Here is a 72,089-nt window from a genome sequence, read left to right on the forward strand (position 1 = left end):
CTGCCTTCCCAAAGTGGGGACACTCTAAGGAAAGGAGCTGGGGAACCCCAATACCAGGAGAAGGGGAGATGAGGTGACTTTTCCAAACTCTTCCCGAACAGACGGTGTACCATCCTCTGGATGTCCCATTCATGTTTTAGCTGTAGGAAGGGTCCCTTGCACCTTGAGATATGGGACCCATGGAATGGGGGCCAGGCAGTATTACTCTAAAAGTGCTGCATTTGCTGTCCCATCCTCACCAAGCCTCTCAGACCCATGTGTATAGCGCCTTAGGTCTCATCCAGCTGTGTGTCTAGATGTGGCCAGTACAGGTTGCATAACAGCTCCTGAACAAATTTTGTAAGAATTTCTCTCTCTCTCACAGTTTTTTCTTTTTGTTCCTGTTATTTAATTTTATAATGGGGTATAGCTGATTTTCAATACTGTGTTTCTTGCTGCTCTACATCTATCCGCTTGACTCACTTAAAGAGAGACATCAATAAATTCTTATACAGATTCTTCCCAGTCTTATATATTCTTTTCCTGTGACAACAGTGTGCTGAGTCCAATTCTTTGAGCTATACAGTAGGTCCTGTCGATTACTTATTTTGTTTATGGAACAGTATCTGTGCGAATTTCAAACTCCTGGTTTATGCATCACCCCACCCCACCTTTCTCCTTTAGCAGCTATAAGTGTGTTTTCTAAACGTGTGACTCTGTTCTGTTTTGTAATTCAGTTCATGTGTAGCGATTTTAACATTCCCTCTATAGGTGATACCTTATGATAAGTTTTTGTGTGTGTGACTTTTTCCAATTAGAATCATCATACCTAAATCCACTCATTATGCTGCTGCTGGCCTTATGACATTGATTTCATGGCTGAGTGATATTCCATTGTACATGTGCACCACAACTTCTTTATCCATTTTTCTCTTTCCTGGGATATTTAAGGTGTATCGAAGTCGAGCTTCTTGTAAACAGGGCAGTCCTAAACTTTTGGGTGCCTGTGTCCTGTCGATTTTTAGTGTTCGCAAGATATTCGCCCATGAGTGGAAATGCCGTATGCTCTGTAGCTCTGTTTTCTAGATGTTTTAGGAAACAACATACACTTCTCCAGAGTGGCTGTTGGCAATTTACATCCCGCCCGTCAGCATAACAAGGCTCCCTTTTCTCCATGGCCTGTCCTGCTTTTCTGGTTTTTACACTTTTTTAGGATGGCATTTTTGACCGATGGGAAGTGAGACTTCTTTGTAGTGCGGATTTGCATTGCCCGCTTGTTTGGTTGGCCAAAAAGGGCGTATGCGTTTTTTCCTGAAAGTATTCAGGAAAAAACGCATACGCCCTTTTTGGCCAACTGCATCATTATCGAACTTCTGTCGCTTTCATGTGCTTTAAATGTGAGTCCAATCTACCTTTTGAAAATTGCTCCCTGCAATTCTGCCTTGCTTTCAAATCCTCTGCATGCCTTACCTTAATATATTTTTGGACGATAGTTGTCATTTATAACTCTTCAGGTTTGTGAATTGCGGTGTCCCTGAGCTCCATTTTTCAACTCGCTTTTTTGAAAGCTGGCCGCAAAACCGCAGGATTGCTTCAGGCACTATTCTTGGTGGGGGGGGGGGGCAGCCTGAGCCTTTGGTTAATTCTTCTTTCTGATTGGAAATTAGAGTGACATGTGCCTGTCTGAACACCTAGAGCTGGTCTTTCATTGGTCCCCTGTCTTCCCATTCACCCTCCGGACAAATTGCACACTGTACGAAACAGGAGGTTAAAGGTGCTTATTTTCCAAGTGGGGAGATTGTTAGTAAAGTGGCTGGAATGGCGAACCCGAGCACCAGGACATGAAAAATGAGGTGCATTTTAGAAACCTTTTCCGATCACACGGTGTACCATCCTCTGGGCTTCCCATGCATGTTTTAGATGTAGGAAGATTCCCTTGAACCTGCAGATTTGGGGTCCATGGAATGGGTACCACGCAGCATTACTTTAAAGGGACTGCATTTGCTCACCCAACCTCACCAATCCTCTCAGCCCCAAGAGTGTCCAGCCTTATGTCTCATCCAGCTGTGGGTCTAGATGTGATCAATCCAGGTTACACCACAGCCCCTGAACGAATTTGGTAAGAATTTCACTCTCTTTAACTGTCTTAGTTTTTTGGGGGTTTTTTTGTAGTTTATTTTTATAATGGGGTTTAGCTGATTTTCACTGCAGTGTTTACGCCGTTCTACACACACTTGTTTCCCTTACGGAGACATATCAATAGATAGGTTTTAAGATTCTTACTAGTCACATATATTCCTCTGCAGTGCATAGGGGGTGTTGAGTCCAGTTCACTGAACAAAGTGTAGGTCTTGTCTATTACATATTTGGTTTATGGAATGGTATATGTGCTAACTTCAAACTCTGGTTTTATGCATCACCCCACCTCACCTTTCCCATTAAGCAGGCATAAGTGCTTTTTCTAAATGTGTGACTCTGTTCTGTTTTGTAATTCAGCTCATGTGTAGCCATGTTTACATTCCCTCTATAAGTGATATCTTATGATAAGTTTCTTTTTCTGTGTGACTTCTTTCACTTAGAATCCTCATGCCTAAATCCATTCATTATGCTGCTGCTGGCCTTATGACGTTGATTTCATGGCTGAGTGATATTCCATTGTACATAAGTACCACAACTTCTTTATCCATATTTCTCTTTCCTGGGATATTGAAGGTGTACCGAAGTCGAAGTTCTTGTAAAAAGAGCGGCCCTATACTTTGGGTTTCCTGTGTCCTGTTGATTTTTAGTTTTCCCCAGATATACCCCCTTGAGTCGAAATGCCCTATGCTCTGTAGCTCTGTTTTTTAGATGTTTAGGAAACACCATACACTTCTCCAGAGTGGCTGTTGGCAATTTACATGCCACTCGTCAGCATAACAAGGCTCCCTTTTCTCCATGGCCTATCTTGCATTTCTGGTTTTTACACTTTGTGTGTGGGTGTGTGTGTGTGTGTGTGTGTGTGTGTGTGTGTGTGGTATGGTTTTTACACTTTTTTCGGATGGCCCTTTTGACCGGTGGGAAGAGAGACTTCTTTGTTGTGCGGATTTGCACTGCCCACTTGCTTGGTTGGCCAAAAAGGGTGTATGCGTTTTTTCCTGAATATATTCAGGCCCTTTTTGGCCAACTGAATCATTGTCAAAGTTCTGTCGCTTTTCATGTGCTTTAAAGGCGTTTCCAGTCTCCTTCTTGAAAACTGTTTCCTGCAATTCTGCCTTGCTTTCAAATCCTCTTCGTTGCCTCACCTCAATATATTTTTGGACGATAGTTGTCATTTATAACTCTGCAGGTTTGTGAATTGCAGTGCCCCTGAGCTCCAGTTTTCAACTCGCTTTTTTGTCAGCTGGCCGCAAAACTGCAGGATTGCTTCAGGCCCTAATCTGGTTCCGGGGTGGCAGGCTGAGCCGTTGGTTAATTCTTCTTCCTGATGGGAAATTAGAGTGACATGTGCCTGTCCCAACACCTAGAGCTAGTGTCTCATTGGTTCCCCTTCTTCCCGTTCATCCTCCGGACAAATTGCAGACTGTACGAAACAGGAGGTTAAAGGTGCTGATTCTCCAAGTGGGGCGATTGTTAGTATAGTGGCTGGAATGGCGAACCGGAGCACCAAGCGATGAAAAACGAGGTGCATTTTAGAAACCTTTCCTGATCACACAGTGTTCCATCCTCTGGGTTTCCCATGCATGTTTTAGTGTAAGAAGATTCCCTTGAACCTGGAGATTTGGGACCTATGGAATGGGTACCAGTCAGTATTACTTTAAAGGGTCTGCATTTGCTCACCCAACCTCACCAATCCTCTCAGCCCCAAGAGTGTCCAGCCTTATGTCTCATCCAGCTGTGGGTCTAGATGTGGTCAGTACAGGTTGCACCACAGCCCCTGATGGAATTTCTCTCACTTTCACTGTCTTTGTTTTTTTTGGATTTTTTGTGTAATTTTATATATATATATATATATATATATATATATATAAAATAACTGAATCACTTTGCTGTACACCTGAAACTAACACAACATTGTAAATCAACTAAACTTCAATAAAAAAAGAGAAAAATATTTTTTAAAACTCACTTAAAATACTAATTTCATCTGTACTGACTTTTTTCTACCTGTGCCAATATATATGTGTTTAAATGAATAGAATATATATTTTCAAAAGGTGTTTTAAAAAAAATAAGATATAATACCAACCCCTTGGGAGGAATCTGAGGGAGAAATGGAATTATACTCATAGAAGAGTTAGTACAGTGCCTGCCAATAGATGTCAGTTCCACTCTTCCCTTTCCCATTATAAGGAATGGGATTCTGGTGATAATAATGTAGAACATTTATAGTAATTTAAAAAATTACAAAGCAGTTTCATGTACATTCATAGAATTATCAAGTCTTTGATAGATAACTTTGAAGATAACTTAAAAATCATCTCACTCTTTGTTCCTATTCATGAATAAACTGAAGTCAAGAGAATTTATGTAACATATTCAAGGTCACCCAGTTAGATAATGGCAAAATTATGATGGAAAACATGGGTGATATTTTGTTCCTAAACATATTTTTGGGTATATTTTCTCTTTACTGGATATGTAGAGTAATATCTTATAATAGTAGCGATTGTTTATAATCATTTACCAAATTCTATGATTTTCCCAACACTTTCTCATGTAATTCCTACAACAATATTCCAAGGCGGGTACTATTATTTTCCCATTCAAGGAGTCAGGAGTGGAGGCTCAGAGAGGTTGAGTAACATCTACAGGGTCACTCAGCCAATAAGAGACAGTGTAGGAATGGGTCTGACCAACTTCAAGTGTGTGCTCCTAACCCTGAAAGGCATTGTCCAAATGGGATTATTAAAGGACAGTTTGAGTGGAATTAGTTGCACTGTTCAAAGCATCTGTGTAACTCCCTGTGATTGATATTTATTGCTAGGAAACATGGCAGTGGAAAGTCTACCTGCTTTGGAGTTAGGCAGACTTGGGTTGGAGTTAGAACTCCAGAGAACTCCAGAGAAGGAGGCCTGTTGAGTGGAGTCGTTTAGTAGGGACTTTGGTGTCAGTCTGACCCATGTTCCAGGCCTGGCCCCTGCCACTGACCAATTATGTGACCTTGGGCAAGTTCCTTGTCCTCTCTAACCTCTCTTTCCCATCTGTGAAACAGACATAATCATAGTAGCAACCTCGTTGGGTTGTTGTAAAGAGGAAATGAGAGCAATGATGTTTATAAAGTATATACAGAGCACTTTGCGCCATACTCGTTACCTAGTGGGTTCTTAATGTTAACCCTCATCACTGTTGCCTTCGTTATTGTTTAACCTCTCTGAGTCTTGCTTTCCTTATTGGTAAAATGAGAAAATGATATCTATATTATAGTGTAATCATTAAGGAAATGTATGTAAAGTGCTTGGTACTTAATAAATGGTGACTCACAAGTCCAGGGTGTCCTAGAGGCTTTCATCACTAAGTCTCGGATAACTGCAAATAAATATTAAGCTATTGGAAAAATATAGATAAGTCGTCTCAATGCCTGTAATGTTGCCCAGTGAGGGAAGTTGCTTCCTCATCCCTATTTTCTATTTTGTAAAACCAATGATCAGGGGTAGATGAAGAGCTACAGTTTAGGGAAGATGTGAGCTTTGCCTGGGACTAATTTTTTAAATGGCCGACACACTCTCAACCCCGAGGTTAAAAAGCAAAATCTGTTGGTCTCTTGTCTTTCTCAAAAGTTAACCAAGTTCACTAATTCCTGAGTTCACTGAGACATTACACTTAGCTTATCAGAAAAATGATTTAAACTAATTAAAATAGAAATAGTTCCAGAAGGCTCTTGAGGAGGGAATAAGAGGCGGGGCGTTTCATGGCTTTGCAAAGAGTGCTGAGTGCATGCCTTTCCTCAAACGCACCGCTTGTGCTGCGTGAACCGCGCTCATGTTTACACTCAAGTGGCTGAGTGTCCTCTTCACACTCCTTGGCAGGCAGGGAAACAAGCGGTTGTCTGACGCTAGTGTCACCTTGGGGAGAGTGTGGCGCTGTGAGTGGTATGGCGGGTCCAGGGGAGCAGGCGTCCTGGACCAGAAGTTCCCTTAAGTGCACACAGGTAGCAAAAACCAAACATCCCCGGGATGCTATTGTTGGCGGGTGGGCAGAGAGACGACCCAGGAGAGCCCTGCTGGGAGCCCGTGCCTTCAGCCACAGTGCTCTGAGGTCTCCCTGCCTGGCACAGGCTCCCAAAGAAGGCTTGCAGGGGCGTAGGGGTGGGTTCTGTTATCATGGCGGCCTCTCTTCTTCAGATTCCCTCCCGGAGTACAGGGCGCACAGGGGCGGAGTGGGATGTCGGAAACCACGGGGCAATAGAGAGGGCGGGAGACTTAACCCCAGCTCAGTCTTCTATCAGCTGGGGACCCTGGGTAAGTAGATAACTTAACTACCCTGCCTTTGCTCCCTGACTCCGCCATCTGTAAAATAAGAAGGAGGGCTGTGAAAGTGAACTGCAGAAATGTGTTTGCTGTGATTTATCGTGAGTGCTCCACATATGTCTTCCAATTTTTTTTAAGACCATTAATGTCAAAGGTTGGAGAATTAGAGAATACATCACAAGAAAAACCAAACAAAACAAACAACACCTCCACCCGAGCTTTCCAGACCTCCTGTTCAAAGCATGAAACAACACCCAGGGGATTGTCTTGATAAACACCCAAAGTCTAAATCAGTAGTACAGTTTTAAAAATAACGCTTGATTTAGATTTTCCCGGCTTAAAACTGCCTTGAAAGACTTTTTCATCAAACGGTGACATACTCGTTCTAAATTAATTTGAGAGATTAAGTCCTAAGGACTGTTTGAAGAAACTTGAAAAAAATTCTTCTTGAACACTTGTTATCTCAATAAGTAAATGAATTTCTAACTTTGGTATTTCAAATTAAGTATTTGCTTACTGTCTAGAAAAAAAGTCTTTTTATATTTCTGAAAAGCTCCCTACTGTCATCTTAATTATGACAAAGCATTTAATTTTGTAGGAACACTGCCCTTTCCACAGCTCAAAGGGCAGTTGGCACAAAGATCAATTAATGAATTCTGAATCCCTGATCTGCATACAGATTAAGGCCATAACTATGAAGACTCAGAATCTTCCTTTTTTTTATAAATTAGCTCATTTCTGAAGAGAAGCCAAAACTGGATCCCTTGACTATTCCAACCTTTACTATAGGAAACAAAGATATGAAAAAATATGTCTCCTGAAGTACAACCTGTAGGTTTCCATAGAGAGAGACAAAACCTACACCTCCCCCAAATAACAGTGCCCAAGTGGGGAGAGGAAATAATATTTATCAAGCATCTGCTTTGGAATCTAAAAACATTAGAGGCATGATCTCATTTTACTTTCAGAGACTCCATTTCATTTTAACCCTTACGATAACACTATGACATAGACATCCCTTCCAGTTTTCTGCATCCTGCTTCCCAAACCTGTCTCTCTCTCCATCCATCCTCCCTGCTTCAACTCCAGGTAGACTGGCGCTTCCCAGCACTTTCATATTGTGGCACATGGGGAAAAGTATAATATTTGCATAGCACCTTGAAACAAACAGCAGAGTCTTCTGAAGCACTTAGATAAGGCTTGGTGAGAAAATATATATAAGAAGAAAAATAAAATATATATAGTAGAAGATATTAAATACTGAATTTGTACTACACTTACAAATTAAAAGTTTTGAATTTTTTGAGAAACTTAAGCCTGCTTTTGCAAACACAGCTTCAGTATTTATTGGAAAAGTTTATTTAAGCCTGACTCTCTTGTTGAGGACTAACGCAGCTGGTGACTTTAAACTGAAGCCAATGCTTATTTACCATTCTGAAAATCCTAGGGCCCTTCAGAACTACACTAAATCTACTCTGCCTGTACTCTAGAAATGGAACAACAAAGCCTGGATGATAGCACATCTACTTACAACATAGTGTACTGGATATTTTAAACCCACTATTGAGACCTACTGCTCAGAAAAAAGATTCCTTTCAAAGTACTACCACTCATTGACAATGCACCTGGTCACCCAAGAGCTCAAATGGAGATGTACAAGATTCATGTTGTTTTCATGCCTGCTAACACGACATCCATTCTAGAGCCCATGGATCAAGGAGTAATTTAGACTTTCAAGTCTTATTATTTAAGAAATACATTTTGTAAGGTTATCATTGCCATAGATAGTGACAGATTTGGGCAAAGTAAATTAAAATACTTCTGGAAAGGATTCACAATTCTAGATGCCACTAAGAACATTTGTTATTCATAGGAAGAAGTCAAAATATCAACATTCACAGGCATTTGGAGTAAGTTGACTTCAACCCTCATGGATGACTTGGAGGGGCTCAAGACTTCACTGGAGGAATTAACTGCTGATGTGGTAGAAATAGCGAGAGAACTAAAATTAGAAGTGGAGCCTGAAGATGTGACTGAATTGCTGCAATCTCATGATAATACTTTAATGGATTAGGAGTTGCTTTCTTATGGATGAGCAATGAAAGTGGTTTCTTGAGGTGGAATCTATCAATACTCCTAGTGAAGATATGAAGATGGTTGAAATGACAACAAAGGATTTAGAATATGACATAAACTTAGTTGATAAAGAGCAGCAGGGCCTGAGAGGATCAACTCCAATTTTGAAAGAAGTTCTACTGTGGGTAAAATGCTAACAAACAGCACTGCATGCTGCAGAGAAATTATTAATGACAGGAAGAGTCAGTCTATATGACAAACTTCATGGTTGTCTTATTTTGCCATGGCCACCCCAGCCTTCAGCAACCACTACCCTGGTCAGTTAACAGCTATCAACATTGGGGCAAGACCTACACAAACAAAAATCTCCCTTAAGTCTCAGATGCTGGTCAGCATTATTTTTAGCAATATTTTTTAATTAGAGTATGTGCATTGTTTTATAAAACATGATGCTATTTCACACTTAATAGACTACAGTCTAGTATAAGCATAACTATCATAGGCACTAGGAAGCCAAAAAATTTGTGTGACTTGCTTTACTGCAGTATTGGGATATTCACTTTATTGCAGTGGGGTCTGGAACCAAACCTGCAATATATCCAAGGTATATGTATATGGATATCTATCCAGTTGTACCTCCATCATTTTTTTTAATGATACTTTTCTTTTCTCTATGAATTTCTTAGGTGCCCTTGTTGAAAAATCATTTTACTATATAGGTGTGGGTTACTATCTGAACTCTCTGTTTAATCCCAAGAACCTATTTTCTATCTTTTACCAATATCATACCATTTTGATTAATGTAGCTTAAAAGGGAGGACTGAAGTGAGGTTAAGTCCTCCAAATTTGTTTTTTCTTTTTCAAACTTGCTTTGACTATTCTAATCCTTCGTTTTTTCTCTAAAGTTTTAGAATCAACTTGTCAATTTCTACACACAGTCTGCTGTTATTTTGGCTGGGATAGCACTGACACTAGGGCGTTTGTGTAGAATTCCCATAGTAACACACTGAGTCTTCCAATTCATGAACATGGTATATTTTCCCATTTATGTCTTTAATTTCTCTTAGCAATGATGTTTAGTTTACAGTATAAAAGTATTGTGTATCTTTAAATTTTTTTATTGACATATAATTCATTTATCTTTTGTTAAACTGATCCTTAAGTGTTTTATGTTTTTGGGTGCTATTATAAGATGGTGTCTTCTTTTAAGTTTTCAGTTGTTCATTGCCAGTATATAGAAAAAACATTTGATTTTATATATTGACTTTGTATTCTGTACCTTTGTTAAATTTTACTTATTAGTTCTAGTCTTTGTACATACTTCAGTATATTCTATGTACAAAATTATTCTATCTAGGAAAAAAGACTTCTGCCTTTATAAACTTCATGCTTTTCATTTTTTAGTGGTCTTACTGTGCTGGGTAGGACCTCTAGTAAATCTGTGATAAAAGATAAGTAGTGACAATGAACATTCTTTTCTTGTTCCCAGTCTTAGGAGGAAAGCATTTAAAATTCATTGATATTAGTAATAGGTTATTCATGGATGACTTTTATTAGGTTGGGAAATTTACATTGATTCTGAGTTTAAGATTTTTTTGTGATGTGAAATAGTGCTGAATTTTTTTAAATGACTTTCTGAATTCATTAACAGAAGCATATTATTTTTTTCCCTTTAATCTGTTAATGTGGTTAATTATATTGATTCTTCAAGGCTTAAACAATCTTACACTCCTGGGATAAACTCCACTATGTCAGGATGGATTATTCTCTTTATACATATATATGTATGTTTTATATTATCTCTCTCTCTCTCTCTCTCTCTCTCTCTCTCTCTCTCTCTCTCTCTATGTATATATATATATATATATATATATCTGAATTCAATATACTAATATTTTGTTAAGGCTTTTGCATTTATATTCATAAAGACTGGGGTTTTTGTAGAAAAATTTTAATTGACAAGTTCAATTTCTTTAATGGATCTAGGATTTTCTTTTTTGTTGTGTCAATTATGCTTTTCAAGGAATATGTTTATATCATTTGAGTTATCAAATTACTAGTATGAAGCTGTTCATAATATTCTCTTATTATCATTTAATGTCTGGAGGATCTGTAATTTTGCTGTTTCCTTCATTGTTGATATGTGTGTTTTTTTTTTCATGCTCGATGTTTATCACTTATTGATCTTTTCAAAAACTCTACATTTCTTGATTTCTTTGCTATTGTTTGCTTTATATTTCCTTGATTTTGCTCTAGTTTTTATTTTCTTTTACTTACGTGCTTTGGATTAATCCTCCACCTTTTTTAGCTTCTCAAAGTAGAAGCTTGGGTCATTGATCTTACATCTGTACTCTTTCTTAATATAGACATTTAAAACTATGAAGTTTCCTCTAAGAACTGCTTTATTTGTGTTCCATAAAATTTGAAATTGTGTGTTTCACTATATTTCTGTTCAAAATATTTTCCAGTTTATTTTGCTGATTTTTAAAAATGCATTTGTTATCAGAAATGTGTTGTATAATTTCCAAATATTTGAAAATTTTCTAGATTTGTACTATCCAATACAGTAGCTACTGGTCATATATGGATATTTAAATTTAAATTAATTGAATGAGTTAAGATAAAAAATTCAGTTGCTAAGTCACTCTAGCCAAATTTCAAGGGCTCAATAGTCACACATGGATAGTGACCACCTTATTGGGCAGTACAGATACAGAACATTTTCATCATTGTGGAAAATTCTATTACAATATTTTATTGCTGTTTATTTCTAATTTAACACTATTGCAGCTGGAGACTATACTCTGTATGATTTTGACTTTTGAAATCTACTGAGACATTTTATGGCCAAGAAAATAGTCTATCTTGATGAATTTTTCATGTGCACTCTATTATTAGGTGTAGTGTTCTGTAACTGTTAAATCGAGTTATATCTTCCATGTCTTTCTTAATTTTTTTGTCTAGTTGTCCTGAGAGATGTGTTAAATTCTTCAACAAAAATTGTGGATCCATATATACTATTTTTTAGTTCTGTTGCATTTAAAATTATTATATTCTCTTGACCACCTAACCCTTTTGTCGTTATGAAATGCCTCTCTATCCCAGTAACACTCTTTATATTGAAGTCTACTTTTGTCATAAAATATAGTAATGGTAGATTTTAATTATTAGCATTTGCATGGTATATCCTTTTTCATTTTCCACTCTTTTACTTTCAAATTTTCTGTGTCTTTACATTTAAAGTGTCTTTCTTGTCAACAGCATACACTTTGGTCTTGTTTATTTTTAGCCAGTCTGACGATCTCTGGCTTTTAATTTGGCTCTTTAGTCCATATGCATTTATTGATATATGTGAATTTTAATTTACCATAGTCATCTTTGATTTATATTGTTCCATCTGCTCCTTGTTTTTATTTTGTTCCATTTTTTTAAATTGGAGTATAATTGCTTTACAATGTTGTATTAGTTTCTGCTGTACAACAGAGTGAATCAGCTATATATATATATATATATATATATATATATAGATCCCCTCCCTCTTGAGCCTCCCTCCCACCCCCCATCCCACCGCTCTAGGTCATCACAGAGTACCGAGCTGACTTCCCTGCACTATACAGCATCTTCCCACTATCTCTTTTACACGTGGTAGTGTATATATGTCAATGCTACTCTCTCAATTTGTCCCACCCTCCCCTTCCCCACCATGTTACAAGTCCGTTCTCTACATCTGCATCCCTTTTCCTGCCCTGCAAATAGATTCCTCCTTTTCTGCCCTTTTTTTTTGTGTGTGTGAATTAAGTATTTTTAGGTATTTATTTTAGTTTTATTTTCCATGGTAGTTATTATCATTAGTTATGTCTCTCATTATCATGATTTTAGTGGTTGATCTAGAGGTTACAATATGACCTCTAACTTGTCACATCTACAATGAAAAATTATTCTACCACTTCACAAACAATGTAAGAATCTTAAAATAATATATTTTCATTACGATTCTCTCACTCTTTGTGCTCTTCTTATATATTTTACTTCTAAATATGCCATAACCTCATATTACGATGTTATTATTTTTACTGTAAAAGGTTGTCTTTACATTGTGTATATTTATGTGTGTGTGTGTGTGTGTGTGTGTGTTTTCTATGTCCTTTATATTTGCTGACATGTTTTCTCTTCCTTCACAGAGAACTGGGTCTCTATCTGGTATTATCTTTATTCAGCTAAAATAATTTAGTATTCCTTATAGTAGAGGTTTGTTGGATACAATTTCCTTCATTTTTACCTTTTTGAAAATACCTTTATTTTGCCTTCCTTAATTTTCATGAAATATTTCCACTAGACCTAGAATTCTAGATTGATTTTGTTTCTCTTTTCAGCACCTTAAAGATGTCATCCCACTTTCTTCTGGTCTCCATTGTTTCCAGTGAGAAGCTATAATTTCTATTGTTGTTCCGCTTTGCGTAATGTGTCTTACTTTCTCTGGCAGCTTTTAAGATTTTCTCTTTATGTTTGCTTTCCAGCAGTTTGACTGTGATGTTTCTAAGGATGCTTTTATTAGTATTTCTTTGTATTTATCTTTCTTTGGGTCTGCTGAGCTTATTGAATCATGGGTTGATGTCTCTCATGTATTTAAAAAAATTCTAGGCCGTTCAAATATTTCTCGTGGGACACAAATTACATGTTTACTTGGACATTATATATATCCCAGGTGTGTGTGTGTATATATGTGTGTGTGTATATATGTGTCAGATATCTTGAATGCAGAGGTTGAAAATGAATTGTCTGACTGTTTTCAATTTCACTGATTCCTTTTTCTGCTGTGTCCAGTCTGCTAATAAACTCATTGAAATAAGTCTTTATCTCTGATATATTTTTTGTTTCTAGTATTTCCATTTGGTTATGAAATTGTCCATCTGTTCAAACATGTTGTTCACTTTTTCTATATATTTCTATATTTTTCTACATATATATCTATATATTTTTCATTATATATATTTATTATTATTATTTTTTAAATGCCTGTCTGATAATTCCGACAACAATGCTATTTACTAGGTGTGGTTCTATTTACTGTTTTCTGTTTAAGGAAGATTTACTTTTCCATGTGTCTTGTAACTTGATTTTGATGGAATTCAGACATGATAAATTATCAGTGAATATTAGAGTCTGAAGCAAACAATAATGTTATCTAGAAAATGGTAGACTTTTTTGTCTGGCAGACTGTTAGGGAGAAGGTTTGAGACAATCTAGTCTGTCATTGATCCAGGTCTGAAAGTTTTGCTGCTGGAGTTAGATTTAGTTCACTGTGTGCTTCACATTATTTGACGGGGGAATCAGAACATTTCCTTTAGCAGGACTTGGAATATGAGTGCCTGGGGGGATTTTATCACTTCTTCTTTCCTGCCCTTAACTTTAGCAGCCTTTGTGTGCTTTGTCTTCTGCCTGCCTCCCAACTGCCCATGGCCCCCTGCCTTGTACTCAGTGTTAGGCCTGGGGGGTTCTCTCAATACTGCTGTTCTGCCCTTGGACTCCGGCTGGCCCTATGTACTGATGTTTGGGGTGAGGTGTCTTCCTCAGCTCTCCAGCTCCTCCCTGAGTAAGGAGAAGGACCGAACCTAGTAAGGTAAGATCCTTAAGTGTCTGTGGCAGTTCTTTCAGCTCTCCTTGGACTCCAGCAGGCTCCGCCCACCTGCGCATGGGGACAGAGAGGAGTGCTTTCCTCAGCTCTCCAGCTCCTCCCCCAGGAGTAGACAGCTACTGCCTCAAAATCAGCACCAGGATCTTAGAGCTGGGGGAGTTCCCTAAGTTCTCCTGCTCAGACTCTGCAGTCTCCACACACCTGTGCATTGGGGGTGTCTCAGCAATCTTGCCATACCCCAATCTGTCTGGTGGGCCTTCAGTGAAGACTTGTGGAAGGACTTGGTGGGTAGGGGCAGACCCCTCTGTGCCTGAGCTCCTGAAGATATAAACCCATTTAAAATTGCACTAAATACAATGCACCCCAATAGTCATAGCAACACTGCTTACAATAGCCAAGACACAGAAGCAACCTAAATGTCCAGCAACAGATGAATGGATAAAGAAGATGTGGTACATCTGTATGTCTTCTCTGGAGAAATATCTGTTTGGATCTTCTGCCCATGTTTTGATTGGGTTGTTTGTTTTTTTGATATTGAGCTGCATGAGCAGTTTGTATATTTTGGAGATTAATCCCTTGTCGGTCGCTTCATTTGCAAATATTTTCTTGTGTTCTGTGGGTTGTCTATTCATTTTATTTATGGTTTTCTTTGCTGTGCAAAAGCTTTTAAGTTTAATTAGATCCCATTTGTTTATTTTTGGCCAAAAAGCACATGAAAAGATGCTCAACATCACTAATTATTAGAGAAATGCAAATCAAAACTACAATGAGGTATCACATCACATCAGTCAGAATGGGCATCATCAAAAAAATCTACAAAAACAATAAATGCTGGAGAGGGTATGAAGAAAAGGGAATCCTCCTACACTGTTGGTGGGAATGGAAATCGGTACAGCCACTATGGAGAACAGTATAGAAGTTCCTTGAAAAACTAAAAATAGAGCTACTATATGATCCAGCAATCCCACTCCTAGGCATATACCCTGAGAAAACCATAATTCAGAAAGTTACATGCACCCCAATGTTCATTGCAGCACTATTTACAATAGCCAGGACATGGAAGCAGCCTAAATGTCTATCAACAGATGAATGGATAAAGAAGATGTGATACATATATACAATGAATATTACATATATGCAATGAATATTACTCAGCCATAAAAAAGAATGAAATAATGCCATTTGCAGTGACATGGATGGACCTAGAAATTATCATACTGAGTGAAATTAAGTCAGACAAAAACAAATATATGATATTGCTTATATGTGGAATCTAAAAAATGGTACAAATGAACCTATTTACAAAACAGAAATAGAGTCACAGATGTAGAAAACAAACTTATGGTAACCAAGGGGGAAAGGCATGGGGTGGGGTGGGGTGGATAAGCTGGGAGATTGGGATTGACATATATACACTACTATATATAGAATAGATAACTAGTAAGGACCTACTGTATAGCACAGGGAACTCTACTCAATTCTCTGTAATGACTTATATGGGAAAAGAATCTAAAAAAGAGTGGATATATGTATACGTATAACTGATTCATTTGCTGTAGAGCAGAAACTAACACAATATTGTAAATCAACTATACTCCAATAACAATTAATTTTAAAAAAAAGAAGATGTGGTACATATATACAATGGAATATTGCTCAGCCGCAAAAAGAGAATGAAATAATACCACTTGCAGCAACATGGATGGACCTAGAGATTATCATACTAAGTAAGTCAGATGGAGAAAGACAAATATCTTATGGTGCCACTTATATGTGGAATCTAAAAACATGGTACAAATGAACTTATTTACAAAACAGAAATAGACCCACAGACACAGAAAACAAACTTATGGTTACCAAAGGGGGAAGCGGAGCAGGGAGGGATAAATTTGGAGTTCGGGATTAGCAGATACAAACTGCTGTATAAAATAGATCAACAATAAGGTCCTACTGTATAGCATAGGGAACTATACTCAATATCTTGTAATAGCTTATATGGGAATAAATCTGAAAAATAATATATATGTCTGAATCACTCTGTACACCTGAAACTAACACAACAGTGTAAATCAACTATGCTTCAATTTCAAAAAATGCGCTAAAGATTCAGCTGTTTTTCTTATCAGCTTCCTTTTCCATTCACAGTGCTGCCAAGGATAAAAGCTGCTCTCAAGGAGGATGCTGTTGTTTTTTGGATTTGGGTTCATTAGGTTTCTTTACGACCTGAACACTTGTACAGGCTTTTAAAAAACTACGATTTTGTAGATTATCTGCCTTGTTCTTGTTGTCAGGGTAAGAGTGATGTTCTCTCGCGACTTGCCTCATCCCAAGTGGAAGGGGAAGTCAACATAGCTTTTTCTATCAAGTTTTATGCAGAAATGGTTGCAAGCATATCCGAACTCGCTTTTTAATGTGTTCTCGTCAAATTCACATCATCACCACTGAAAACAGAGTTTCACACAGAAGTGCTAAAATATTTGAAACTATTTTTTATGACCATTCAAACATTTGCAAGAGTTCAAGTTATGTTTAACTGTATGCTAAACATTGTTAAACAGTTACGTTAAAGTTTGAAAGCCTTAATAGTGCTTCCTTTTCTTTTATTGACAAACGGTACGTTAAATTTTATTTTGTAATAATGCAACCAGAGTTCAAATGCAAACTATTTGGGGCATATCAAGTATTTGAAAATAACAGTGAGGCTCCACTTTGCAAAACGTGCGTGGCAAAGCCTTCACTTGGGAAGCTATGTGGATTGCTACTAAGAGCACATCAGCCACAGATCAACACTTTCTAATTTGTGTGAACTAGAGGTGTGGAGCTATACTACCCAGTGCCTTCCAGGGCCTCTTGGCTACCTTCACCGCAACAAGTTGCACCTTGGCCTATGAGCCCTGTTCTGTGGGCATTTGGAATATGAACTGTAGTGGGTCCATGGGTCTCTTGGTCGTGATGGGCAGCTGAGTGCTTTGCCGCTGCCTGCTGATGCAGAGGTCCAGATGGAACCACTCTGGATGCCAGCTGAGAAAACCATGGGCCCACCATTAGACCTCACCATGTCTGCATCACCCTTCAAGGAGCCCTAGAAGCATTCCATGACTAGAAGTGCCTGGCCTTGTGTTCCTGGCACTCCTGGCTTCCTTGGATATGCAGAGGGCTGAGGGAATTGGTATCTCACAGTCCACCTTCAACCATAGGCACACCCCAATTGGGGAGCTCAGAGACAGAAGTGGTCCCACACTACTTCCAGGCACTCCAGGCTCCCCTGCTTTTCTCTCACCTAACCCTGTGTTCTGAGCTTTGTTCTCACTTGGAAGGTTGCGAGGTAAAATGTTGACAAAAATAGCAGGTAAGGAATGGATAATGTTTTCGTATAAATATGTCTCAAACACTGCAGAAACAAACTCCTACTAAAAAAAATTACTTTCTATCTGAAATTCTAATTTTACTTGGAGTCCTATATTTTTATTTGTGAAATCTGGAAAGCCTACTCACTTGGATATAGCCAGTAATAAGGCAAACTCCTTGTTATTTTAGTCCTTGATTAGCTATGTTCAGTTGACCAGCACACTCAACCTCTGTACCCTCATCAGCTCCACTGTCAGGCAGGGTTGGGTGAGACTCAAATGAGATAATGAATGTAAGTGCTATCGGTGTATTATAAACTGCTCTACAGAGGTAAGACAGCATAGTGACTACAGACATGACTAAGTCTAGTTAAATGCCTAATGGTAACAGAGAAGAACAAAGCTGACGCCATACTGGGTCCCTTCCTTTAGCTCTAACCCTTGTGCTCTGTTGCAAGTGCTTAGTCATGCTGGCTCTGCACCTTTGTAAAAGAATATTGCCTATAGCTTGAAATATCTCAGTGCTCTGTCTTCTAGTCTTAGCCTTTAAACGTATAACAATTTTCCATTCATACAGAGACAGAAGGTTGCAGAACAGAAAATAGCAATTGTCTTGGAACATTACAGGAACATTGTGAGGAGACCTAGGCTGACAGCTGCAAGAACAAAGGATTCCGGCCCCAAGAAGTATGCAACAGCCAGCCACACCCCTTCCCCTTTTAGTATAAAAGAACCCTGCATTTTAACTCGGGTAAGGTGGTCCCTTGGGACACTAGTCCACCATCTTCTCAGACTACTGGCTTTCTAAACAAAATAGCTTTTCCTTCTCCGGCACTTTGTATTTTGATTTATTGACCTGTCGTGCAGTGAGCAGTACTAGCTTGGACTCTGTAACATAACCATTTTTAAAAAGTCCTTTTACACTGCTCTCATTTCAGGCTGCAATGTCTGTCCATGGGGGAGACAGGATAGCGTAGCTGTGGACTTCTAAACTCGAAACCTTAGTTTGAACCCTGACTCTACCAGTTAACTAGCTGTGGGATGTTGGACAAACGATTGGCCATGTCTATGCTTCAGACTCTCTCTATGTAAAATAAAGGTACCGTTAGTACAGAGCTCACAGGGTGCTATGTACTCGCACTTACAAGAGTATCAGCAGGTAGCAAGTGTTCAACATGTGAGCAGATCATCACTGTTTTGCATCAAACAGGAGATTGCCACCACTACCTTTTTACAAGCATCTCCCCACAATACTGATAGATGTTCTATGAAAAAAAAAAGTTTCTATGATTAAAAATTTGGGAAATGCTACACATCACATGCCCTTTTGAAGCTTCACAGCATATATTTGCACATCAAAGCTACTGAGATGATCCACTGTAGAGAAACTTGTTCTATTTGTTGACCCAGGATTTCTTAAACTTATTAATACATAAAATACCTTTTTAATGGCTCATCTATTAACAACCTGTGTAACTATGTAGACATCCCTGTTAAAAAAATCCTTCCAATGCAAGGGAGAAAGTCAAGAGGTATTATTGTTTATGGACAATGGGACAAGACATAAAGCTTATGGAATATCATTAAAAGTGACAAAAATGATCAATAGAGGAAGTACAAATGATGATAAAACTTTACTGAAGTTCGGGGTTGGGATGATTGTTATAGGTGAGCTAAATCTGCATCTACTAAAGAGGGTCAGGAGAGCTCTTATATTAGCACATAAAGCAAGAGTGATATAAACACATTTTTTTTTTTTTGTAGGTAGGACAGGAACTACCCAAACAACTGAAAACAGCGGTGTGGGGAAGGTATGGGACAGGGATGTTGTCTTTCCTCACCAACCCCTCTGTAAAACCTGATTTAAAAAAATATGTACATGTACTACTTGGATAAAAATTTACAAATAAGAAAAAAGACCATTGAATTCTCAAAGTTTTCAGGGTTAGTTAACTCTGGGCTGGGCCAACCCTACAAGTGATGAAAAAGGAATTTCTTGGGACTAGGACACCCACCCCTCCCACCTCCCCCATTTTGACCACAAACGAAGCTGTGATCACTCACTGTCAGCTGGAACGTCATGCACGGCTTTCACTTGCTCCTTTTCAATCTAGTGCTTCCTTTAATAATCTTTCCTCCCTCCCTTCTCTCTTTTTCACATTTCACGCCATCCTGCCATACTATATCGTGGTGTAAGATTAAAAAGAAACTAATAAGCCCAGGGCAACTGTGATTGGTGAATTCAACTACCATACTATCTAGACAATATTATGACTATTTTTTCTGCAGCAACTCCACATACGCCTGCTCCTTTATGGCATGCTTTTTAGCAAAAAGATGCTGAAAAGTCTTAGTAATCCTAAGATAAGGACAATTTCAAGATGCAGCAGACTTTAGAAATGGGACCCAGATGCACTGTCTAAGCCCCCTTAAATCACCAAACCAAGTCAAGGTAGCCTGAATGACTGATTAAAGGATTACTTCTGACTGGATTTAATTTCTGGCTCTTTTTGAATTCAGCTGTGGTCTAGATTAAAGCTTTAGTCTTTAGCTCAGAAACATGAATTTGCTTTACATGTGAAGCTCCCATTAGGGACTAGTTCTCATCCATCAAATCTCAGCTCATAATTCACCTCCTTTCTCAACTCCATTTTTCTCCTCCTTCTTCAATTTTACTCCTAATTACCCATAGATCTCATACACACCTTTTCTGCCAATGCCTCCTGTGCTGTATTACAACCTGTTTACCTGTTTATCCTCACCTTACTTATTAAAAGGTACATTTTAGACACAAAGGTGGTGTGTATAAACCCCTCCCCTTGCGTGTAGGCAGGACCTGTGAATATGATGGATTATTACTCCATTGATCAGGTTACTTTATAGGGCAAAGGTGAAGGGAGAGTCATTCTGTGATTACCTTATGTTGTGTAAGGCTGTCATCGCAGATGGCAGGGACTCAGCAATGCTGATACCTTCATTTTAGCTCATTGAGACAGATTTTGGACTTCTGATCTTCAGAACTGTAAAATAATAAATGTGGGTTATTTTAAGCTGCTAAGTATGTGGTAATTTGTTACAGTAACAATAGGAAACTGAGAGAGATTTCAACCCCTGCCCCATTCTATATTCCCTTGGTGACTGTCAATCACTGTGCTTACCTTTCTTCCTCCCCAAAGAGAAGACAGGATCCAGATTTCCTATCCTGGAATTTGAATTTTAAATGAACTGAGACCAGGATGAGAATGGAAAGCATCTGGAGCTAAATCATCCCTGAATAAGTCTCTTAAACGAATTTCAACAGTTGAAATCCCTATAGACACATTCTTCCCAAGGTTGATTGTTCTGATTACCCTTTGAGCCAGTTAGTGCCCCAGCATCTTCATAAATTCCTTTTTTTTTTTTTTTTTTGGCTTAAGCTAGTGAAATGCAATTTCTTTTGCATGCAGCCAAAAAAACCAAACCAAACCAAAACAACGGCAACAAAAAACCTACCAGCTATCATTTTGTCAGCACTTACTATCTTCTTCCTCAAATATTCTCTCCAGCTTGACTTCCCCTCCTAGGTATTGTGCTTTGTCTTTAATTACATTTTAACTCTATTACAATAATTAACTCTTTACAGTAACTCATCATAATTTTAGGATTATCTATTCTTAGACCCATTTCACTGAAGGGAAACAGACAAAAAAGGGTTAACTTGCCCAATGCCACATGGCTATCTCATGACAGCACCTGAATTCAAACATGGGTCTCTTCGCAACAGGGAAGAGATATGGGAACATATGTATATGTATAACTGATTCACTTTGTTATAAAGCAGAAACTAACACACCATTGTAAAGCAATTATACCACAATAAAGATGTTAAAAAAACAAAAACAAAAACATGGGTCTCTTATTTTCAAAGGTCCATTTGCCTGGCCACGAAGCTATATTCCTTTAAAATAAGTGATGTCTGTCAAAGAAAGAAGAGGCATTCCTCTCAGAGAGAACAGGAGAATCTAACGTTAAGGGCAGGGAATAGGCTATGTAGTTGCTGTAGATATAGAAGCTAAGAGGGGAGGCTATTTTCAAAAGGCAGGAAACACCTGGCTAAAGGATGAATCTATCAAACAACTTTGGTTGCTCCTCGTATCGTGTTCTGTGCCGTGATGTTTGGATCACATATTAAGCAAAAGAATTATGAGAAACAAAAGACATAGTTTCTGTTCCCATGAGTCTCAGTAATGTACTTTTGATGATAAGACCAATGGAAGCAAAGGAAAGGGCTGTTGGGGGGATTACAGGAGATAATGCCGGGGAATCTCTCAGCAAGGTGTTTGGCCAGTATCAAGGCTAAATAAACATTTGCTCTAATTCGAGGACTGATGAACCCCTCTGTCAAGGAAGAGAGTCTTCCTTTAGCTACGCTAGTGCCTCCACCTGAGAGTTGCTCCAGCTCATAGCCCTGATCCAAGGTTGGTTGGTTTCCCATTTGCCAGTCTGAAGGCAATCTTATTTTTTTCCTATTTCTGTTCCTTGGATGCCTTTTCACTTTTTGTTCTCATACCTCATCACCAATGCCTGTCGGATAATGTGGCAGGATGGAGTTTTCTCCTTCCACCCTGTGCCCCACCCCATCCTCTCCCTTCCTCAATAGTGTGGCCATCATCTCTTTGATGAGATGAAAAAATATGAACATAACAATGCACTGGAGCTATACTTTTAGCAACATTAGCCAGACAAAGATTGATTGTCTTTGAAGATTCCCACTGAGGCTGGATTATTCAATCTAATATCCTCCAGAAAGAATGGAAGGACCTAAAACCTTCTTCTCCAGTGCCACCTGAGGGAAACTTATACAGAGTCGGGGTCTAGAGGAAAAGATGAAGGCCTGGAGGAAGCGAAGAGCTAAAAAGACCAAAAGAGACAAAAGGGAGAACTGGTGGAACAGAGAGGAGGTGGACTGAGAGACGAGAGGGACACGTACACTCCTTCATTCACTCTATGGATACTTATGGGCACCTACTGTATTTCAGAGAATGTGGTCATGGGAAAAGAAGGCCCCTGACGTCAAGGAATTCACATGACAGTCAATAAACTGGCGAAGAAATGGACAAACCAGATGATTTCTGAGGGTGGTGAGTTCTAAGACGAAGACACAAGAGGATGATGTACTGGAGAGTGCCTGGGGATGAGAGTTGGGGGCAGCGATACTGGATTGAGGGCTTGGGAAGGTCTCTGAAGAGATGACAGTTAAGCTGAGATCTGAATGATGAGCAGGCAGCATGTGGAGATGAAAAGAAAGAGTGGTCCAGGCAAAACCAAAGCCAAAACCAAAACTGCAAGAGAACATGAAGGTGCAGAGAAAACTGGTCCAGGTAAAAAGAGAAGGACCAAAGTCTCGGTGGTCATGTACCTGCCATGGTCAAGCAATGGGAAACAGACCTCAGGCAGAGATGTTCCTGCTCCAGCCTTTGGAGCACAGGTATAGGCAGGTTGGTCCATGGTAAGAATTTTCTCTCAGATAGTGGACTCCACTCCACTCTCTCAGATAGTACCCTTCCAAATATTCAGGGGAAGCACAGGGATAAGGTTGCACCTTTTACAGATGAGGAACCCTAGGCACAAGAGTGGAGATGATACTCCCAGAGAAACAGAGCAAATAAGTGGCTGAGCGAAGGGCTCGAGCGTATCACAGCCACATGATGTGTCTCTTAAGCATCACACAACACATCCCTTAAGCCACACAGATGTTCTCTGGATCCAGCTCTTGGGCTGCCTGCTTTCAAGGAATACGTTTCTCTCTTTTCTTTACTCTTTCCACTGCCTCTTAAAGAAACCTTGAGTGACATCATTCTTAGTTAATATTAACCTTCATTATTTGGCAGTTCTATCATTTTCCTCCTGTTTCCTGTCTCTTCTTCTTTCCTTGTGAAGTCAAGCCTGCCTCCCCCCACTTCGTTTATGGAGCTGCTGACCCCTCCAGCAGGCCTCTAGAGATAGGGTCTTCTTGGCCAGAGGGAACACAGCCACTTCAATGTCTCAGAGAAAGGGAGGTAGGCTTTAAATCACAATGTCCCTTACCAAGTATCCAGGAGCATAGGGTTGGCAGGGCCTATCTCTGACCTCTCCCCCTCTGCTTATTCTAACATTCCCACTCATCCTGAGAGCAGATGTCATAGGGATTCTCGAACTTTGTAGAAGGTACTGGAATTCTGTGTGGATCCTGGGAGGAATGCAAATTCCAGGGTGCTACCACCAGAGACTCTGATTCAGTGGCCCTGAGATGAGGCCCAGGAATCTGAAGTTACAAAGCCCTCTCCATTGATTTTTTTTCTCTCAATCAAATTAAATCTGATTCTGGAGACGGAACTAGTCTGATTTCATCTTTTAATTCAAATACACATGTTAATATGAGTTTCAGGAGTATTTAAATATAATTTAAATTTAATATTGAGTAAAGCTAAGATATTAAAACTGAGAAATAAATGAAAGGATTCATATTAAAGAAGGCTAAAATGATATAATTATTGATAATTTATCCACTTTAAAGTTGTAAAAACAACTAAAACATCAAGTTGCTGTTTCCAATTATTTGTTAAAAAAATAACTTGACTCCAAGCCTGAATCCCAGTCAATATTAGGGACTCTCCCTTCCCGGAGGTCAGAGAATCAACAAGGCCTAGATGGTGTCTGAAAAGCAGTGAGGGTCCTCTAATAACCTGTCTGCCATGGATGCCCTAATAGCTACATTTTCTAAATGTATCCTTGAATATCCCTTGAATCTGACAGGTATCACTTGAGTTGGACAGCTCTGCTGCTTCCTGGCTGGGCTTGGGTTCTGGGAACCTGCGGGGAGGGAGACGGAAGGCTAGGACCCTGGTGTCAAGTGTCCAGCCTCTCCAGGTCGCCAAGGAGTTATTCCCTCCATCCCACCTGGCACCTTCTTCTGGAGGCCTCTGCAGAGTCGTGTGGCGGTCATGGCTCCCAAGGGAAGCTGAAGAATTCCTCTCCTTACCTATCAGGGAACCACTCAGGAATCTGCATTTATAATAAATTCCCCTGAGGAATTCTGACCTAAGTGGTCTTTGGACCGACTCCTGGCAATGCTGTCTTAGGGAATGCATTCTGGATTCATTTGTTCTTTCATTCATTTTATTCATTCATTCATTCACAAGTGTTTATTGACTGTACCAGGTACTGTTTTAGACACCAAAGAAGGAGCAGTGATCAAAGCAGGCAGAAGTCCTGCCCTCATGGAGCTTACATTTCTCGATCGTTAGGCGACAAACAGGTTAACAAAGAAATACACACGCGGCATAGTGTCAGATGGTGATGGGGAGAAGGATGCAGGGGAAAGGGAAGAGGGGCAAGGGTACTACTTTATAAAGGGTGATCAGGTCTCCTGGAGGAGATGTCACCTGGGGCAAGGCCTGGGGGCAGTAAGACTGTTCTCTAGGAAAATGAGTCCTGAGCAGAGACCCGCGCAGATCTGAGGCTGGGGTGAGCCTGGTGCCTCTGAAGGACAGTGGGAGACCAGTGTGGCTAGAGCAGGATGGGGGAGGCAAGAGGAGGACCGAGTTACATGGCTATAGGCAGGGCCAGTCAGGAGGCCATCTGGGCCACGGAAGGATTTAGACTTGTATTAGATTTTGCAGGATAAACCCCTTTGGATGCTGGGCGTGACCACCACGGTGTGCACTGCTGGTGCCCTGGGACTCCTTTTCCTTGCTCTGTGTGTCCCTCCCCCAGCTTCTCTGAGCGTTCAGAGGACGACCCACGCACACGGGAGGCATCACCCCCGGGAGGACCAGATGAGCCAGAAGAGCTTGCAGAGCTGAAGGCCTGCCTGGGAGCTGTGGCCCCAAGTCAGTGCTGACTGGTGTGGTTACAAAGGTCCACCTTCTCCCCTTCCCTGGCCTGATGCCTGCCCACCACTCTCTCACTGGCGTTTTGTCACTTGTACCAAATCTTTGCTTCAAGTTCTGCTTCTGGGAGAACCCCTGCCATGACAACCCCTGGGTTGGCTAATTAATACCCACTGAGCCCTCTCTTTGTCAGACCAGGTCCCTCGTCCCCTATGGCGAGCTGGCTGGCAGCCTCCAGCAGTGATTTTGTGTAATCCCCACTTGCCTCCTATCCCTTTGGCTTTATCTTCCAGACCCTTCTGAATCCCAACATCTCCTTATTACTGAGAGTTCAAAGTGTAATTCTGGGGCGGCAGACTTTCCCATCCAAGAGAGTTTCGGTGTCGGCTCTGACACTTGCTGGTTATGTGGCCTGTGCCATCTGAGCTGCTGTTTCCTCTTATGGGAAACAGTGACAATCAAGCCACCTGGCCAGGTGGCTGTGCTGGTTAAATGCCACAAAGCACACGGAGTGCCTGGAGTTGCTCAACAAATACCATAACCTGCCTCTCCTGTCCCACCCTTAGAGCTTAAAACTCTCCTCCCTTTCCTCAAGGAGCTGAAGAAGGCTTTGAAAATGATTACACGAATAGCAAACATATTTGCATATTGACTAATACTCCAGGAGAGTGCTAAATGCTTTGCACATGTTCTCTCTCTGAGCTGTCTTATGTTGTCTGTGATTTACTTGAAACCTTTGAGCCAGACAATGTATTCTTGCGTGCGTGTGTGTGTGTGTGTGTGTGTGTGTGAGATTGCAGTTTAGTAGTCATCCGGGTGCAGCTGGTATTCCAATGTGGGCTGAATGTCCAGGAGTGGTCTGTGTGCACTCTACCCAGGAGGCCCCTCCCAGGGCTAATGCAGGCTTCTGTATCTGCATCACCATCAAGATCAGATGTGTTGCCTATTAACTCAGAGAATGTCAGAAATGTTTCCTTACTGGTGAAATTAGTGGCTTGTTAAATAACATGGCAGATGTTAGAAATGCGTTTCAATGAGGAAATTAAAATCTTCAAGATATTTGGGCTGGATAAAATATTTTAGAAATGCTCTCTACCTTTGCGTGAGTTGGGTGTAAAAAACCAGAAAGACGTGCAGCCTGAATCCTTAGAAGTAACTCAAGAGGGCTAACTCCCTAATCTGTCAGGTGTCCAGCATAAGCAAGGAAGAAGATTCTGGAGCCTGATGCCAATTATAACATGAGCAGGATCCCTGCCTCAGCAGTCACCATGTGTCTGCTCTGAGGGAACCTCCCATACAAATGGGGGTGGGAACATGAAGGGACTGAGAACTTCGTGGAACTTGCAGGCAGGCACTATGGGTCTTTTGGGTTTGCTTGCTAATAAATGTCTATATGTATGGCAGAATTTTGAAATTTCCTTCCTACTTAACCTGGTTGTTAGCTTGTAGAGAAGTTGGCCAACTCTTCCCTGCCTCAACCCTCTTTGGTTAGCCGCATCTACCTAAAAGAACCCAAGAAATGTGCAAGATGAAATCGGCTTGAGTTGGTTTGCAATAAATCCTACAGTGGAGGTACCCCAGTTAGAGGAGTCAAGCCACTTGTCTGTGATCGCCAGGAAGCAGCAGAAGCAGGGTCCCAGCCACACTCAATGCAGAGTTCACTCTCTTGAACACTGTTGTTCTACCACCAGACACCCCTCTGTTATTAGCACCTCCTCTATTTTTCTCCATGGATAGCCATCCATGGCATGACTGACATTTGGGCTGGAGAATTCTCTGTTGTGGAGCTGCCCTGTGTATTGCAGGATGTTTGGCGGCAACCCTGCCAATAGCATCCCCTACCCCTGTTGTGACAATCAAAAGTGTCTCCAGTCATCGTCAGATGTTCGCGGGGAGCAAAGCTGCTCCTGGTTGAGAGGCACTGGTATAGATCCTACCTCCTTGGCGAAATGCTACCTCTTCTTACAAAAATAGCAATGTTTTCCTGAGCACTTACTATGTGTCAGGCACTGTACCCAGAGCTTTAGCTGTGGATTAGGTATTACTAAGCACAATGTCAGCTCAGAGGGGTAAGACGTGTTTACTCTAGCTGCTCCAGGTAAAAGTATGAGGAGCTGACTCAACATTGCCTACAAGATATGTCAGACTTTTACTGAGCCCGTGTGCCTGTCTGCCTGTTGCAAACAGACCTAAGCCAATGGTGCCCTTCACAGTTGCAAGGCTGTTTTGCACAGACATGCCTAACTTCTCACTGCTAGAGGTCCTTGAGGTCTACAGACCCTGCCAGGCAGGACACACAGTGCACAATGGCCAGGCCCCATATGACAATACAACTCTGGCCCACAACCTCTATAGCAACCAGTCCAGAATGGTCTGGTTGTTCGATGACCGCCAACTTCCTTATATTTTTTGGCCCCATCTCAAACTCAAGACCAGCCAGAGAAAGCCGAACACATCCCTCAAGCCAATCACATGAGACCCCCTGCTTCTAGTTATCCCGTCTCCAGCTTCTTCATGCCAACAACCTGAAGCCTTCCCTTTCTCTCATTGTACAGTTTTCCCACTTCTCCACTGGCTAATGCTAGTGATGGTGGTGGACTCCCTTGCTGGAGCAAGCTCTGAATAAAGAGCCTCTGTGTTTTCTCCCATGGGTGGTCTCCATTTATTTCCACAGTCTCCTACCCACCACCTTGCCACCAGGTAGTATGCTACAAGGGAAGCAGGTCTCAGGAGGAATTCTGCCACCCATACCAATACTGAGTAGCAAGCAAGAACAAAAGCTGTTATCCAAGCTTGCTCTGCAGGCTTGTGGAAGCCCTGGCCCTCGGTTTCCCCATATGCTTCCAAAGTTTCTTGCACAAAGCTTCAACTGGAGGTAGAAAAGATCATACTCTAGACAAGAGAGGCAAGACACCTTAACTGTCCTCTTGGAATCCCCTTCTCAGGATCTGAACGAAGATCAAATGGGAGTCCTAAGCCTTGTGTCCCACCCGAGAGGGTTTAGGCTGCTGGGTTCACTAAATTCTTATCTTCCTGTTCATACAAGGGCACGCATGCCTGGGCAATATTTATATCCTTTCTACATATATTGAATACCACTTATTGCACCAATGAGACATGACTTTTGATATCCCTGATGCTACTCTGTAAGCCCTCTAGCACAGATCAAAAGAGCCCGATTGGGAGAGCTGCCACAGAGCTCTGGGGCGTGCGTGCCTAATTAGGATTTTTTTTAATGTGCTATCAGTCCCAGGAGGGTGGATTCCCTGAGAAGGGAGTGTTGGAACAGTATGTGGCACTTAGCAGGTGTTGAGCTATTATGTTTTGTACGACAGGATAAGATGGAAACATCAAGGTGATGTGTCCCAGATGGACCTCACCTACCCAGGTGGTCACTGGATGAGGTGTGCTCACGTGTGGTTCTGAGAACTCCACCAGCCTGTCCCTGGAGCTCTAGGCTCAGTGCACCCTTTCTGCTCTTCCTGGACAGTGGGCCCCTCTTCTGTAACCTTCCTCCAGGATCAGCATGGAGCTCCCCAGGCCTCCTGATCCTTCACCTCGTCTGTGTCAGGTCTCGAGAGTTTCTTTTGTCCTTTCATTCAAGAGAATCCTGCCTTCCCTTTTCACGCAATTCCTCATCCCCAGGTCTTCTCTTTTCTCTTTTCTGTCCATTAATCTGTAATTCTCTCTTTTCTTTACAAGGGAAAAAGATGACTGTTTAAATCCACAGCCTTGGTTCTAATGAACCCCCAAGACAGTATTGATAACACTGTTTTCTTGATGACTGGGACTGTAAATCAATCAACAGGAACTTCAGTTGAATAGTCAGGAGACCAGAATGCAGAGCTCTCATGTCCTGTGAGGATAGCAGAGCTCAACAGGAAGAACAAAGACACCCCTTCTTCCCTGGCAAAGACTCAGCCAATGAAAAGCCATGAAATTTTTGTTCACTGGAGCCCTCCCAACTCCCTTTTCCTCTTTATAAAAGCATGCACCTCCCCTCGCCGTGGGGGGATTTGCATGGGGCTCATCATGACTGCAGACTCTGAATTGCAATTCTCTGCTGAACCTGAAAAAACCAATCTCAGCCAGAGAAATATTTGGCAGTCTATTTGTTTCTGGGTCAACATTTTGACGGTCTGTGTGCAGAGCACAGACACTGCTGAAGGCTGTGGGGCTGGTGAGCAAACAGGTGCTGTACCCACAGTTTAGCTCAGTGTTGCTCGTTACTTTTCTCTTCAACCCTGGAGCTGGAGATATGTCTTTCTCCTGAATCTGAGCTCATTCCCTCTTTGTGTTTGAAACTCTCCAGGCTTTATTTGGGATCTACTTTAAGGTTTCATTTTTCTGGTTAAGGCCTTGTTCTGTAGGCGAGAACACTTTTGGCACTTAAGTGTGAAAAAAACTTTTTTTATATTATAGTTGATTTACGATATTATATTAGTTTCAGATGTATAGCACCGTGATTCAGTATTTTTACAAATTATACTCCATTAAAAGTTATTACAAGAAAATGTCTATAATTCCCTGTGCTGTATAAACATATCCTTGTTGGTTATCTATTTTACACATAGTAGTTTGTATCTCTTAATCCCATACTCCTAACTTGTCCTTCCCTAGTCCTTCTCCCCTTTGGTAACCACTAGATTGCTTTCTATATCTGTGAGTTTATTTCTGTTTTGCATATACCTTTGAGGGTTTTTTAACATCTTTAATGGAGTATAATTGCTTTACAAAGTTGCGTTAGTTTCTGCTGTATACCAAAGTGAATCAGCTATACATATACATATACATATATCCCCATATCTCCTCCCTCTTGCGTCTCCCTCCCACCCTCCCTATCCCACCCCTCTAGGTCGTCACAAAGCACTGAGCTGATCTCCCTGTGCTATGCAGCTGCTCCCCACTAGCTATCTACTTTACATTTGGTAGTGTATATATGTCCATGCCACTCTCTCAGTTCATCCCAGCTTACCCTCCCTCCTCCCCGGGTCCTCAAATCCATTCTCTACATCTGCATCTTTAAACCTGTCTTGACCCGAGGTTCATCAGAATCATTTTTTTTTTAACATTCCATATATATGTGTTAGCATACAGTATTTGTTTTTCTCTTTCTGACTTACTTCACTCTGTATGACAGACTCTATGTCCATTCACCTCACTACAAATAGCTCAGTTTAATTTCCTTTATGGCTGAGTAATATTCCATTGTATATATGTGCCACATCTTCTTTATCCATTCATCTGTCGATGGACACTTAGGTTGATTCCATGTCCTGGCTATTGTAAACAGAGCTACAGTGAACATTGTGGTACCTGACTCTTTTTGAATTATGGTTTTCTCACGGTATATGCCCAGTAGTGGGACTGCTGGGTCGTAGGGTAGTTCTATTTCTAGTTTGTTAAGGAACCTCCATACTGTTCTCCATAGTGGCTATGTCAAGTTACATTCCCACCAACAGTACGAGAGGGTTCTCTTTTCTCTATACCCTCTCCAGCATTTATTGTTTGTAGATTTTTTGATGATGGCCATTCTGAAGGGTGTCAGGTGATACCTCATTGTAGTTTTGATTTGCATTTCTCTAATGATTAGTGATGTTGAGCATCCTTTCATGTGTTTGTTGGCAATCTATATATCTTCTTTGGAGAAATGTCTATTTAGGTCTTCTGCCCAATTATGGATTGGGTTGTTTGTTTTTTTGCTATTGAGCTGCATGAGCTGCTTGTATATTTTGGAGATTAATCCTTTGTCAGTTGCTTTGTTTGAAAAGGTTTTCTCCCATTCTGAGGGTTGTCTTTTCATCTTGTTTAGAGTTTCCTTTGCTGGGCAAAAACTTTTAAGCTTCATTAGGTCAAATTTGCTTATTTTTGTTTTTATTTCCATTTCTCTAGGAGGTGGGTCAAAAAGGATCTTGCTGTGGTTTATGTCATAGAGTGTTCTGCCTATGTTTTCCTCTAAGAATTTTATAGTGTCTGGCCTTACATTTAGGTCTTTAATGCATTTTGAGTTTATTTTTGTGTATGGTGTTAGGAAATGTTCTAATTTCACTCTTTTACATATAGCTGTCCAGTTTTCCCAGCACCACTTATTGAAAAGGCTGTCTTTTCTTCATTGTATATTCTTGCCTCCTTTGTCAAAAATAAGGTGACCATATGTGCATGGGTTTATCTCTGGGCTTTCTATCCTGTTCCATTGATCGATATTTCTGTTTTTGTGCCAGTACCATACTTTGTTGATTACTGTAGCTTTATAGTATAGTCTGAAGTCTGGGAGCCTGATTCCTCCAGCTCCATTTTTCTTTCTCAAGATTGCTTTGGCTATTCGGGGTCTTTGGTGTTTCCAGACAAATTGTGAAATTTTTTGTTCTAGTTCTGTGAAAAATGTCATTGGTAGTTTGATAGGGATTGCATTGAATCCGTAGATTGCTTTGGGTAGTACAGTCATTTTCACAATGTTGATTCTTCCAATCCAAGAACATGGTATATCTCTCCATCTGTTTGTGTCATCTTTGATTTCTTTCATCAGTGTCTTATAGTTTTCTGCACACACATCTTTTGTCTCCTCAGGTAGGTTTATTCCTAGGTATTTTATTCTTCTTGTTGTAATGGTAAATGGGAGTGTTTCATTAATTTCTCTTTCAGATTTTTCATCATTAGTGTATAAGAATGCAAGAGATTTCTCTGCATTAATTTTGTATTCTGCTACTTTACCAAATTCATTGATTAGCTCTAGTAGTTTTCTGGTTGCGTCTTTAGGATTCTCTATGTATAGTATCATGTCATCTGCAAACAGTGACAGCTTTACTTCTTCTTTTCCAATTTGGATTCCTGTTATTTCTTTTTCTTCTCTGGTTGCTATGGCTAAAACTTCCAAAACTATGTTGAATAATAGTGGTGAGAGAGGGCAACCTCGTCTTGTTCTTGATCGTAGTGGAAATGGTTTCAGTTTTTCACCATTGAGAATGATGTTTGCTGTGGGTTTGTCATATATGGCCTTTATTACATTGAGATACGTTCCATCTATGCTTACTTTCTGGAGGGTTTTTATCATAAATGGGTGTTGAATTTTGTCAAAAGCTTTCTCTGCATCTATTGAGATGATCATATGGTTTTTCTCCTTCAGTTTGTTAATATGGTTGATCACACTGACTGATTGAGTATATTGAAGAATCCTTGAATTCCTGGGATAAACCTCATTTGATCATGGTGTATGATCCTTTTAATGTGCTGTTGGATTCTGTTTGCTAGTATTTTATTGAGGATTTTTGCATCTATGTTCATCAGTGATATTGGCCTGTAGCTTGCTTTTTTGGTGTGTGACATCCTTGTCTGGTTTTGGTATCAGGGTGATGGTGGCCTCGTAGAATGAGTTTGGGTGTCTTCTTCCCTCTGCTATATTTTGGAGGAGTTTGAGAAGGATACGTTTTAGCTCCTCTCTAAATATTTGATAGAATTCACCTATGAAGCCATCTGGTCCTGGGCTTTTGTTTGTTGGAAGATTTTAAATCACAGTTTCAATTTCAGTGCTGTGCTTGGTCTGTTTATATTTTCTATTTCTTCCTGGTTCAGTCTCAGAAGGTTGTGCTTTTCGAAGAATTTGTCCATTTCCTCCAGGTTGTCCATTTTATTACCATATAGTTGCTTGTAGTAATCTCTCATGATCCTTTGTATTTCTGCAGTGTCAGTTGTTACTTATCCTTTTTCGTTTCTAATTCTGTTCATTTGAGTCTTCTCCCTTTTTGTCTTGGTGAGTCTGGCTAATGGTTTATCAATTTTGTTTATCTTCTCAAAGAACCAGCATTTAGTTTTACGGATCTTTACTATCATTTCCTTCATTTCTTTTTCATTTATTTCTGATCTGATCTTTATGATTTCTTTCCATCTGCTAACTTCGGGGGTTTTTGTTCTGCTTTCTTCAATTGATTTAAGTGTAAGGTTAGGTTGTTTATTTGAGATGTTTCTTGAGGTAGGATTGTATTGCTATAAACTTCCCTCTTAGAACTGCTTTTGCTGCATCTCATAGGTTTTGGGTTGTTGTGTTCTATGTATTTTTTGAATTCCTCTTTGATTTCTTCAGTGATCTCTTGGTTATTTAGTATTGTATTGTTTAGCCTCCATGTGTTTGTATTGTTTACGGATTTTTTCCTGTAATTGATATCTAGTCTCATAGAGTGGTGGTCAGAAAATATACTTGATACGATTTCAATTTTCTTAAATTTACCAAGGCTTGATTTGTGACCCAAGATATGATGTATCCTGGAGAATGTTCCATGAGCACTTGAGAAGAAAGTGTATTCTGTTGTTTTTGGTTGGAATGTCCTATAAATATCAATTAAGTCCATGTTGTTTAATGTATCATTTAAAGCTTGTGTATCCTTATTTATTTTAATTTTGGTCGATCTGTCCATTGGTGAAAGTGGGGTGTTAAAGTCACTTACTATAATTGTGTTACAGTCGATTTCCCCTTTCATGGCTGTTAGCATTTGCCTTATGTATTGAGGTGCTCCTATGTTGGGTGCATAAATATTTACAATTGTTATATCTTCTTCTTGGATTGATCCTTTGACCATTATGTAGTGTCCTTCTTTGTCTCTTATAATAGTCTTTATTTTAAAGTCTATTTTGTCTGATATGAGAATTGCTACTCCAGATTTCTTTTGATTTCCATTTGCATGGAATATCTTTTTCCATCCCCTCACTTTCAGTCTGTACGTGTCCCTAGGTCTGAAGTGGATCTCTTGTAGACCCAGCATATAAATGGGTCCTGTTTTTGTATCCATTCAGTGAGCCTGTGTCTTTTGGTTGAGGCATTTAATCCATTCACATTTAAGGTAATTATCGATATGTATGTTCCTATTACCATTTTGTTAATTGTTTGGTGTTTGTTTTTGTAGGTTCTTTTCTTCCCTTGTGTTTCCCATTTAGAGAAGTTCCTTTAACATTTGTTGTAGAGCTGGTTTGGTGCTGAATTCTCTTAGTTTTTGCTTGTCTGTAAAGCTTTTGAATTCTCTGTTGAATTTGAATGAGATCCGGGTAGAGTAATCTTGGTTGTATGTTCTCCCTTTTCATCGCTTTAAATATGTCCTGCCACTCCCTTCTGGCTTGCAGAGTTTCTGCTGAAAGATCAGCTGTTAACCTTATGGGGATTCCCTTGTATGTTATTTGTTGCTTTTCCCTTGCTGCTTTTAATATTTTTACTTTGTATTTAATTTTTGATAGTTTGATTAATATGTGTCTTAGTAGGTTTTTCCTTGGATTTATCCTGTATGGGACTCTCTGAACTTCCTGCACTTGATTGACTATTTCCTTTCCCATATTAGAGAAGATTTCAACTACAATCTCTTTAAATATTTTCTCAGTCCTTTTTTTTCCTCTTCTTCTTCTGGGACCCCTATAATTAGAATCCTGGTGCTTTTAGTTTTGTCTGAGAGGTCTCTGAGATTCTTCTCAATTCTTTTCATTCATTTTTCTTTATTCAGCTCTTCAGTAGTTATTTCCACTATTTTATCTTCCAGGTCACATATCCGTTCTTCTGCCTCAGTTATTCTGCTTGATTCCTTCTAGCATATTTTTAATTTCATTTATTGTGTTGTTCATCATTGTTTCCTGTTTAGTTCTTCTAGTGTCTTGTTAAACTTTTCTTGTATTTTCTCCATTCTGTTTCCAAGACTTTGGATCATCTTTACTATCATTATTCTGAATTCTTTTCCAGGTAGACTGCCTATTTTTCTCTTCATTTGTTTGGTCTGGTGGGTTTTTACCTTGCTCCTTCTTCTGCTACGTATTTCTCTGTCTTTGCATTTTGTTTAACTTACTGTGTTTGGGGTCTCCTTTTCGCAGGCTGCAGGTTCATAGTTCCCATTATTTTTGGTGTCTGCCTCTAGTGGCTAAGGCTGGTTCAGTGGGTTTTGTAGGTTTGATGTTGGAGGGAACTGGTGCCTGTGCTCTGGTGGGTGGGGTTGAATCTTGTGCTTTTGGTGGCAGGGTTGCATCTGGTGGTGTGTTTTCGGGTGTCTGTGAACTTAGTATGGTTTTAGGCAGCTTGTCTGCTAATGGGTGGGGTTGTGTTCCTGTCTTGCTAGTTGTTTGGCATAGGGTGTCCAGCACTGGAGCTTGCTGGCTGTTGGGTGGAGCTGGGTCTTAGTGTTGAAATGGAGATCTCTGGGTGAGCTCTCACCAATTGATATTTCATGGGACCAGGAAGTCTCTGGTGGTCCAATGTCTTGGATTCGCTCTCCCATCTTGGAGGCTCAGGCCCAATACCCTGCTGGAGCACCAAGACCCTGCCAAGCACACGACTTGGAAGAAAAAAAAAAAAACAGATAGAACCCCAAATGAAAGGGTAAAAGCAAAACTAAACAGCAAAATCACACAAAGAAACATACACACACACACACACACACACACACACTGAGAAAAAAAGAAGAAAACAAAGAAAAAGAACAGACAGAACCCTAGGACAAATGGTAAAAGCAAACCTAAACAGAGAAAATAACACAAAGAATCATACACATACACACTCACAAGAAGAGAAAAAAGATAAAATAATAATTAAATAAGAAAATAAATAAAAAATTAAAAGAAAGAGAAGAGAGTAACCAAGCCAATAAACAAATCCACCAATGATAACAAGCACTAAAAACTAAACTAAGATAAATGTAAAACCGAAAACAAATCAGACGCAGAAAGCAAACCCCAAGTCTACAGTTGCTCCCAATGTCCACTGCCTCAGTTTTGGGAACATTCATTGTCTATTCAGGTATTCCACATATGCAGCGTTTATCAAGTTGACTGTGCAGATTTAATCTGCTGCTCCTGAGGCTGCATGGAGAAATTTCCCTTTCTCTTCTTTGTTCGCACAGCTCCTGGGGTTCAACTTTGGTTTTGGCCCCGCCTCTCCGTGTAGGTCGCCCTCAGGCATCTCTTCCCCGCCCAGACATGAGGGGGCTAAAGCAGCAGCTGATTAGGGCTATCTTGCTCACTCAGGCCCGCAAGAGGGAGGGGTACGGTAGTCATAATTGGATTGCAGGGTGAGCCTTCGGTGGCAGAGGCTGATATGACATTGCAACAGCCTGAGGCATGCCATGTGTTTTCCCAGGGAAGTTGGCCCTGGATCATGGGACCCCGGCAGTGGCGTGCGGCACAGGCTCCTGGGGTGGGTGTGGATAGTGACCTGTGCTTGCACACGGGATTCTTGTTGGCAGCAGCAGCAGTGTTAGCAGTTCATGCCCATCTCTGGGTCCGAGCTGATAGTTGTGGCTCACTCCCATCTCTGGAGCTCATTTAGGCGGTGCTCTGAATCCCCTCTCCTTGCACACCCTGAAACAATTGTCTCTTGCCTCTTAGGCAGCTCCAGACTTTTTCCCGGACTCCCTCCTGGCTAGCTGTGGAGCACTAGCCCCCTTCAGGCTGTGTTCACACAGCCAACCTCAGTCCTCTCCCTGGGATCTTACCTCTGAAGCCCAAGCCTCAGCTCCCAGCCCCAACCCACCCCGGCGGGTGAGCAGACAAGCATCTCAGGTTGGTGAGTACTGGCTGACACTGATCATCTGGGTGGGAATCTCTCTGCTTTGCCCTCTGCACCCCTGTTGCCGTGCTCTCCTCCGTGGCTCTGAAGCTTCCCCCCACCACCCCATCTCTGCCAGTGAAGGGGCTTCCTAGTGTGTGGAAACTTTTCCTCCTTCACAGCTCCCTCCTAGAGGTGCAGGTCATGTCCCTATTCTTTCAACTCTGTTTTTCCTTTTTTCTTTTGCCTTACCCAGGTACGTGGGGAGTTTCTTTCCTTTTGGGAAGTCTGAGTTCTTCTGCCAGCATTCAATAAGTTTTCTGTAGGAGTTGTTCCACATGTAGATGTACTTTGATGTATTTGTGGGGAGGAAGGTGATCTCCAGGTCTTACTCCTCTGCCATCTTGTAGGTCTCCTCTATAATGTTGCTTTTAAGATGAGACTGTTTCAACTGAAGCTGGCTGAGATACTTTCTGCTGATTCCTCTAGGAACAGAGGCTGCTTCAGTGAAACTGTGCCTGTTCAGCTATTGGCCCATTCCTTTGGAATAGGGGCTTGCTCCCTGGAAACTGGCTGAAAAAAACTTTTGGCCTGGCTCCTCCCAGACCAAGCTGTCTCCTTAGAACTGGATGGTATTAGCTTGCAAGCTGTTTGAATTGACTGTCTGTACTGTAAGCTGTTTGAACATGGTTTTTCTACTCTAGAGAAAAAACTCTGAGAAGTAGGATCCTAGTTATCTAAATATTTTAGGGAACACTCCCACCAGGGACTCCAGCTGATTTTATATTTAAAAACCACGATTCTTCGTCATACACATTTCTAACTGATTGGACTGACCTAACCAAAGGCAATTTTGAGTATCAATGGCCATTATGGGGAACTTTTGAAATCCCCAACTTAATTTTCTTAAAATTGAATTGGACTACAATAGTTTACATTTTTTTCAGAACTGAGTGGAATGCTTATTTGGATTGGTATTTTGAGGCTTTCAAATGTTATGAGGAACCTAAAATTGCCTTTCTGCAACAGAAGGTTTTAAGATTGATTGAGGCAAACACAGAATTAGGGAAAGAAAAAAGTGGCTTTCAAAGCCTCAGGCTCTTCTTCCTTGGCTTCTTTGTCTCAGGCTCTGCCTCTGGCACCATCTCCCTCTTTCCTTTCTACCCTGACTTTGACTCCTCTATACTCTCAGTTCCCCCATACTAATTCTATCGCTCAACTTTCTCTTTTCTCTGAAACTCTCCATTCTCTTTTTCTCTGACCTTGTCAGACCTGTCCCTTTAAAATTGAGCCTTCTGAGGATGCAGAGTCTAAATCCTTAATTTCTTATATTCCCTGGACTAAAGCTGAACTGTGAGCCACAAAGATGATCCCCAAAATAACTGAAAATCCTCATGTTTGCTGAGGAATTAACATAGTCACTCAAACGTATCAGTATAGTTTCTTTGGCTTATATCAGCTAGTTCATTATGCTTGCTGGTGAAGGTCAGACCCAGCATTGGATGAAAACAGCAAATTGGGAAAATCCTGAAAGTTCTCTAGAATCATAATTGGGAAACCAGCCCACTAACTTCATCAGCCTCAAACAATTGCTAGGTGACTTCATTAAGCACAGTAATTCCTAGGGCCTTTCCAAAGCCTGTTGACTGGAACAAAATTGAGCCTTACACACAAAGATCTAATGAATCCAATTATGACTATTACAATTAACTTCAGATTGATTTTAAAGAAAATTCTAGTCTTCCTTCAGATGCTGATTTCACCCAGGGAAGCTTTTAACTCTATGTTAATGGGCTGAACTGGGACCCTTCCCTTCTAGTAAAAAGGCCAGAATGGGATGGGAAACTATGTCCATTCCAGATTTAGTGACTCTGGCGAACCAGCTCTCTCACACTCTACAAGAGTCACCAAAAAGGAAAACTGCCAAAATTCTTCTTCAACTCCAGCAGATGAAGGCTCCTAAAGAAAACCCAAAGCCTTCGAGTTTCTGATATTATTGCAGACAGCCAAGACATTGACAAAGAGATTGTTACACATTTAAGTGTTTTAGGTGCCTTCAGTTCTCTAATCAGCCTTTCCAATGCCCTCTAATTCTCAATGACAGGGCTCTGAGGAACTACAGGGGCACTTCCCAATCCTCCCTCTTAATTGGCTTGGAGAAACATTTCTCCAGATTGGGGATGAATCTCTTCCAGTCCTAAATGACACTGGAGTCATACTCTCAGTGCTCAACCCCACTACTATAAAACAGCCCCTGTCTTGGAGTACTAAAACAGTTCAAATATTGGGGAGACACTAATGAACCTCAAGAGGTTCCTGTCTCTGAACCTATTCCCTTTTGTTTAGGCTCTTTGCGAGATATACACCCTTTTCTCCTTAGTTGCTCTGTTCCTACCCATTTATTAGGCTAAGACTTCTTAGAGAAGTATCATGTTCAACTTTTACCCAAAAGGGATAAATAATTCTAGAATTTGACAATAGTCATCAAAGTAACCAACTAGGTGAATTAAATGACTCTTTGACATATTTTATTTGTTCTGTCACTGATGGTACTAGAACTGATTCTGGAAACACTGATCATTTGTCCCTATTGAATCAGCTACCTCCCTCCTTATGGGCAAAATCTCCAACTGATACTGGCAGAATTCACAGTGTACCTCCCATTAAGATTCAAATAGATCTCTTAAAACCTCTTTCAAAAATTAATCAGTATCCTATAAGTAAAGAAGCCCTTCAAGGCATAAAGCCCATAATAGAAGATTACAGGCTCAGGGTCTCATTATCCCTGTACTAGCTCCTGAAACACCCCCATTTCACCAGTGAGAAAACCTAAGGGCGGAAGGTGGAGGTTTGTCCAGGACCTCCCAGCAATGAACAATATTATTATCTTTCAACACCCTTTTGTTTCTAACCCTCATTCTCACCAGAAATAAAATTGTTGCTGTAATTGATTTATGCAGTGCATTCTTTAGTATTCTAGTTGATGAAGCCAGCCAATACCATTTGGCCTTCACTTGGGAAGAAAAATAATTCACCTGGTCAGTAATGCCTCAGGGTTTTACTGAGAGTCCTTCTTATTTCTTGCAAATCCTGAATGCTGAGCTGGATGAGATAAAGTTCCCCAGAGGTTCTACTTTCTTTCAATATGTGGATGATTTGCTTCTTTGCTCTCTTTCTCAAACCTCCTCATGGGAAGATAACATCCAAAGCTAAATCTTATAGCCTTAAAGAGACATAAGGTCGCCAAAGAAAAATTGCAGTTTGCCCAAACCAAGGTTCAATATTTAGGGCACCTGATATTACAACAAGGACTACACCAAATCCACAGAGACTTCATGGCGTCCTAAGTTTCCCCAAACCCAAAACTAAGTGCCAACTGTAAGGTACTTGGTTGTTGTTGAAATTGATTCCAAATATCTCTCTTATGCCCAAACCTCTATATGTTTTACTCAACAATAACAAGCCAAAAGCAATTTTATGGGAAGACCAGGATGACTTTGCCTTCAAAGCCTTAAAGGGAGAGTTTCATTAACTTACGTGCCCTTGGGCACCCAAATTATCAGATTTCCTTTCTCCTTTTTGTATATGAAAAACAAGGGAATGCCCTTGGGGTACTCACCAAAAAGCACAGGGACCACCATTGACCCAGAGGGTATGATAGCCAGCAAATGGACCCTGCACCATGGGGATACACCCCTTTCCTTAGAGTCATTACTGCACTTTTGTTTAAGGCCACTGAGAAAATTATTGTGGGTTCTCCTTTAACCATTATTTGTGCCCCATGCAGTAGAAGTTCTCTTGAATTCTCATCACAGTCAACATTTCTCAGCCAGCCACCTCATCTCCTAGGAACTCCTTTTTTTAACTACTCTCCACATAACTCTTTTATACTGTAGTAGTCTTAAACCTTGCTATTTTTCTCCCCTCTCTCACCAACAAAGTCCCTCATGGTTGCTTAATGCTGATGGACCATCTCCTGACTCCTTGTGATGACCTACATGAAATTCATTTGGGTAAGGCTGACTTCTCATGGTTTGCTGATGGTTCTTATTTAAAAGGTGACGAAGGCAAATATTGTGCTGGGTATGCTACTTTTGATGTTGTTGAGGAAGTATCTTTACATATGGCTATTGCAGTTTAACAGGCTGAATGATACCCTCTTACATGGGTCTGTACTTTAAACAAGGACAAAACTGGCAATACTTATACTGATAGTAGTATACTTTTGGAGTAGCTCAGGGTGTTGGAATGTTGTAGAAGCAATATGGCTTCCTTACTTCCAGAGGAAATAAAATTAAAAACGGTTCCTATGTTCACAAATGATAGGATGCAATACTTCTACCTGCCACTTTAGCTGTTATAAAGTTTGCAGAGAATCCTAAACTGGACTCTCTGGATGCTAAGAGAAATCAGCTTGCTGATATTTCTGCAAAGAATGCTGCCCTGAAAAGTACCAACAGCAGCCAAACCTCTGCCATGGTCCAAAGTGATACTTCCCCAAATGATAACTTAGAAAAACTGGCTAGAGAAGCCCAACAATTGACCTCAGAAAAGGAAAAACAAAATTGGAAATTCAACAATTGTTGGTTTGATAAAAAGAGAAAGCTCTGATTTGGACCAAATAACAACCCAGGCCTAAAATCCCCACTCCTCACCACTATACATGCAATAAACCATTGGCTTACTGACACAGTGATAGCCTTCATGAATCAATATGGTAGAGGAACATAAACAAGACTGCAAAAGTGCTACCACACTTGTCCCAGTTGTCTGAAGTACAACCCAGGGGAGACTGTTCTTACTGCTCCCAGATGTTTTAAACTGCATAATGGACCTTGCAAGTTCTGGAAAATGGATTTCATACAACTTTCTCCACCTTGTGGATATAGATATATTTTAGTCATGGTCTGTATGTTTTCACACTGGACTGAAGCCTTCCCTTGCAGACAGGCTACTGCCTGTTCTGTGGTCAAAGTCCTTTTAGAAAAGATTATCTCTACGTGTGTGGACCTCCCCCTTGAACTTCATAGTGATCAAGGAACTCATTTTACTGGCCAAATACTTTGACAAATCTGTGTTTGGCCAGCTTTACAACACTTTCACTGCTCTTACCACCCTCAATCCCCTGGTTTAATTAAATGCACTAATGACATTGTTAAGACTCAACTGGCAAACTTTGTAGAGGTCCTCCAAATACCTTGGCGAAAAGAATTGTTGTTAGTCCTTCTTAATCTCAGATTCACCCCTTTTGGAACTCATAAACTCTCACCCTTTGAGATAGTCACAGGGCATCCAATGGACTTGGCTCCTGCTTCTTTTGACCTACAACTGATAAAAGAAGAGATACTCCAATATCTCAAAGGTCTAATTGTTTCCATTGAAAATAACCATATTTTGATAGAGCAATCTTTTCACAGTGCACTCTCAGGAGATGAAGACCTTAAGCATCACATCTTGCAACCTGGAAATTTCATCCACTGCAGAAGATACCTCCAGAAGTATTCTTTCCAACCTCACTGGAGAGGCCCCTTGCAGGTTCTGCAAACAAATCCCTGCATCAACAAACTTGAAGGAATAGACTCTTGGATTTACATGACACACCTAAAGAAAACACCAAACGCTGACTGGACCTGCGCATCATCTGGTGATCTAAAAGTAAAGATTTCCTAGAGTTGAAGCAGATAACATCTGTTAAGACAGCTTTCCTAAGAGACCAGGACCAGGCCTGTTGTAAGTTTATCTCCACATCTTTGATGATGACATATTGCTTCAGATGATCTCCAATAACTATTATCTTGATAATATATGGACTTTATATTAAAAAGAGCCTGAGAGCTCTCCCTCCTACCCTCCTTTTTACTCAAATGTGATCTCAGTAGGTTTCCAATCCGTGTACTTTTCCTCTGACATGGACACTACACTTAAGAAAGATCCTTTCTGACACTGAGGGACAAAAAGTTGCTGAAACTACAAAACCTGACTCTTGATCAGTGATGCTTTCAGAGAAAAATCTTAATCAAAAGGGGAAAATATTAAAAAGTAATAAACAGAAACCTCAATTAAATGGAGTTGGGAGATAGAGATTCAAGATGGTGGAGAAGTAGGTGGACGTGGAGTTCATCTCTCTCCACGGATGCATCAGGAATACATCTATAGATGCAACAATTCTCACAGAACACTGGCTGAAAACTAGCAGAAGACCTTGGACAACAGAAAGGACTATAAAAATCCCTGCATAACTGGGTAGGACGGACAAAAGAAGGGAGAAGGAGAAGGAGAGGAAGCGGGACGCGACCTGCACCCTGGTACGGGGAAGCTGAAGCAGAGGAAAGATTCCTGAATTCGGGGAAACCCCTTCTCCGACTGGGAAATTGACTGAGACAGAAGGGAAGCATTTGAGGCTGTCAGAAGGGGGTGAAGCGGCTTATCTGTGGCAGACAGGACAGAGGGAGGAATATATAGACGGTCCGTACCATGGCCCTACATGCCCCGGACGGGGACGTGTGTTCACCGGTGTGCAAGGGGACGGGGAGCTGGTGCATGGGGATTGGAGAACAGACCCAGAGCTAGAACTGCTGTTGGCTGTGGGGAGACGGACCGAGGAGACAGGAGGGAGGAAATCCACAGCAGGGAATGCTACAGAGGGAGACTGGACTGCCATGGAAGCAGGGCACTACTGCTGAGTCACACGCAGGGGGAGGAGCCGCTATTGTAATCTCTCTCTCCCCACGTGCCGGCGCCTGCCAACGACAATAAAAGAAGCCCCCTCAGGGCTGGCTCTCATGCACCAGCTGCCAAGCAATAAAAAAAAGCCCCCCCTCAGAGCTGGCCCTCACATGCCTGCTGCTGGGTGACAGAAAAGGCCCTCACTAGGGCCATATATCTTGTGCCTGTGGCCGCCGCTTCCCTGCACGTTTGGCGCTACCAGGACTCCTGCGATCCAAACAGTCATACCACCTCTCTGCCCGGTCCTTACAAGGGCAGACCCAAGAGCTCCAAGGCAGCCTCAGGACCAGACTCCTGTGGGGGGACCACACGCAGAGGTGGGGATAAAATCAAAGCTGAACCCTAGGGACGGGGTGACTAAGGAAGAAGATAGAAAATCTTTCCATCAGCTGTACAAGCTGCCGATTAAATCCCCACGATCAGCTAGGTAGACGCTGTGTCTGCGGAATATCTGAGTAGACAATGAGTGTTCCCACAAATGAAAACAGTCTAGCTCTGGCAGCTGTGGACTTTGGGGGCAGCACACGCAGGAGCTGGCCAGATCAGAGTCTGAGGGGTCACCACAGGGCCCACAGCAGGTCCAGAGACCAGCCCAGAGTCAGAGGAGGGCCTCCTGGGGAGGCGGAGGAGGGCTGTGGCTCACGGCGTGTGCAAGGACACTTACAGTGTAGACCCCAGGGAAACATAATTATTACTATTAATTTTATTATGTTTTGATTCATTCTGTTGTTGGCTCTGGCTTTTTTTGTTTGTTCTTTTTTGTTTGTTTGTTGCTGTTTTAGTATTTTTTAAAAATTTAGTCTTTTGGGATCTCCACATATTATAACATATTTTTAATTTTTTATATATTTCTATTCTTTGCTTTTCTTTTGTTCTGTGTTCTTTTCCTTTATTTTCTTCTTCTTTTTCCTTTATATATATATATATATATTTAAAATATTTCCATTTCTATTTTAATTTACTGTTGTCCTGTGTTTTTTCACTTTTTTTTTTTTTTTTTTTTTTTGTGGTACGTGGGCCTCTCACCGCTGTGGCCTCTCCCGTTGTGGAGCACAGGCTCCAGACGCACAGGCTCAGCGGCCATGGCTCACGGGCCCAGCTGCTCTGTGGCACGTGGGATCCTCCCAGACCAGGGCACGAACCCACGTCCCCTGCATTGGCAGGCGGACCCTCAACCACTGCGCCACCAGGGAAGTCCTCACTTTTTATTTTGTTTTATTATTTCTTTAAATCATTTTTATCGATTTATTCTCTTTCCTTACTTTATTCTTCAGTTCACACACAGCTTTGGTTTTTTTTTTGTTTTTTTTTTTGGTATGCGGGCCTCTCACTGTTGTGGCCTCTCCCGTTCTGGAGCACAGGCTCCGGACACGCAGGCTCAGCAGCCATGTCTCATGGGCCCAGCTGCTCCGCAGCATGTGGGATCTTTCTGGACCGGGGCATGAACCCGTATCCCCTGCATCAGCAGGCAGACTCTCAACCACTGCGCCACCAGGGAAACCTGGTTTTGTTTTGAGGTTATGTGTCTTTGTTATTTTTTTCACTGTTTTTGTCACCTTTATTATAAATATGTAGACTCAATCATTAATTTATATTAATAGAAGCAGGATCTTAACCTGCTAATTTTTAAAATTTAATTTAAATATTTATACAGCTGGTTTTTATTTTTTTATAATTTTATTTTTTGAATTTTATGTACTTTTTTATACAGTAGGTTCTTATTAGTTACCTATTTTATACAGATTAGTGTATATATGTCAATCCCAATCTCCCAATTCATCACACCACCACTACCCTCCCCTGCCACATTCCCCCTTTGGTGTCCATACGTTTGTTCTCTACATCTGTGTCTCTATTTCTTCCTTGAAAACTGGATCATCTGTACCATTTTCTCGATTCCACATATATGCATTAATATATGATATTTTTCTCTTTCTGACCTCACTCTGTATGACAGTCTCTAGGTCCATCCATGTCTCTACAAATGACCCAGTTTCATTCCTTTCTATGGCTGAGTAATATTCCATTGTATATATGTACCACATCTTCTTTATCCATTCATCTGTCAATTGGCATTTAGGTTGCTTCCACGACCTAGCTATTGTAAAGAGTGCCACAAGGACAATTGGGGTGCCTGTGTCTTTTTTAATTATGATTTTCTCTGGGTATATGACCAGTAGTAGAATTGCTGGGTATATGACCAGTAGTAGAATTGCATTTAGGTTGCTTCCACGACCTAGCTATTGTAAAGAGTGCCACAAGGACAATTGGGGTGCCTGTGTCTTTTTTAATTATGATTTTCTCTGGGTATATGACCAGTAGTAGAATTGCTGGGTCATATGATAATTCTATTTTTAGTTTTTTGAGGAACTTCCATACTGTTCTCCATAGTGGCTTTATCAATTTACATTCCCACCAACAGTGCAGGAGGGTTCCCTTTTCTCCACACCCTCTCAAGCATTCGTTGTTTGTAGATTTTCTGATGATGCCCATTCTAATTGGTGTGAGGTGATACCTCATTGTAGTTTTGATTTGCATTTCTCTAATGATTAGTGATGTTGAGCATCCTTTCATGTGTTTGGTGGCAATCTGTATATCTTCTTTGGAGAAATGTCTATTTAGGTCTTCTGCCCATTTTTGGATTGGGTTGTTCGTTTTTTTTAATATTGAGCTGCATGAGTTGTTTATATATTTTGGAGGTTAATCCTTTGTCCGTTGATTCATTTGCAAATATTTTCTCCCATTCTGAGGGTTGTCTTTTCGTCTTGTTTACAGTTTGCTGTGCAAAAGCTTTTAAGTTTCATTAGATCTCATTTGTTTATTTTTTTAATTTCTATTACTCTAGGAGGTGGATCAAAAAAGATCTTGCTGTGATTTATGTCAAAGTGTTCTTCCTATGTTTTCCTCTTATAGTTTTATAGTGTCTGGTCTTGCATTTAAGTCTTTAATCCATCTTGAGTTTATTTTTGTGTGTGGTATTAGGGAGTATTCTAACTTCATTCTTTCACATGTAGCTGCCCAGTTTTCCTAGCACTACGTACTGAAGAGACTGTCTTTTCTCCATTGTATATTCATGCCTCCTTTGTCATAGATTAGTTGACCATAGGTGGGTGGGTTTACCTCTGGGCTTTCTATCCTGTTCCATTGATCTATATTTCTGTTTTTGTGCCAGTACCATACTGTCTTGATTCCTGTAGCTTTGTAGTGTAGTCTGAAGTCAGGGAGTCTGATTCCTCCAGCTCCTTTTTTTCCCCTCAAGATTGCTTTGGCTATTCAGGGTCTTTTGTGTCTCCATACAAATTTTAAGATTTTGCGTTGTAGTTCTGTTAAAAAAAATGCCATTGGTAATTTGATAGAGATTGCGCTGAACCTGTAGATTGCTTTGGGTAGTATAGTCATTTTCACAATAATGTTTCTTCCAATCCAAGAACATGGTATATCTCTCCAACTGTTTGTGTCCTCTTTGATTGCTTTCATGAGTGTCTTATAGTTTTCTGAGTACAGGTCTTTTAACTCCATACGTAAGTTTACTGCTAGCTATTTTATTCTTTTCACTGCAATGGTAAATGGGATTGTTTCCATAATTTCTCTTTCTGGTCTTTCGTTGTTAGAGTATAGGTATGCAAGTGATTTCTGTGCATTAATTTTGTATCCGGCAAATTTACCAAATTCACTGATTAACTCTAGTAGTTTTCTGGTGGCATCTTTAGGATTCTCTATGTATAGTATCATGTCATCTGCAAACAGTGACTGTTTTACTTCTTCTTTTCCAATTTGTATTCCTTTTATTTCTTTTTCTTCTCTGATTGCCGTGACTAGGACTTCCAAAACTACGTTGAATAATAGTGGTGAGAGTGGACATCTTGTCTTGTTCTTGATCTTAGAGGAAATGCTTTCAGTTTTTCACTGTTGAGAATGTTGTTTCTGTGGGTTTGTCATATACGGGCTTTATTATGTTGAGGTAGGTTCCTTCTATGCCCACTTTCTGGAGAGTTTTTATCATTCAATAGGTGTTGAATTTTGTCAAAAGCTTTTTCTGCATCAATTGAGATGATCATATGGTTTTTCTTCTTCAATTTGTTAATATGGGGTATCACATTGATTGCTTTGTGTATATTGAAAAATCCTTGCATCGCTGGGGTAAATTCCACTTGATCATGGTGTATGAGCCTTTTAATGTGTTGTTGGATTCTGTTTGCTACTATTTTGTTGAGGATTTTTGCATCTATATTCATGAGTGACATTGGTCTGTAATTTTCTTTTTTTGTAATATCTTTGTCTGATTTTGGTATCAGAGTGACGGTGGCCTCATAAAATGTGTTTGGGAGTTTTCCTTCCTCTGCAATTTTTTGGAAGAGTTTGAGAAGGATGGGTGTTAGCTCTTCTCTAAATGTTTGGTAGAATTCACCTGTAAAGCCATCTATTCCTGGGCTTTGTTTGTTGGAAGATTTCTGATCACAGTTTCAATTTCATTACTTGTGATTGGTCTGTCCACATTATGTATTTCTTCCTGGTTCAGTCTTGGAAGGCTATAGCTTTCTAAGAATTTGTCCATTTCTTCCAGGTTGTCCATTTTATTGGCATAGAGTTGCTTGTAGTAGTCTCTTATTATCCTTTGTATTTCTGTGGTGTCTGTTATAACTTCTCCGTTTTCATTTCTGATTTTATTGATTTGAGTCCTTTCCCTCTTTTTCTTGATGAGTCTGGCAAAAGGTTTATCAATTTTATCTTCTGAAAGGATCAGATTTAGTATTATTGATCTTTGCTATGGTTTTCTTTGTTTCTATTTCACTTATTTCTGGTCTGAACTTTATGATTTCTTTCCTTCTACTAACTTTGGGTTGTGTTTGTTCTTCTTTCTCTAGTTCATTTAGGTGTAAGGTTAGATTGTTTATTTGAGATTTTTCTTCTTTCTCGATGTAGGACTGTATTGCTATAAACTTCCCTCCTAGAACTACTTTTGCCACATCCCATAGGTTTTGACCATTGTGTTTTCATTGTCATTTGTTTCTAGGTATTTTTTGATTTCCTCTTTGATTTCTTCAGTGATCTCTTGGTTATTTAGTAACATATTGCTTAGTCTCCATGTGTTTGTGTTTTTTACGTTCTTTTCCTTGTAATTGATTTCTAATCTCATAGCATTGTGGTTGGAAAAGATGTTTGATATGATTTCAATTTTCTTAAATTTACCAAGGCTTGTTTTGTGACCCAAGATGTGACCTATCCCAGAGAATATCCCATGTGCACTTGAGAAGAATGTGTAATCTGCTGGCTTCAGATGGAATGTCCTATAAATATCAATTAAATATATCTGGTCCATTGTGTCATTTAAAGCTTCTGTTTCCTTACTAATTTCCTGTCTGGATGATCTGTCTATTGGTGTAAGTGAGGTGTTAAAGTCCCCCACCACTATTGTGTTACTGTCAATTTCATCTTTTACAGCTGTTAGCACTTGCCTTACATATTGAGGTGCTCCTATGTTGGGTGCATATATATTAATAATTGTTATATCTTCTTCTTAGATTGATCCCTTGATCATTATGTAGTGTCCTTCCTTGTCTCTTGTGACATTCCTTATTTTAAAGTCTATTTTCTCTGATATGAGTATTGCTACTCCAGCTTTATTTTGATTTCCATTTGTATGGAATATCTTTTTCCATCCCCTCACATTCAGTCTGCATATGTCTCTAGGTCTGAAGTGGGTCTCCTGCAGACAGCATATATATGGGTCTTGTTTTTGTATCCATTCAGTGACCCTGTGACTTTTGGTTGAAGAATTTAATCAGTTCACATTTAAGGTAATTATTAATTTGTATGTTCCTATTACCATTTTCTTAATTGTTTTGGGTTTGTTTTTGTAGGTCCTTTTCATCTCTTGTATTTCCCACTTAGAGAAGTTCCCTTAGCATTTGTTGTACCGCTGGTTTGGTGGTGCTGTATTATCTTAGCTTTTGGTTGTCTCTAAAGCATTTGATTTCTCCATGGAATCTGAATGAGATCCTTACCAGGCAGAGTAATCTTGGTTGTATGTTCTTCCCTTTCATCACTTTAAATATATCATGAAATTCCCTTCTAGTTAGCAGAATTTATGCTAAGAAATCAGCTGTTAACCTTATGGGGGTTCCCTTGTGTGTTAGTTGTCATTTAACCCATGTTGCTTTTAATAATTTTTCTTTGTCTTTAATTTTTGTCAGTTTGCTTACTATGTGTCTCAGTGTGTTTCTCCTTGGCTTTACCCTGACTGGGACTCTCTGTGCTTCCTGGACTTGGGTGGCTATTTCCTTTCCCATGTTAGGGAAGTTTTCATCTCTTCAAATATTTTCTCAGGTCCTTTCTCTGTCTCTTCTCCTGGGAACCCTATAATGCAAATGTTGGTGCGTTTAATGTTGTCCCAGTTGTCTCTTAGGTTATCTTCAATTTTCATTCTTTTTCTTTATCCTTTTCCACGGCAGTGAACACCACCATTCTCTCTTCCAGGTCATTTATCTGTTCTTCTGCATCATTTATTCTTCTATTGATTCCTACTAGTGTATTTTTCATTTTAGTTATTGTATTGTTCATCTCTGTTTGTTTGTTCTTTAATTCTTCTCAGTGTTTGTTCTTTAATTCTTCTAGGTCTTTGTTAAATATTTCTTGCATCTTCTCAATCTTTGCCTCCATTCTTTTTCCAAGGTCCTGGCTCATCTTCACTATCATTATTCCTAATTCTTTTTCTGGAAGGTTGCCTATATGAACTTCATTTAATTGTTTTTCTGGGGCTTTATATTGTTCCTTCATCTAGTATATAGCCTTTTGCCTTTTCATTTTGTTTATCGTTCTGTGAATGTGGTTTTTGTTCCACAGGCTGCAGGACTGCAGTTCTTCTTGCTTCTACTGTCTGTGCTCTTTTCTGTTAGTTTTAATCCTAATTGTTTAATTTCATTTTTGGGTTCTTCTATTTGTCTGGTTGTTCTCTTGCTTTTTGTTTTGTTTGGCTTTGCTTTTGTTTCTTTTACGTGTGTGTGGTTCCTTGTTTCTGTTTGTTTGTTTTTACCATTTCTCTGGGGTTTTTTTGTCTTTTTTAAATATATTTTCTATTTTTTTTATATTTCTATATCTACATTGCTTTTATGTTGTTCTGTCTTCTTTCCCCTTTTTCTTTTTTTTAAATATTTTTTGTCAGTTTGTTTTGTTTCTTTGCTTCATTCTTCAGTTGGCACTCTGCTTTGGTTTTGTTTTTCGGGTTTGTGTTTTTGTCAGTTTTCTTTTTAATTGTTTCAGTTCGTTCTTTCGTTTTTTTGTTTGTCTGGTTGTTCTCTTGCTTTTTGATTTGTTTGGTTCCTTTTTTGTTTCTTTTGTGTTTGTGCATGCATCCTTGTCTCTGCTTCTGTTTGTTTGATTTTACTTTTTACCATCCGCCTGGCGTTTTGTTAGCCTTTTTTTTTTAATCCCTTTATTGCTGTGATGGCGACCTGTGGGGTCTTGGTCCCTCAACCAGAAGTCGGGCCTGTGGCTCTGGGGTGAGAGCACTGAGTCCAGGACGCTGGACCACTAGAGAATTCCTGACCCCAATGAAGATTAATCACCAAGAGCTCTCACGGAGACCTCTGTCTGAATCCAAGATGCAGATCCACCCAACTGCCAGCAGGTCCCAGCGCTGGACTCCTCACACCAAACAACAAACAGGACAGGAGCACAAACACATACATCACACAGACTATCTAAAGTCAAACTAAGCTCAAAGACAGCCCAACACACACCACCTGACATGGCTCTGCTCATCAGACTAGCTCCACCCACCAGAAAGCAGGCACCAGTCCCTCCCATCAGGAAGTCTACTCAAGTCACTAGACCAACGTCACCATGGGGGGCAGAGAACAGAAGCAAGGGGAACTACAACCCTGCAGCCTGGGAAAAGGAGACCTCAAATACTGTAAATTAGACAAAATGAGAAGGAAATAGGCAAACTACCTGAAAAAGAATTCACAGTAATGATAGTAAAGATGATCCAAAATCTCGGAAACAGAATAGAGAAAATAAAAGAAACGTTTAACAAGGACCTAGAAGAACTAAAGAGCAGACAAACCATAATGAACAATACAATAACTGAAATTAAAAATACTCTAGAAGAAATAAATAGCAGAATAACTGAGGCAGAAGAACAGATAAGTCAGCTGGAAGATGGAATGGTGGAAATAACTGCCGCAGAGCAGAATAAAAAAAAAACAATGAAAAGAATGGAGGACAGTCTCAGAGACCTCTGGGACAACATTAAGCACACCAACATTCAAGTTACAGGTGTCCAAGAAGAAGAAGAAAAAAAGTCTGAGAAAATATTTGAAGAGTTTATTGTTGAAAACTTCCACAACATGGGAAAGGAAATAGTCAATCAAGTCCAGGAAGTGCAGAGAGTCCCATACAAGATAAAGCCAAGGAGAAACATGCCAAGACACATATTAATCAAACTAACAAAAATTAAACACAAAGAAAAAATATTAAAAGAGGCCAGGGAAAAGAAACAAATAACATACAAGGGAATCCCCATAAGGTGAACAGCTGATCTTTCAGCAGAAACTCCACAGGCCAGAAGGGAGTGGTACGATATATTTAAAGTGATTAAAGGGAAAAAAACTACAACCAAGATTACTCTACCCAGCAAGGATCACATTCAGATTCGACGGAGAAATCGAAAGCTTTACAGAAAGGAAAATTTCAGTGTATTCAGAGAATTCAGCACCACCAAACCAGCTTTACCACAAATGCTAAAGGAACTTCTTTAGGTGGGAAACACAAGAGAAGGAAAAGACTTACAAAAACAAACCCAAAACAATTAATAAATTGGTAATAGGAACATACATATCAATAATTACCTTAAATATAAATGGATTAAACGCCGCATCCAAAAGACACAGACTGGCTGAATGGATACAAAAACAAGACCCGTATATATGCTGTCTTTAAGAGACCCACTTAGGACCCAGGAACACATACAGAATGAAAGTGAGGGCATGGAGAAATGCATTCCATGCAAATGGAAATCAAAAGAAAGTTGGAGTAGCAATACTCGTATCAGAGAAAATAGACTTCAAAATAAAGACTATTACAAGAGACAAGGAAGGACACTACATAATGATCAAGGGATCAATCCAAGAAGAAGATATAACAATTGTAAATATCTATGCACCAAACATAGGAGCACCTCAATACATAAGGCATACGCTAACAGCCATAAAAGGGGAAATTGACAGTAACACAATCACAGTAGGGGGACTTTAACATCCCACTTACACCAATGGACAGATCATCCAAACAGAAAATAAACAAGGAAACACAAGCTTTAAATAACACATTAGACCAGATGGACTTAATTGATATTTATAGGACATTCCATCCAAAAACAACAGAATACACTTTCTTATCAAGTGCTCATAGAACATTCTCCAGGATAGATGACATCTTGGGTCACAAGTCAAGCCTTGATAAATTTAAGAAAAATGAAATTGTATCAAATATCTTTTCTGACCCAAATGCTATGAGACTAGATATCAATTACAGGAAAAAAAAAAAACTGTAAAAAATACGAACACGTGGAGGCTAAATGCTACTAAGTAACCAAGAAATCAAAGAAGAAATCAAAAAATACCTAGAAACAAATGACAATGAAAACACAATGACCCAAAACCTATGGAATGAAGCAAAAGCAGTCCAAAGAGGGAAGTTTATAACAATACAATCCTATGTCAGGAAACAAGAAACATCTCAAATAAATAACCTAACCTTACACTTAAAGCAATTAGAGAAAGAAGAACAAAAAAACCCCAAAGTTAGCAGAAGGAAAGAAATCATAAAGATCAGATCAGAAATAAATGAAAAAGTAATGAAGGAAACAACAGCAAAGATCAAAAAAACATAAAAGCTGGTTCTTTGAGAAGAAAAACAAAATTGATAAAGCATTAGCCTGCCTCATCAGGAAAAAAGGGAGAAGACTCAAATCAACGGAATTAGAAATGGAAAAGGAGAAGTAACAACTGACATTGCAGAAATACAAAGAATCATGAGAAACTACTACAAGCAACTCTATGCCAATAAAATGGAAAACCTGGAAGAAATGGACGAATTATTAGAAAAGTACAACCTTCCAAGACTGGACCAGGAAGAAATAGAAATATGAAGAGATGAGTCATAAACACTGAAACTGAAACTGTGATTAAAAATCTTCTAAAAAAAAAAAAAATCTTCCAACAAACAAAAGCCCATGGCCAGATGGCTTCACATGTGAATCCTATCAAACACTAAAAGAAGAGCTAACACCTATCCTTCTCAAACACTTCCCAAATATACCAGAGGGAGGAACACTCCCAAACTTATTCTATAAGACCACCATCACCCTGATACCAAAACAAGACAAAGATGTCACAAAAAAAGAAAACTACAGGCCAATATCACTGATGAACATAGATGCAAAAATCCTCAACAAAATACTAGCAAGCAGAATCCAACAGCACATTAAAAGGATTATACACCATGATCAAGTGGGGTTTATACCCAGTATGCAAGGATTCTCCAGTATATGCATATCAATCAATGTGATACAGCATATTAACAAACTGAAGGATAAAACCATATGATCATCTCAATAGATGCAGAAAAATCTTTTGACAAAATTCAACACCCATTTATGATAAAAACACTCAGAAAGGGGGCATAGAGAGAACCTACCCATGCCCACTTTTACTATGTTGAGAATAATAAAAGCCATATATGACAAACCCACAGCAAACATCATTCTCAATGGTGAAAAAATGAAAACACTTCCTCTAAGATCAGGAACAAGACATGGGTGCCACTCTAACCACTAGTATTCAACATACTTTTGGAAGATTTAGCCATGGCATTCATGGCATTTAGCCATTTAGCCATGGCAATCAGAGAAGAAAAAGAAATAAAAGGAATCCAAACTGGAAAAGAAGAAGTAAAACTGTCACTGTTTGCAGACGACATGATACTATACATAGAGAATCCTAAAGATGGTACCAGAAAACTACTAGAGCTAATCAATGAATTTGGTAAAGTAGAAGGATACAAAATTAATGCACAGAAATCTCTTGCATTCCTATACACTAACAATGAAAAATAAGAAAGAGAAATTAAGGAAACACTCCCATTTACCATTGTAACAAAAAGAATAAAATACCTAGGAATAAACCTACCTGAGGAGACAAAAGACCTGTATGCAGAAAACTAAAAGACACTGATGAAAGAAATCAAAGACAATATAAACAGATGGAAAGATGTACCATATTCGTGGATTGGAAGAATCAATATTGTGAAAATGACTATACTACCTAAAGCAATCTACAGATTCAACACAATGCCTATCAAACTACCAGTGGCATTTTCCGCAAAACTAGAACAAAAAATTTCACAATTTGTCTGGAAACACCAAAGACCCCGAATAGCCAAAGCAATCTTGAGAAAGAAAAATGGAGCTGGAGGAATCAGGCTCTCTGACTTCAGACTATACTACAAAGCTATAGTAATCGAGGCATTATGGTACTGGCACAAAAACAGAAATATAGATCAATGGAACAGGATAGAAAGTCCAGAGATAAACCCACGTACATATTGGTCACCTTATCCTTGACAGAGGAAGCAAGAATATACAATGGAGAAAAGACGGTCTCCTCAATAAGTGGTGCTGGGAAAACGGGACAGCTACATGTAAAAGAGTGAAATTAGAACATTTCCTAACACCATACACAAAAATAAACTCAAAATGCATTAAAGACCTAAATGTAAGGCCAGACACTATAAAACTCTTAGAGGAAAACATAGGCAGAATACTCTGTGACAAAAATCACAGCAAGATCGTTTTTGACCCACCTCCTAGAGTAATGGAAATAAAATAAAAAATAAACAAATGGGACCTAATGAAACTTAAAAGGTTTTGCACAGCAAAGGAAACCATAAACAAGATGAAAAGACAACCCTCAGAATGGGAGAAAATATTTGCAAACAAAGCAACTGACCAAGGATTAATCTCCAAACTATACAAGCAGCTCATGCACCTCAATATCAAAAAACCAAAAAAAAAACCCAATCTAAAAATGGGTGGAAGACCTAAATAGACATTTCTCCAAAGTAGACATACAGATTGCCAACAAACACATGAAAAAATGCTCAACATCACTAATCATTAGAGAAATGCAAATCAAAACCACAGTGCGGTATCACTTCACAGCCCTCCAAATGGCCATCATCAAAATATCTACAAACACTAAATGCTGGAGAGGGTGTGGAGAAAAGGGAACCCTCTTGCACTGTTGGTGGGAATGTAAATTGATACAGCCACTGTGGAGAACAGTACGGAGGTTCTTTAACAAACTAAAAATAGAACTACTATATGACCCAGCAATCCCACTGCTGGGCATATACCCTGAGAAAACCGTAATTCAAAAAGATACATGTACCATGATGTTTATTGCAGCACTATTTACAGTAGCCAGAACATGGAAGCAACCTAAGTGTCCATCAACACATGAATGGATAAAGAAGATGTGGCACATACATACAATCGAATATTACTCAGCCATTAAAAGGAACGAAATTGAGTTATTTGTAATGAGGTGAATGGACACAGAGTCTGTCATACAGAGTGAAGTAAGTCAGAAAGAGGAAAACAAATACTGTATGCTAATGCACCTATATGGAATCTAAAAAAACAGTACTGATGAACCTAGTGGCAGGGCAGGAATAAAGATGCAAACTTAGAGAATGGACTTGAGGACACAGAGGGGGAAGGGTAAGCTGGGACAAAGTGAGAGAGTAGCATGGACATATATACACTCCCAAATGTAAAATAGATGGCTAGTGGGAAGCTGCTGCATGGCACAGGGAGATCAGCTCGGTGCTTTGTGACCACCTAGAGTGGGGGATAGGGAGGGTGGGAGGGAGACAGAAGAGGGAGGGGATATGGGGATACATGTATATGTATAGCTGATTCACTTTGTTATACAGCAGATACTAACACAACATTGTATAGCAATTATACTCCAATAAAGATATTTAGAAAAAGAGAGTTGGGCGACCAGAAGGGAGAGCCCTCATGCCCTGCAATGATAACAGAGCCCAACTGGAAGAAGAAAGACTCATCTTCTTTCCTGGCAACAACTTGGCCAGTAAAAATCATGGATTCTATGTTTACTATAGTCCCCCCAACTTCCTTTCTCCCCTCTATAAAAGAGTTCTGCTTCTCTTGTTGCTTGCATGAAGACTTGCATGTGGCTTGCCTTTGTTGCAGACCCTGCATTGCAATTCTCTGCTAATCCTGAATAAACCCATCTTAGCTGGAGAAACACCTGGCAATCTGTTTGTTTTAGGCCAACAGGTCAAAGAGGGCCCCATTTTCAAAAATTCTTCAAATGGATAAAGGATATTATTCGCATAGACAGAGAAAAAATAGATATCTATATTCTGAGAAATAGATGGTGGAAAGATAGATAGATAGATAGGGAAAGGTATAAGAACCTTCCAGGTGTTCAGAGTCTCATCACATCTATCTTGTTTTATACTCTCATGACCACTCTGTAAAGTGTATGTTATTAACCCAATTTTCGTGTGAAGGAAACTAAAGGTCCAAAAGTATAGATAATGTTCTTAATGCCACGCAGCTGATAATAAAGGAGATTGGATTAGTACTCCCCAACTTCAAAGGCCCTGCCCTAGATCACCTCCCAGCTAGCAACCTTCGACTCTCAAGGCTGGGGCACTGGGTGAATAGGGCAGGAGATATCTGCCTTGGGACAATGCTTCTCAAACTACCTGCGATGGGGGCCAGTTCATTTCCAATCTTGTTTCCGATCAATAAGTGTGTTTGCTACACAGGACCCATTCGTATCTCTTGCCACAAGTGACTCGCTAGCACATTTGTAACATCCCGACTGGTCTGAATCCGTGCAACTGATCCCAGCCTGGGATGTCACGGCAAGGTCGAAATTGCCTTACCAGTTTCTAATGCTCCCTGTCACCTTCTGTTCTTATCTCCTTGTGGCCTGGTAGCAAGCTATTCACAGATAGGAAGCACTTTGTGAACCACACCCAGTAACAGTGGTGGAGGACATGGCTCGTGCACGAAAGCCAGGCCTCCAGCGGGGCCCTGAGATCAGGGATGCGGTGCTGCCCGATGAGCTATCATTCTCCCTACTAACCACATAGCAATCTCTAGGCAATTTACAACTCAGAGGATGTGCAGCTGGCTCTAGATAAATAATTTGACAATGTCCTCATTCGTGGGGAAGAATATCTGTGACTCCTCTGAGACGCTAAATGAAATATTTTCCAAGTTTCCTTTGCTCTGCGTGTGATGTTAATTACAGTGTATTTATGGGTGTTGCTCTGCATTTTTGGCTAACAGGCAGTTGACTCATTTAACAGCTGCTGTTTCAACAAGGACGTGTTAAGGTGTTTGGACATCCTCACTGTTGGTGATCGTGCCTATAATTTTCCTTTTCTTGGAGCACCCACGGGAATTTCTGTGTGTTCCTGGTAAACACGTGTATTTAAATAGTCTGCTTTTCTTAGGATTATGATTTTTCACTGAAATACAAACGTGAGGATTTGCTGCTACCTTTTCCCATCAGCTTTTGACACCTGATGAAACGTGTTTTCCAATCTGTTGCTTTGGCTCTTGGCTTATTTCCTTCTGGGAAGGAAGCTTTGCTTCCCTGTTTGCGCACAGCTCACCTCCAGAAACACCTCAGAGCAGGAAACAGCCCTTGCTTGCTGACTTTTGTGTCTCAGACATACTTGTTTCGTGCCACCTAGTGGCCAATTAGGTTGACTTCAGGCCTTGGAATCGTGACTGGTAAACGTGGACTCACATTGTTTCAGCAACAGGCCAAATGTTTGAGAAACTGAGGCACCTTAAGACAGTGGCAAAGGAAGTGGCCGTCTAGAATAGTTTGGATTTTTTTCCCCAAAAGACCCTACTGAAAGCATAGTTTCAAGGGTCTGTCGGGTTCGGGCTGGAACTCTAGCTCTGAGGCTTGCTAGCTGGGTGACATTAAGCAAATTATTTAACCTCTCTTGGCCTCGCTTACTCATGGGTAAAAAGGGGATAATAATAGTATGGTGGTAAGGATTAAATAAATAATATACTTCCAGTGCATATCACAGTAACTGGCACATAATAACAGCTCCCTTATTATAATGGCCATCATTCCTATTATTCAGCACCTAGAACATAATAGGCACTACATAAACGGTTGCTACAGTAATAATAACCAAGTCCAAATTATCAGTCAATTAGCAAATATTTATCAAGGACCTTTTATGCATTCAAATCCGTGTGTTGAGCCTGGCACTAAATGAAATGCTTGGAGGTGGCTATAGGTTCTTTGCCTCTTAAGAGCTGAGAACCATATAAGTGAGTGGAGAAACACAGCCGGCGACATAGTAGTTCTACACGAATAACAAATGTTGGCAAGGATGTGGAGGAAAGGGAATCTTTGTTCACTGTTGGTCAGAATGTAAATTGGTGCAGCTGCTGTGGAAAACAGTATGGAGGTTTCTCAGAAAACGAAAAATAGAACTACCATACGACCCAGCAATCCCACTCCTGGATACATCTCCAAAAAAATCAAAAACACTAGTTTGAAAAGATGCATGCACCCCAATGTTCACTGCAGCGCTACTGACAATAGTCAAGACATGGAAACAACCTAAATGTCCATCGACAGATGAATGGATAAAGAAGGTGTAGTATATATACATATCCAACACATACAATGGAATACTACTCAGCCATAAAAAAGAATGAAATCTTGCCATTTTCAGCAACATGGATGGACTTGGAGGGCATTATGCTAAGTGAAACAAGTCAGGGAAAGAGGAATATTATATGATATTGCTTATATGTGGAATCTAAAAAACACAACAAACTAGTGAATATAACATAAAAGAAGCAGACTCACAGATACAGAGAATAAACTAGTGGTTACCAGTGGGAGGCAATCAATATAGAGGTGGGAGAGTCAGAGTTACAAATTACTGTGAATAAGGTAGGCTCAAGGATGTATTGTGCAATACGGGGAATACAGCCAATATTTTGTAATAACTGTAAATAGAAAGTAACATTTAAAATTGTATACAAATAAAAAAATGGTAGTTCTATCTGGCACAGAGGCTGGGGGAGGAGGGGGGAAGGGGGAAAGGGGGAAGGGAAAGTGAGCACTGAGGTGAAGCCCGACTGGATGGAAGGAAGGGAGAAGAGTGGGAGATGTTAGTGAATCCCTGAGACAGGAAAGTACAGGCATGCTTATGGCTGTGCCGGAGGCTGCGGCAGCTGTTTACTTAAGATGAGTAGGGGAGGACCTGCCAAACAGAATGAGGAGACGTCCTCTTCATCATGTACACTAGTTTCCTGTGGCTGCGAGGACCAATTGCCACAAGCTGGGTGGCTTAGAGCAACAGAAGTGGCTTCCTTTGCTGATCTAGGGGCTAGAAGTCCGAAATCAAGGAGTCCACAGGGCTGTGTCCTCCAGAGTCTCCAGGGGAGAAGCCGTTCCTTGCCTCTTCCAGTTTCTGGAGGTACCAGGTGTTCCTTGGCTGGTGGCCGCGTCCCTCCAATCTCCGCCTCTGTGATCATACGTCTTTCTCTTCTGAGGTCTTCTTCTTGCCTGTCTCTTATAAGGACACGTTTGATGGTGTTTAAGGCCTGTCAGATACTCCAGGACCATCTCCTTATCTCAAAATCAGTAGCTGAAGCACATCTGCAAAGACCCTTTCCCCCAACAGTGTCACATTTACAAGTTCAGGGTTGAGAACTTGACATCTTTGGGGCCATTTATCCCACTCACTGCATCTTGTTTCTTATTTTCTCCTCTAGTCTGAACTTCCTGGCTTCCTGTTCTTTTCCTAGTCCTCTTTTCCTTAAATCCGCTTTTCTGTTTGTCTCATTCTCCTCTGTTATATTGCATTGGCCAGAAAGTTCGTTCAGTTCTAAGTAAAAACAAAAGATGCATTCTTCATTTTCCCCAAGAACTTTATTGAACAACGTATTCATTAACCAAACGAACTTTTTGGCCAGCCCAGCACTTTCCTCCCCTCTCTGTTTTCCTTTTCTCTGGTTAGAGTTAGGCTGGTACCAAAGTCTACCAGGAGAGAAGGAGCTCTTAGGTAAGCCAGGCCTTTGCTGATGACTCCTTCCCCTCTCTCCTTCCCTCCTTCCTTCCTCACTCCTCTGGCTATTGATCTGGGTCTCACACATGCTGGTTCCTCTTCCTGCAACGCCTCGTTTCCCCTCCACACCACCAGCCCCTTTGCCCTGTTACCACCTGCTTATTCTCCGCTCTTACCCAGTATCAACATAACCTCATCTAGGAAGGCTTCCCCAGCCAGCCGCCCATTCCTTGAGATGTCTTCCCAAGGACTCCCACGGCATCCTGGGCTTCTTTTGCTTCACGTCCACTGGCGTTTGGCCAGTGGCTCTGTTCAATACCATCTCTTAGGGACCCAGGCCGACAGCAGGTTTCTCTCAATGCTTGTTTCCACCATCACGCTGGCCCCTAAAGCTTCCACCTAGAGACGACCCACGTCCCTTCTGCTCACATTTTATTGACCAAAGCAAGTCACATGGCCATGCCTAACTCTAAGTGCTGGGAAGGGCAATCATAACGGGACCCCGGAGAAGCCTGGAAACATTTGCTGGATGACACAGATGACCAGCACAGAAGATGAGCCTGCTGTCAGAGCTTCAGTCCAAGCTAAGAGCACAGCATCTCTGCCCAGGTAACCTCAGGCTCAGCGCATTCAGGTATAAAGGGATTTGTACGCACTTCTTCATGAATTCAGGACAGATACAGAAAGAGGGAGGGCCTGGAAGCAACTGTCCACACATACCCCAAAATTCACCTATTCAATTACTGGGCAGTGGGGTGGGGAAAGGGAAGGAGGAATTGGCCTACAGACTTAAGAAGCTAAGAATGGGCTGAGGAGTTGTAGTTTGACTGAAGTGTCAAGAGATGCATCTCAGTCCCCCCGCAGCCTCTCTCTGCTTGAGAGGTTCACGTGACAGGAAGGAGAGGGCAACTCTGCCCTAATGCAGTCTCTGTGTGCGTCCTCCAAAGATTCCAAGAATGTGTAGGAACAAAAGTCTGTTACACCTGACACCGTAGGCTCAGAAGGAGGGACTGGGGTCTCCCTGGCATCTCTATAAGGAGAAGGGTGTTTGCCGGCACCAGAGGGGAACACTCGGGTCTCAGTCCAGGAGCTGCCCTGACAATTCCCCAGCACTGCCTCTGTGCTCTCACTGAAAACAAGGTGTGACTTCGGACGTGATGCTTTTCTGGGGTGCACGGTTTCTTGAGCGGCAGCGGGAAGCTGCAGTTGAAGGAAATTCGACACACGAAAGTGGAGATAAATTAGGGACTGACTCTTTGCTCTGTGAAGGGGTTCTTTGACGTAGAAAGAGGATTTGTCATGAAATTTAAGATACTGGAAATATGATCTGAGCTACAAAATCTCAGTTTGTATACAACGTTACAGGAACACATGTCTTTCTTATCTAAAGCTCATCTGCATATTGGAACCTGAAGAATAAGGAGCCATTAAAAAAAAGAAACAAAGAAAAGAATAGAAACTGACTCTTCAGATAGGGAAAAACCATGGACTTTGGGTCACGCAGACATGGTACCGAACCCTGTCTCTGTCCTTTACTAAGAGTTAAATGGTCTTAGGGAGGAGGCACATCTGAGTTTCTTCAATGGGCAGGAAAGCACACACCTCAGGGGCCACACAAGGAGCTCACAGGCACGCAGCTTTAACCTGGCACTGAGGTGACCCTTCGTAGAAGTCTGTTTTTCTTCCTGTTCCCCAAGGAGTTGATCGAGATGGTACCCTCGCTGTGTTTACAGGCTGTGTACGTGTGTGTGTGTCTCACAACAGACTTGTCCACTTCACGCTACAGAGGAAGCGGGGTAAGAGGCTGGGCTTTGGGCTACAGGAATCTTCCATCTTTAGTTCACAGCCCACATCTGAGTGAAATCAATATGAAGGCAATGGCTGGGACTTCCCGGGCGGTCCAGTGGTTAGGGCTTCATGCTTCCACTGCAGGGGGCACAGGTTCTATCCCTGGTGGGGGAACTAAGATCCCCCATGCCACAGGGCAAAAAAAAAAAAAAAAAAAAAAGTGAAGGCAATGACTTGGGCTTCTCTTCAGTTGCCTCCGTGATAGCCCCAGGTTTCTCCCTCTCATGATGTCAGATGGAGGGAAAGGACTATACATGAGGCAGAAACATTAGTAGGTTGACAAGTCCCTAATATTTAGTTGCAGAAATCTCCATATGGGATTGTACTTCCTCCACAAAGTTGACCAGGAAGGCTCCCCCGTTCTAGCCAGGTGGCTGGGGTGGAAGGGTCCCTAGAAGTAGCACAGCCTTCTGCTGCTCCCTCATCCAGGACCCTGGAGACCTGGACCTCATCTGACCACCTCCATGCTTCCCTGGAGAAAAGAGAAACCAGTGGCAGAGTTCTGAACTTCATTCTCTGCCAACGATGCGTGAACGTGTTTCCTCCTCCTTCTATTCTTCTTCCTCTTTATTTTATTTTATTTTTTTTACAGAGATCATTATTCCCTTCAAATAATTTTTTCAACCTTTAGATTTGGATGCACTGATTTTTCTTGTCTCCCCTCCTACCTCTCCGATTGTTCCTATTCAGTCTCTTTTGGGGACCGACTCACTCCTTTCTGAATTGTGGAGGCCCCTCTATTTTCCCTTCACACTTTCTCTTCTCTCCCCAGGCAACATGACCTTCCCCTGTATTTTTAGGAGATGCTACCCCAAGTCTCCTAAATTCAAATTTGGGGATGAGACCTATGTCCAGCTGCCCGATGTGCATCGTCACTGGGCTGTCCCACTGACATCTTGAGGTCAACGTGCCTTGGGCTGAACTTCCTTCCTTCATGGATCTATCTAGTTGCTCAAGCCAGAGACCTGCATGTCCTGTTTCACTGTTTTCTCTCCATCAACCCTCATAGACAGTCAAGGACTGTTTCCTTCTTCCGTCTCTTCTTATTGTCACTTCCCTAGTTCAGGCTCCAAGACCTATTACCTGCCTCATCCTCCTAATGGAGCTTTGGCCTCCCATCTTGACCTGCTCCAATGTGTTCTCCAGAGAACCACCAAGGGTCTCTTTTCTAAGAATGCATCTGCATTTCTTTACTTAAAAAGTTGAAGTGGCTCCCATACTCCATAGGATAAGCCTGCAATGTCTAGTCCATCTCCCCGCTCTGCCTTTATCTCCCTCCACCACCACGATGCATCAACATCACGTGTCTTGCAGCTCCCCAAGCATGCCATGCTGCTTCCAAGCTCTGTTCTCGGTTTCTGGAAAGCCTTTTCTTCTGCCATACACTTGGTGAACTCAAATGCATTCTTTGATTTTAATTTTTCTCTACAGAGTTGTCTCTGCCTTTCTAAACTGAATTAATCATTGCCCCCTCTGGGCAACTGCTGTAACTCATACAATTGTACCTCTGCTGTTGCACTCGAGATTGCTTTTGATGAGTTCATTTTTCCCATTAGACGGTGAGTGCTTGAGGGCAGGAACTGAGTCATATTCATCTTTGTATCATCAACTTCTGGCCCGAGGCCATACTGTCCATATTAAACAGATATTGTGGTTGAGACCTCAAGTGTTTCATAGGAGACTTTCTGTGCATTTAGAAGGAAGAGGCACAGGAAAATCATCTGTCCGGCCCTTGCGGGCCCTTCCCGCACAGCTCCGAGAATTGCCCTGATGTCTGAGAGCTGCTCTCTCACCTCCCCATAAACACAACATCTTTTTCTGGTCTATAAACTTTCTGAACTAATGTTTTCTTCTCAAACTGTGCTCCATTTTGCTTTCCAATATGACAGATAAGCTAATCTGGTCTAATTTTGACAAAGGTATTGATGGTTGCTAACAACATGAATACTAACTATAGACAGTATACATTTACATAATATAACTGTTCCTTGGATTATGTATGTTTCAGTAAAGAGGGCTACCTTTGTTGTTGTTTTTTTAGAAACTTGGTTCAGTATGCATCTTATGGTATGCGTATTAGTAAAATATAAAGTATGGTTATCAATATGAATATAGAAAAAGAATCTCAAATAACTGCTGAACTTTAAGCTAAAAGTTTCTTCCAGAAGAAGAGAGATCAGTTTCTCAAAAAATTTAAACATGAAATATTCATAAAGAAATTTATAAAAAAAACTGTTAGGAATTAGAGTCAGTACATTTGTTTAACTACCTGTTTCAAATTCAGGCAGTATCTACTGAGTCCCTTCTTTCCTGCTATAATTTTGTTCAGGTCTCACCCTCTTCTTTGTGTTCTAATTAACCTGCGCCCATCATGATAGTCCCATTCAACTTGTTAGAGACTGGATTCAGACTCAGTTCTGGCAATGAAATGTGGAAGAGGGTCTGCAGGAGAGTCTTGAAAAATATTTTGTTTTTTTACTCTTCTATTGGACATGATCACATCTACATGAATGACTGTAGATGTGGCAGCCATGGGGAGCGGGCAAGCAAGGGCCAGCCCAACATGTGAATCACGTGGAAGTGACCTGTATCCTCCGTGACATCACAGCTGCTGAATTAACCTACTTGGAGCCTCTTTACATGGGAAGTTTTGCAATGTGGGTAAATAAATATTCCTTTTTGCTTACTCCAGTGGTTCTTTGAAAAGATCAACAAAATTGACAAGCTTTTAGCTTGACAGATGAAGAAAGAGAGAGAAGACTCAATACAATCAGGATTGAAAGAGGAGACTTCATTACTACTCTTATAGAAAGAAAAAGGATTATAAGGCCATCAACAATTTCATGCCAACAAATTAGAAAACTATGATGAAATGACAAATTCCTAGAAAGAAGAAAACTATCAAAAATGACTCAAGAAGAAATAGAACAGCTTAGTAGACCTATAACAAATAACAAGGTTAAATTTGGAGTCAAAAAATTACCCAAAGAAAAATCCCAGGACCAGGCTTCACTGGTGAATTCTACCAAACACCTAAAAGACAATTAATGCCAATTTTTCACAAAGTCTTCCGAAAAATATAAGAGGAAGAAATACTTCTCAACTCATTCTAAAACAAGTCAAAGACAGCATAAGAAAACTATAGCTTAATATCCCTTATGATAATAGATTAAAAATCCTCTACAAAATACTACCAAACTGATCCAGCAATATAAAAAAGATTATACACCATGACCAAATGGTATGTTTCCCAGAAATGTAAGGTTTGTTTAAAATACAAAAACTAATCAATATAATACAACATTAATAGAATAAAGGATAAAACTACATGATCCTCTCAATAGATGCAGAAAAAGCATCTGACAAAATCAATACTCCTTTATGTTAAAAACACTCAATAAACTAGGGATACAAGGGAAATTTTCAACCTGAAAAAGGGCATCTATGAAAACCCTACAGCCAGTAGCATACCTAATGCTTAAAAACTGAAATCATTCCCCCTGAGATAAAGAACAAGACAAGGAAGTCTATGCTCATCACTTCTATTCAACATTGCACTGAAGGTTCTAATCAGGCCAATTAGACAAGAAAAATAAATATAAGACATGCAAATTAGAAAGGGAACAAAACCTCTCTTTCTTTCAGATGATATGATTCATATATATACATATATGAAATCTTAAGAAGTCCACACCAAAAAATTATTAGAGCTGATTTCTGCAGCAAAGTTGCAGGATATATGATCCTTATTCAATTGTAATTCTATATACTGGTGACAAACAATCCTAAAATGAAATTAAGAAAACAATTCTACTTACTACAGCATCAAAAACAGTAAAGTACTTAGGAATAAATTTAACAAAAGAAATGTAAACATTGTACACTGAAAACTATAAAACTTCAGTGAAATAAATTTAAAGACATAAGTAAATGGGAAGACATCTTGTGCTCATAAATTGGAAAACTTAGTATTGTTAAGTTTAAATCTCCCCAAACTGATCTACAGATTCAGTGCAATCCCCATCAAGATCCCAACCAACTTTGTCTTCAGAAACTGACAAAAGAATCATGAAATTCCTATGGAAAGGCAAGGGACTCGAAATAGACAAAACAATTTAGGAAAAAAAGTTGGCGGACTCACATCTTGCAATTTCAAAACTTAGGACAAGACAACAGTAATCCAGACGATGTGGTACAGATGTAAGGTAGACATGTAGATCAATGTAAAATAACTGAGAGACTCCAGAAATAAAGACTTACATTTACAGTAAGTTGATTTTTGACGAGGGTGCCTAGACAGTTTAATGAGGAAAGAATAGTCTTTTTAACAAATGGTGCTGGGACAACTGGATAGCCTCATACAAAAGAATGAATTTGGACCCCTGTGTCATACTAGATACAAAGATTAACTCAAAATAGATCATAGAGCTAAATGTAGGAGCTAAAACTATAAAACTCTTAGAGGAAAACACAGGAATAAATCTTTGTGAGCTTGAATCAAGTAATGGTTTCTTAGATATGACACAAAGCACAAGCAAGAAAATAAAAAATAGATGAATGAAAGTTCATCAAAATTAAAAGCTTTTGTGTTTCAAAGGATTCCATTAAGAAAGTGAAAATATCCCACAGAACGGGAGAACGTATTTGCCAATCATACATCTGATAATGGACTTAGGTACAGAATAAAGATATTTTATAGCTCAAAAATAAAGAGACAAATAATCTAATTAGTGTAAAAATGAGCAAAGGATTTGAATAGACATTTCTCTAAAGAAGATATTCAAACAATCAATAAACACATGAAAAGATGTTGAACATCATCAGTCATTAGGGAAATGCCAATAAAACCAAAATGAGACACCATTTCACACAAACTGGGATGGCTAGAATAAAAAAGACAGAAAATAACACGTTAGCTAGGAAGTGGAGAAACTGGAACCCTCATACATTTCTGCTGGGAACGTAAAACGGTGCAGATTTTTGGAAAGCAGTTGGGCAGCTCTTCAAAATGCTAAATGTAGGATTGTCATATGATCTAGCAGTTCAACTCCTAAGTGGAAACCCAAGAGAATTCAGAACATGTATCCACATAGAAACTGTTCAAAGCCGCATTATACGTAATAGGCAAAAAGTGGAAGCAAATCGGATGTCTCTCAACTAGTGAACAGATTAAAAAATGTGGTACAGCCATACAATGGAGTGTTTTTCAGCCATAAGAAGGATCAAGTACCGACTGATCCTATAACATTAATGAACCTTGAAAACAGTATACTAAGTGAAAGAAGCCAGACACAAAACGTCACATGATATATAAATACATTTATATGAAATGTCCAGACTAGGCCGATCTAAAGAGACAGAGAACAGATTAGTTTAGTGGTTGTCAAGGGCTGGGGGTAGGGTGTGACCCATAATGGGCATGGGCTTTCTTTTTGGGGTGAAGAAAATGTTCTGGAATTAGATAGCGTGATAGTCACACAATTTTATGAACATACAAAAACTCACTGAATTGCATACTTTAAAAGGGTGAATTTTAAGGGTATGTCAATTATATCTTAAGAATTTATATTAAGTATAGAAAGAATAGGAGTGGTTTATTGGCAGGGTTTCTCTTTCCGATTCCTCTCTGCTAGCCCTTCTGAAGAATGACCTTTTCTATGACTGTCTCTGACTCTGGATCTCTAATTGAAGGATTAATGACTTTAATGTCATGGACATTGGCTATGACTTTTACGGTAGTGACCTGTATTTTTTAAATTGAAGTATAACACACTCAGAAAACTTCACCAACCCTAAATCTACAAAATGAACACACCTGTTTAACTGTGAACCAGGTCAAGAGAGGGAGTGTTTCCAGGATCCTAAAAGTACAATCTGTATATCAGCCCATTCCATAACCTTTCTACCTTCCCTAAATGTAACTATCTGACTTCTAACACCATAGATTAGTTTCACCCATTTTTAAAATCTTATAAATGGAATTATACATCATATATTCTTTCCTTTCTGACCTCTTTCGCACAATACCATGTATGGGAGATTCATCCTTGTTGGTACATGCAGCTATAGTTAAGCATTTTTTTGCTGTATTGAATTCATTGTATACATACACCATAAAAGAATTTTTAAAATTTTTCTGCTGTGATGAACATTTGGCTTGCTACCTGTTCAGGGGCTGCTATGAATAAGGATGCTGTGACCTTTGCTGCACATAACTTTTGGTGTACGTGGGCATGAATTTCTCTATTTTTAAATTTATTTTAACTTTAAAAGATTTTTTTAAATTAAATCCTTTTTTGGACATGTATATAGGAATTGCTGGGTCACTGACTATGCATATGCTTAAATTTAGTGGGTACTGCCATACAATTTCCTAAAGTGCTTGTACAAATTTATGCTCCTATTAGCAGCATGTGAGAGTTTCAGTTGCTTTACATTCTTGTTAAACTTGGTTTTGTCAGGCTTTTAAATTCAAATTCAGGCATGTTAAAAGTTCTACAGTGGTATCTTACTGTAGCTTTAATATGCATTTCTCTTAATGAGTTTGGTCATATTTTCCTTTCTTTTCCTTTTTTAAAAAAATTGTGGTAAGCGACTTCCCTGGTGGCGCAGTGGTTAAGAATCCGCCTGCCAATGCAGGGGACACGGGTTCGAGCCCTGGTCCAGGAAGATCCCACGTGCCTCGGAGCAACTAAGCCCGTGCGCCACAACTGCTGAGCCTGTGCTCTAGAGCCCGTGGGCCACAACTACTGAGCCTTTGTGCCACAACTACTGAAGCTGCGCGCCTAGAGCCCACGCTCCGCAACAAAGAGAAACCACCGCAATGAGAAACCCCTGCACCGCAACGAAGAGTAGCCCCCGCTCGCCGCAACTAGAGAAAGCCCGCGCACAGTAACGAAGACCCAATGCAGCCAAAAATAGATAAATAAAAAGTTAATTAATTAAAAAAAGAACAGACACAGGGTTCTAGAAAAAAAATTATGGTAAGAACACTTAATTTGAGATCTACCCTCAACTTTTTAAATGTACAGTGCAGTGTTGTTAACTACAGGCACAACGTTGTATAGAAGAGCCCTAGAACTTCTTTATCTCGCGTAACTGAAACTTGATGCTTATTGAACAGCAACTTCCCATCTCCCTACACCCGCCCCCCCACCAGACACTGGCAATCATCATCGTACTCTCTGCTTCTAAGAGTCAGACTATTTTAAATATAAAAGTGGAATCATGCAACATCGGGTCTTCTGTGACTGGCTTATTTCACTTAGCATAATGTCCTGAATGTTTAATTCAGGTTGCTACATATGGCAGGATTTCCTTCTTTTTAAAGACCGAATCATACTCTATTGTATGTATATGCTACATTTTCTTTATCTACTCATCGCTCAATGGACATTTAGATTGTTTCTACATCTTGGCTATTATGAATAATGCTGCAGTGAACATGGGAGTGCACATATCTCTTTGAGATACCGATTTTAATTTTGGGGGGTAAATATACAGAAGTGGAATTGCTGCATCATATGGTAAGTCTATTTTTAATTTTTTGAGGAACTTCCATATTATTTCTGTAGTGGTCACACCACTGTATGTACATTCCCACCAGAAGCATACAGGAGTAGCAATTTCTCTATATCCTCACCAAAACTTATTTTATATATAAACGAATATATATATATATATATATAGTATGTATACATGCAAATATATATATATACATCTATATACACAAAAATCCACTTTAATATATAAATATATAAAATAAATTTTACATATATAAAAAGTATATATATATAATAGCCATCCTAACAGGTGTGAAGTGATAGCTCATTGTGGTTTTGATTTGCATTTCCCTGATGATTAGTGATTTTGAGCAACTTTTCATATACCCAAGAGGGTATGCAAATGGGAACATTTTCATATGTTTATTGACCATTTAAATATTCTTTTTGTGAAGTGCCCATTCAAGTATCTTGGCAGTTTCTATATTGAGTTGATATTTTTTTCTTATTTAGTAGTAGGATTTCTTCATATAGTCTGGATATGTGTCTCTTTTAGTTACATGTAGTGTAAGATCTCCCATTTTGTGGCTTGTCTTTTTGCACTCATAATGAAGTCTTTTCGTGAACAGCTATTTTTAATTTAGTCTAATTTATTATCTTTTCCTTTATGGTTAGTACATTTTGTGTTTTCAGAAATCTTTGCCTGCTCCAAGGTCATAAAGATATTCTACTATTTTTATCTTGTAGAAGATTGTTTTATATTTCACATTTAGATAAACAACTCATCTGAAATTGATTGTTTTGCATGGTACTAGGTAGGAATTGGGGTTTGTTTCTTTATATATGGACATCTAACTGATCAGCAATACTTAATGAGAAGACTGTCTTTTCCCCGCTGCTTTCCATACCACACTTGCCATAAATCAAGTTTTCATACTGCATGGGTCTATTTCTGGGCTTTCTATCCAGTTCCATTTTCCAATTTCTATCCAGTTTTCTTGCATCAATACCACACTGACTTAATTACTACAGCTTTATTATGAGTCCTGACATCTTTTAGAAATCTTCGAATTTGTCTTGAATATTCTTGGTACTCTACACTGCCACATCGATTTGTATTTTGTCAAATTACACACACCCACATCCACACACATCCTGCTGAGATGTTGTTTGGAACTGTGTTGAATTTATAGATCAATTTGGGGAGAATTGAAACAATTATAATACTGAAACTTCCAATTCAGGAACATGGTATATATTGTTGTCTTATTTAATTTCTCTCAATAATGATTTAGAGTTTTCTGTGTAGATAGCTTGCATATCCTCTGTCAGATTTATTTCCTAGGCTTTTGATTTTTTAATGTTATTAGAAATAGTATAAACTTTTTAATTTTCTAATTCTTTTTTCCTAGTATGTAGAAACACAATTTTTTGTGTGTATTTACCTTTTATCCAGCATAATTGCTAAGCCCACTTCTTAATCTAATAATTTGTCTATAGTTTGTGTTTCTGTGCACACAATTACCTCTTATGCAAATTATGGCAGTTTTCCCTACTTTTAATCTTTTTCCCCCTTACCTTATTAGACTGGATAGGACCTCCAGTACAATGTTGAATAGAAATTAATAAGTTCCATTATTGTTTCATTCTCAATTTAGAGAGAAGGTATCCACTATTTCACTATTAAGCATGAAATGTGCTCTTAGATTATTGTAGACCTCATTTATCAGATTAGGAAGTTCACTTCTATTCTTAGTGTTCTAAGATTTTATTATAAATAAGTATTAAATTGTATCAATCTTTCTTCTACACCTATTGAATAAAATCATGTAATTTTTCTTCTTCTGTAAATGGAACAAATAACTTTGAGCTTCAAAACTCAAACCTCCCTTGCATTTCTGGAATTAACTCAACTTTTTCACAATGTATTATCTTTCTCTATATATTGCTGGATTCTTTTTGATAATATTTTGTTTAGTATCTTTAAATCCTGGTATTGTGTTTGGGATTCATGTGT

This window comes from Delphinus delphis, chromosome 7 (genome assembly GCF_949987515.2).
Source record: "Delphinus delphis chromosome 7, mDelDel1.2, whole genome shotgun sequence".
Classification (NCBI taxonomy): Eukaryota; Metazoa; Chordata; class Mammalia; order Artiodactyla; family Delphinidae; genus Delphinus; species Delphinus delphis.